Below are 72089 nucleotides of genomic sequence, written 5' to 3' on the forward strand. Positions count from 1 at the left end.
GACATCCTGACAACATTTGTAAATTTGTGTGTGAAGACATATAAACCACGCTGGTATGCGTGCAATTATAGAAACAGGATCTGTGGTGTGCCTACCCAATGGGTCTGATATTTTAGAGCCAGAGGAAAAACACCCACACTCAGCCTTGGACTAAGCTCCCCTGGCTCCCAGACAACTGAACTCTTCAGTACAAAACCAAATTAACGTCTGACCTGGAGATGGGCCAAGTTTGGAAACTAAGACTCCTTGCTTGTTCCTCACTGCAATATCACCCACTCCTACAGTATGTGTTCCATGTACTTATGATCCAAAAAGAAACCAGAGTTCCAGATTAATTTCACAAATACACCAAAGGAGAATACGAAAGCTTTTCTAACTCTGATTAAGCACTGGCCACCTGTCAGGAGTGGCAGCAAACTCCAGCTTCATTGCTTTAAATAAACAGGCAGGCAGGAACTTGCCCTAGAGAAAGACCATGCTATAATTTGAACAAAGGTTGTCAAAAATGTACTAAAGAATGAAAAATGTAGTGAGTGAGTCTTTCCTAAATGCTCTCAAGTGAATGACTTTGCTCTTGACTTCCATTATAACACAAATTTAATAAATGCACTTGAGTATTTGAACTTGAGGAGACATAATTGTAAGATTGTGTTAGCCTGGATCCTCCAAGAAGCAGAAGCCAAGATGAGATCAGATGATCAGATGTGCAAGAGATTTATTAAGGAAAACATCTGTAAGAGAAAACAGAGAGGGACCAGAGGAGGCTGGGGGCGCCAACAGACCTCGAGGTCGGTGTAACCCTCATGAAAGAGAGAGCAAAGGAAGAAAGGCTTACATTGCAGGGCAGGTCTCAGAAAATCTCTTCAAGGCCAGTGGGAGTCCTTGAGCCACAGTCGCCCATCAGAAGAGTCCCATGTCTCCCAGGAATGGGCCTGCCTTAGTCCCCTTAATCACCAGTCAGGGAAGCCAGGAGAATCGCAGCATGGCCCAGTACCAGGATTCCAGAGGCACCAGCTGGGGCTGTCTGTCAAGTGCATAGCCGCTCCCTGCAGTCGGAGATCTGAGCGGAGCATTTCCATGGCCACCACAGTACTTAGTCTTAAAACAGCTGTAGACACCTGCTCTGGATCATCTTAAATAGTGACTGAGTAAACCTCGCCAGTGACTCATACCAGTAAATGCACATAGGTAGATTCAACCATCCCTAGTCCTAAATTAGACCATGGCTAATCCTTTCCAGATTCTTGAGGCCCTTCAGGGAAAGAATATATGGGACCACATTAAGTTTAACTCATAACTAAAAATAATTGAAGAAGGAAGTCAGTGGCTATTAATGCTAGCCCATAATTAGAAAGCTTACGTATGAAGTAACCCCTGTATTTGGTTTAGTGAGAAAGTGGAATTACTGCAAGGATTTTCCTGTTTGACAAAAATGGGCTGATGTACCACTGATAACAGTAACAGTTGTGATTTGTGTATGCCTCTTGCATAGGCCGGACAATTGAGTATCATATTGTTCATGAATATTTATTATGTATAACCCAGAAAGAGCCAATCATTGCAGCACGAAGGACAGGGATTTGCATGCTTGGCTTCAGCTAATATACACCTACCCTTGGAACTGGATCTCGTAAGGGAAAGATTATCTGAACAAAATTGGGATCTGCTTAGAAAGGACAGTAGAAGTGGGGTAGGGAATAGATGCTGGGGAGGGAATCTCAGTGATTACTACCTGGAGTTTCTTAAAAACCTTCCTCCAGGCTACAGACTCCAATTCAAACTCCTTGGATGCCATCCAAATTCGCTCCCTCAAGTCCTGTTAACAAGTTTCGGTCACGGTGAACATTTTCATGTCTTTCTCAAATCAAGCTTTCACACTGACATCTCCACACTGTGGACCATGATGTGGCCTCATGGTGTGATGCCCTCTACTCTTCTCTGCCTACAAACAACATTTACGTTTTTTCAAAGCTAAGTTTTAGTGTTCCCTTCCCTGTAAGTTCCTCTCTGATGACTAGAACCCATTCCTTTCTTCCCTGGTACTTATTTTACAGCATAAATCCTGATGGTATTATGGTTCTTTCACGTCTACTGTCTTCTTAGATTTATTGACTGTAGTATCGTTTCCATCTCCCAGGCCCAGTTCCCCAGCTTGATTTCCCTAGACAGCTTCGAATCTCCGCCCGCATGGGGCGCACAGGCGGATGCTGACCACCAGGGGGCAGCCCTGCAACGCAGGAGGCGCGGTCTCCGGAGCTGCACCCCACGACCGGAGGGGAGGGGCGCATTTCCACGCGACGAACTCTCGGCCACGGGTTACGTTGCGGTTGAGCGTTATTCATCCCGAATCTGGTTTACTGGGGACTTGGCGTTTGCTTTTCGCATCAAGTATAACAGCAACTTTGCAAAGCTCCCGCTCATATTCCGGAACCCTTGGAAGGCCTGAGAGAATCGCTTTCGGCCCCGACCCCTGCAGACTGAGGAACCCCGCCTCCTGGAAGGACTAGCCACGCAACCCGAAGGAGCCCCGCAAGGCGCGACACCGCCCCAAGTGCGTCCGATCGAGAGGTGCCTAGCGGAGGCGACTCCGGGGAATAGCGCCCCGCCCCTGAACCGCCCCACCAGCGCCGCGCCCCGCCCCGCCCGCCTCTGGACCTCCCGCCGCGCTCCGCCCCCCCCCCCCAGGCCCCGGACTACCGCCGCACCCTGTCTACCCGGCCCTCCAGACCTCCCGCTGCGCCCCGCCAGCTCCACCTCTAGACCGCGCGCCCTCGCGCGCCCTGCCCCACGCGCCCCCTGCACCCGGCACCCGGACGTCCCCAACTGAGCCCCGCCCCACCCCTTCACCCAGCCCCCAGACCGCCCGCTGCGCCACTGCAAAAGTCCACCGCGCCCGGAGCCAACGCTGTACAAGCCGACTACTGATCGTGAGTTTGCCAATCCGAGAGCCTTGCGGCTGGGGCGGGGACCGAGGACCTGGGCACAGTGGCGCGCCCGGAGGTGCCAGAAGCCTGCGGAAGGACGTGTCCTTAGCATATTTCTCTCTTCTTAGGTCCAGGGTTTCGTTTTGTTTACCCGGTCTGATGGTATTTGCTATTTGTCTCAAAACACATTTCTTTGCCTCTTTGAACTTGTTAGTCAGGAATCTGATGGATGTGTGCGTGTCTGCGCGCACGCGCTCACCTACTTCTAGAGAACGGAAGTCAGAGTTCAGAGGAATTATTACTCATCTCCTGGCGGGGGGGGGGGTGTCTGTTTTCCCGTTCAACTACAGAGGACCAGATTAGTGAAAGACTTCTCTATCAAAGCTAGTTAACATGATCTTGACCTCGCTGGGTTTTTTTTCCCACTGATACACCAGAAAGCTGAGATCACCCACATGCCCCATGATGCTCCATGTCGGTATTGGTTCTCTTGGGAATTCACTTTCCTGGGAGCATTGCTGAGAAACGAGTGGTTAGATGGGGAGGGAAGTTAGGAGATGGAAAGGAGCTGGCCTTGTACAGAAAATACAGGGCATGCTAAGGGATGCCAAGCCTGCTAGAGGTTTGTGGGGAACTTAGCAGGAAAAAAGTCTGGAAGACAGGGGAGAGCCCAGACCCCAGAGGCACTCAGGGCGAGGCACTCAGCTTTTACCTTATTGAGAGTGGATGAAATTGGAGGGTTTTTATTACAAAGAAAAGTGGGTAGGGTGGCTGAGGAAGGTTGTGGGTGAAAATCCATCCTGGGACTAAAGACAAACTCATTTAGTCTAGATGTGAATACAGGCTGAAGGCAATGATGTTTGAGAGACCCCGATGACAGATGATGAACAAAGTGAGGCAGGTGGCTGCTGTGTATGGAAACAGGAGAGAGGGAGAAAAGAGGCAAAGATAGAGGAGAGCTTTGGTGTCTTAGTTTAGTTTCTTCTCCAAAGTCAAGTCTTCTACAAGAACTTGAGTCTGGTACTTTGTTTGGGAAATGAGCCCAGAATGCCAGACTGAGGATGTGGGGAGGGAGAGACCAGGAAGGAGAGGAGGCATTAAAGGGCACATGGCTGAGCTGTTTACCACTGTGGGCAGCTGGAGCTCAGCTCCTCCTGTGAGGAACTCCAGAACGCACCTGAGGTCCACCACCGTGGCATGTGTCCCTGACGCCCCCCACTTCCCCATTGTCGGCTCTCTGCCACTTCGGAGCTGCCCCTGTGCACCTGCCCAAGTGAGAAGGCATCTGAGTGCTCAGGAAGTTCCTCCATGGCAGCTGCTGAAGTCAGAGGTGGGCCGAGGGGAGTCAACAGGGGACCCAGGGCATGGCCCTTGTCATGGGGGAGCTAGAAAGGTCAGCATAGGGGCAGACCCTCGTGTTTCCTCAGTGCTCACTGTGTACTCACAACAGGGTGTTTTTATACACATTCTCTTAATCTTCAAAAACTATCCTCCAAGAGATGTATTACTCTCTTTTTATAAATAGGGAAACTGAGGCTTAAGTCATTTATCCAAAAGGAGCTGCTTTAAGGGAATAATAAGCTCAATTTTAGGCACACTGAATTTTAAAAGACCTCTGGAAACCACAGAAAGCTACCCACATACAGGTCAGGACAGACATGATAAATTGGGAGGGGTTTCAACTCATTTTGTCAAAACTGTCCCCAAAAATGCAGTTTCTGAAAGGTCACCTGACCTTTTTGTCCACAGAGCTGCAGCACAATACGAAGTCAACTCCTACACACCACTTCTCACCTCTGACCGGCCCTGCAGGACCCAGCCCCTCCCTTGGCCGCTCAGGGCCTGCTCCGCCCTGCCCGGTGCTTCTTTGGGCTGGGTGTGCTCTTCTCCTGCAGCATTTCGGATCTCAGTTGAAATGTCAGTTCCATCTTCGCGGTCATGTCCTCATCTAGGCCTTTCCTGTCATCTAATCCAAATTCTCCAGTTGCTTGATAACACATCACTGGTTTATTTTCATAAGTTATTAATTACTGCATTTCATTTAACTGTTTCCCTATTATTGTCCTTTCCCTTCTGAAATATCAGATTCATGAAAGTGGGGCCCTTGTCTGCTGTGTTCCTTGCAGCACCCCCAGTGGTTGGCGCACAGTGGGGAACCCAGTAAATGGGTTTTGTTCGCATGCATTTAGTTGCTGTGCTTTCACTCAGCCCTTCATCAGTTCTGACCAACCTGAGTCTTTGATTTTCTCTACAGCAGCTAGTTGAACCATGGCGACAACTCCTGCCAGTGCTTTCGAGGCCCTCATGGACAGAATGACCAGCTGGAATGTCCCCAAAGGCCCCATCCCATGTGAACTGCTTCTTACTGGAGAGGCTGCCTTCCCAGTGATGGTGAATGACAAGGGCCAGGTCCTCATTGCTGCCTCCTCCTATGGCCGAGGCCGCCTTGTGGTGGTGTCCCATGAGGGCTACCTGCTGGATGCTGGCTTGGCTCCATTTCTTCGTAATGCAGTGGGTTGGCTCTGTCCCTCACCTGGGGCTCCCACCGGAGTGCACCCATGCCTGGCATCACTAGTAAGCATCCTGCAGGGCTGTGGGGTTCAGGCACAAGTTCAGCCAGAACTGGGGGCCTCCCTCGGGGTTTACTGCATCAATGCCTACAATGATACAATGACTGCAGAGCTGATCCAGTTTGTGAAGTGTGGAGGTGGCTTGCTCATCGGAGGCCAAGCCTGGTATTGGGCCAGTCAGCACGGTCATGACAACGTGCTGTCCAGGTTTCCTGGGAACCAGGTGACGAGTGTGGCTGGAGTGTACTTCACCGACATCTGTGGGGACACAGGCCGGTTCAAGATCTCTAAGAAGATACCCAAGATCCCACTCCATGTCAGGTGAGTGGTATTTCCCAACAGGGAGTCTGACATTTGTTAACAATTGATTCCATCTCCCTCTTCAATGAGCTTCCTCTTTTTGTTTTTTTTTTTTTAAAGTAGGCTTCATGCCTAGCGTGGATCCCAATATGGGGCTTAACTCACAACCCTGAGATCAAGCCCTGAGCTGAGATCAAGAGTCGGACACTCAGGGGCGCTTGGGTGGCTCAGTCGGTTGAGCGTCCAACTCTTGGTTTCAGCTAGGTCATGATCTCAGGGTTGTGGGATCAAGCCCAGTGTTGGGCTCTGCACTCAGCATGGAGTCTGCTTGGTTCTCTCAATTGTACTTCCATTTTAATACGCGTGATTCCCCACTCTACTTTGGAAGCACCACAAACCAAAAACAGGATAATTAAAATGCACCGAGGCCCAAAGGCAGCTGGGTTCTCAGTAGTACTCTGTCCTGGGCCAAATAGAAAAGCTTATCTTACTCACGTCTCTGTCTCCGGTGTCTATGCCGGGGTCGGCGAGAGTGTTTATTGGTGTCTCTCAAACAGATGAAAGAACATTGGTTTCTTTGTGAGCCCAGCTGTGTGCCAGGCCCCACTCAGCAGACCGAGCCCTGCTACCTGCTCATTTGTATCCAGTGAGAATTAGGCAATTGAGGAAACCAATAAATAGAAACTCTAGCAGGTGTTGATATGAGCTATAGGGAAAGAAAAGCAGGAAAAGTGACCAGAGTGACAGGGAAGGGAGTGGAGGGTATTTAGGGTCATCCAGGAAGGCTTATCAGTGAGGCCCAGTCAGGACTGGCTGGTGTTCCAAACAGAGACACTTAACACAAGGAACTGACCAGGCAGGTGGTGCAAGGGCTGAAAACCTGTAGGAGAGACAGCAGGGTAACCGAGGCCTTAGCAATAGCCCGACCAGCAGAGGGAGGTCAGAGTGTCCCTGGAGCCCAGGTGCTGAGTCACCTGCTGGATGCAGGTGCCAAGCTAGGCCTGTCTAGCAGGAGCTGGGACCCCCGATGGAGGGCCTGTCTGTGGGACCTGGGGTCGCAGAGGAGGCACGGTGATTGTCAGAAACACAGCCTGAAGAGAGAGACAAAGACCCTGGCTCCTTCTCTTGCCTGCCTGCCTTCAGGCTTCTCCCCACCGAAATTAAATAATTTTAAAAATCTTACATCTGTCTCCTTTTTTCCCCATGATGCAAAAGCCCAGCTCTGAAAGGAAGCACCTCATGACTCTTTGGCTTTATGCCACAACACACACATAACAGTTGCAAAATAACAGTACTACCAGCACAAAGATTATTTTCAGTTCCTTTCATCCTTATGATATGTTTTACGAGGTATATAAAGTCAAACTACCACCCTTGAACGACACTTAGGCTAGCGCCCCTCTTATGGCTACTCCACTGAGTGGATACACATGTAGATTCATTTGGATATCTTACTTCTGCTTTTGGGAGTTGCTTTTGTGAATCAATATTATTTTATAATTATGTAACATAGCTATGTGGATCTAAAGTAAAATCCTAAGAAGCCAATATTCTATCCCTATTCCCTTTATATAATTTTCTTCTCTCCCTTTTTTAAAAAAAATTATCTTTACTCCACTGTTAGTTCGTATATAAACACACACACACACACACACACTTGAAAAAGATAATAGTATACTATACATACTTTCTCCACCGTACTTTTTTACTTAACATTACTTTCTGGGGGCGCCTGGGTGGCTCAGTAGTTAAGCGTCTGCCTTCAGCTCAGGTCATGATCCCAGGGTCCTGGGATCGAGTCCTGTATCAGGCTCCCTGCTCAGCGAGGAATCTGCTTCTCACTCTCTTCTACCTCTCCTGCCCCTCCCCCCAGCTCATGCTCTCTCTTTCTCTGTCTTTCTGCCTCTCAAATAAATAAATAAAATCTTTTTAAAAAGCCCACATTGTTTTCTGGATATGGCTGCATACCAGCCCATAGATACGCACTACAGAGTTTATTTCACTGAAATGTACAGATGCAGTGTAGTCTATCCAGTTAGTTTTTTACTGACAGACATTCAAGTTTCTAGTATTTAAAATGTTTTTCCAAAATTCTTACTATTACATCTGTACTACAATAAATGCTTATGTGCATAGGTCTTCATATTTTTGCATATCGCTGGAAATGGGATTGGTGAGTCAAAGGAGAAATGCAAATGTAATTTCCGCTAAACATTACCAAATTCCCCAGAATTGGGTTCCCCAGGAACCCAACTCAAAGACCGACACAGTGTACAGGACATTTACTAGGAGGGACTCTCCAAATCAACACCTGTGGGGGAAGGGAAGACGGAAGGGTTGGATGGGAGAGATTGGGCCATGAGGCAGATATTTAGTAGCAAATATTTTTAATGGTATTTTCACTATTAAGTAAAACACTGGGAAAACTCTAAGTGTCTAATAAATGGAACACTGCTTTAATTATTATGGTATATCTTACTCTTCAGCTCCTTAAAGACTCATTACTTAAAGAAATAAGAAAATACTCATAATACAATAGACAAAAGATATAAAACTATATTTAAATGATGCCAAATTTGTTAAAACATGTTACGTATATAAGTAGAAAAAACACTAGAAGAAAATAAAATGAACTATTAATAGTGTATCTCTAGGGACAGGTTTATAGTTGATTATCATTTTCATCTTTAAACATTTCTGTAATCTCCAAATTATCTATAATTATAACCTGAAAAAAACTTCTTTACATTACTTTTTTGCCTTTTCATAAAATCTTAAACAATGGAAAAAATTTCCTCAGGATACACTAAGATGTCTTTCTTTAACCTCACATCTTCTATTGTTTTATTAATTTGGCAATGAAATGGATAAAGAAGTAAATTTCCTTAACATATCAATTTTCCTTCCCTCTTTCTAGTACCTATCCATTCCTTCATTCATCTAAAATGTATTCTGGGGCTTCTGGCTGGCTCTGACTCTTGATTTCAGCTCAGGTCATGATCTCAGGGTCATGAAATAAGAGCCCCACAACAGACTCTTGCTGGACATGGAGCCTGCTTAAGATTCTCTCTCCCCCTCTCCCTCTGCCTCTACTGCCACGCACGCACGTGCTCTCTCTCTCAAAATAAATAAAAATTAGATAGATAGATTAGATAGATTAGATAGATAGATAGATAGATAGATAGATAGATAGATAGATAGAACTTTAAGTTCTAGACACTATTTTGGGCCCTGGGGGTTTACGGTACTGTTTAACTATATATAGTTTATTATAGTAGTGTTTAGTCCAAACTTGAATGACCAACAGAATTGCTGCAGATAGGGGTACCTGGATGGCACAGTGGTTGAGCGTCTGCCTTCGGCTCAGGGTGTGATCCTGGCGTTATGGGATCGAGTCCCTCATCAGGCTCCTCCACTGGGAGCCTGCTTCTTCCTCTCCCACTCCCCTGCTTGTGTTCCCTCTCTCGCTGGCTGTCTCTCTCTCTCTGTCAAATAAATAAATAAAATTAAAAAAAAAAAAAAAGAAGAAGAAGAAGAAGAAACCACATCCCTAAGATCCCTATAAAACAAGGGCGCATGGCCTGGGTCTCAGTCAATAATTTGGGCTCTGGACAACCCCGTAACCTCTCCTCATCAGAATGACGAGAAGGAGAAGTCCCCCCCAGCAAAGAAAAGACAATGAGTCTGTGGCCTCTGCCACAGAACTAATGGATATGGATATAACCAAATAATCAGAAATGGAATTCAGAGTAACAATGGTCAAGATGATGTGTAGACTTGGAAAAAGTATTAATGAAAATGTTAATGAGAATATAGAATCTCTAAGGGCGGAAATGAGAGCGAATCTGGCAGAAATTAAAAATTCTATGAGCCAAATGCAGTCAAAACTAGAGGCTCTCACGGCCAGGGTGAAAGGCAGAGGAACAAATCAGCGAATTGGAGGATGGGTTAGTAGAAGAAAAAGCTAAAATAGAATCTGGACTCAAAAAAATCCACGCACAGGAATGTAGGTTACGGGAGATTACTGACTCAATGAAACGTTCCAATATCAGAAACATCGGCATACCCGAGGGGGTGGAGAAAAACAGAGGTCTAGAAGAGATATTTGAACAAATTGTAGCTGAAAACTTCCCTAATCTAGCAAGGGAAACAAACATTCATGTCCAAGAGGCAGAGAGGACCCCTCCCAAGCTGAACCATGACAAACCTACGCCACGTCACGTCATAGTGCAATTCGCAAATATTAGATGCAAGGATACAGTATTGAAAGCGGCCAGGGCAAAGAAATTTCTCACGTACCAAGGCAAAGTTATCAGAATTACGTCAGACCTGTCTACACAGACCTGGAATGAGAGAAAGGGTTGGGGGGGGCATTTTTAAAGCTCTTTCAGAGAAAAACATGCAGCCAAGGATCCTTTATCCAGCAAGGCTGTCATTCAGAATTGATGGAGAAATAAAGACCTTCCAGAATTGCCAGTCATTGACCAATTTCATAACCACGAAACCAGCCCTACAGGAGATACTAAAGGGGGTTCTATAAAAGTAAAAAGGCCCCAAGAGTGATACAGAACAGAAAGTCACAATCTATAGAAACAAAGACTTTACTGGCAACATGGCACCATTAAAATCATATCTCTCAATAATCAGTCTCAATGTAAATGGCCTAAATGCTCCCATAATGCCACAGGGTTGCAGATTGGATAAAAAGACATGACCCATCCATTTGCTCTCTACAAGAGACTCATTTTGAAACTAAAGATACATTCAGACTGAAAGTAAAGCGATGGAATACAGTCTTTCACATGGACCTCAAAAGAAAGCTGGGGTAGCAATTCTCATAGCAGACAGATTGGATTTTAAACTCAAGACTACAGTTAGAGACACAGAAGGGCACTATATTATTCTTAAAGGATGTATCCAACAAGTGGATATGACATTTATAAATATATATGCCCCCAAAAGGGGAGCAGCAAGATACACAAGCCAACTCTTAACCAGAATAAAGAGACATATAGATAAAAATACGTTAATAGTAGGGGACCTCAACACTCCACTATCAGCAATAGACAGAGCACCGGAGCAGAAAACCAACATAGAAACAAGAGCTTTGAATGCCATACTTGACAAGTTGGGCCTCATAGATATATATAGAACACTACACCCCAGAACCAAAGAATACTCATTCTATTCTAATGCCCATGGAACATTCTCAAGAATAGACCATGTTCTGGGACACAAAACAGGTCTCAACCGATACCAAAAGACTGAAATTACTCCCTGCATATTCTCAGACCACAATGCTCTGAAATTGGAACTCAACCACAAGGAAAAATTTGGAAGAAACTCAAACACTTGGAGACTAAGAACCATCCTGCTCAGGAATGACTCGATAAATCAGGAAATCAAAAATCAATTTAAAGAATTTATGGAGACCAACGAGAATGAAAACACAACGGTCCAAAACCTATGGGATACTGCAAAGGCAGTCCTAAGGGGGAAATACATAGCCATCCAAGCCTCACTCAAAAGAACAGAAAAATCTGAAATGCAGTTTTTATATTCTCACCTCAAGAAGCTGGAACAGCAACAGAGGGACAGGCCTAATACACTCATGAGTAAGCAGTTGACCAAGATTAGAGCAGAAATCAATGAATTAGAAACCAGAAGTACAGTAGAGCAGATCAACAGGACTAGAAGCTGGTTCTTTGAGAGAATCAATAAAATTAACAAAACGCTGGCAAGACTTATCCAAAAGAATAGAGAAGGGACCCAAATTAATAAAATTATGAATGAAAAAGGAGAGGTCACAACCAACACCAATGAAATTGGAAGGATTATTAGAAACTTTAACAACAGCTATATGCCAATAAATTAAGCAATCTGGAAGAGATGGAGGCCTTCCTGGAAACCTATAAACTACCAAGACTGAAACAGGAAGAAATTGATTTTTTAAACAGGCCAATTAATTATGAAGAGATTGAGTCAGTGATAAACAACCTTCCAAATAACAAAACTCCAGGCCCGGATGGTTTTCCTGGGGAATTCTACCAAACATTCAAAGAAGAAATAATACCTATTCTCCTAAAGCTATTTCAAAAAATAGAAACAGAAGGAAAGCTACCAAACTCATTCTATGAGGCCAATATTACCTTGATCCCCAAACAAGGCAAAGACCCCAACAAAAAGGAGAATTACAGACCGATTTCCCTAATGAATATGGACACCAAAATCCTCAACAAGATCCTGGCTAATAGAATCCAACAGTACATTAAAAGGATTATCCATCATGACCAAGTGGGATTCATCCCTGGGATGCAAGGGTGGTTCAACATTCGCAAATCGATCACCATGATCCATCATATGAACAAGAAAAGACTCAGGAACCATATGATCCTCTCAATTGATGCAGAAAAAGTGTTTGACAAAATACAGCATCCTTTCCTGATTAAAACCCTTCAGAGTGTAGGAAGAGAGGGTACATTTCTCAATCTCATAAAAGCCATCTATGAAAATCCTACAGTAAATATTATTCTCAATGGGGAAAAGCTGGAAGCCTTTCCCTTAAGATCAGGAACACGACAAGGATGCCCACTGTCACCACTATTATTCAACATAGTACTAGAAGTCCTTGCAACAGCAATCAGACAACAAAAAGGGATAAAAGGTATCCAAATCGGCACAGAAGAAGTCAAATTGTCTCTCTTCACAGATGACGTGATACTCTATATGGAAAACCCAAAAGAATCCACTCCCAACCTATTAGAAGTTATAGAGCAATTCAGTAATGTGGCGGGATACAAAATAAATGCTCAGAAATCAGTTGCATTTCTATACACGAATAATGAGACTGAAGAAAGAGAAATTAGGGAATCCATCCCATTTACAATAGCACCAAAAACCATACGTTACCTTGGAATTAACTTAACCAGAGACGTAAAGGATCTATATTCTAGAAACTACAAATCACTCTTGAAAGACATTGAGGAAGACACAAAAAGATGGAAAAATATTCTATGCTCATGGATCGAAAGAATTAACATAGTTATAGAAACTACAAATCACTCTTGAAAGACATTGAGGAAGACACAAAAAGATGGAAAAATATTCTATGCTCATGGATCGAAAGAATTAACATAGTTAAAATGTCCATGCTACCCAGAGCAATCTACACTTTCAATGCTATCCCGATCAAAATACCGATGACATTTTTCAAAGAACTGGAACAAATAGACCTTAAATTTGTGTGGAACCAGAAAAGGCCCCAAATCTCCAAGGAACTTTTGAAAAGGAAAAACAAAGCTGGGGGCATCACATTGCCGGATTTCGAGCTGTACTACAAAGCTGTGATCACAAAGACAGCATGGTACTGGCACAAAAACAGACACATAGACCAGTGAAACAGAATAGAGAACCCAGAAATGAACCCTCGGCTCTTTGGGCAACTAATCTTTGATAAAGCAGGAAAACACATCCGGTGGAAAAAAGACAGTCTCTTCAATAAATGATTCTGGGAAAAAAGGACAGCTAAATGCAAAAGAATGAAACTTGACCACTCTCTCACACCATACACAAAGATAAACTCCAAATGGATGAAAGACCTCAATGTGAGATAGGAATCCATCAAAATCCTAGAGGGGAACATAGGCAGCAACCTATACGACATCAGCCAAAGCAACCTTTTTCATGACACATCTCCAAAGGCAAGAGAAACAAAAGATAAAATGAACTTGTGGGACTTCATCAAGATAAAAAGCTTCTGCACAGCCAAGGAAACAGTCAAAAAAACTAAGAGGCAGCCCACGGAATGGGAGAAGATATTTGCAAATGACACTACAGATAAAAGACTGGTATCCAAGATCTACAAAGAACTTCTCAAACTCAATACACGAGAAACAAATAAACAAATCGAAAAATGGGCAGAAGATATGAACAGACACTTTTCCAATGAAGACATACAAATGGCTAACAGACACATGAAAAATGTTCAAAATCATTAGCCATCAGGGAAATTCAAATCAAAACCACACTGAGATACCACCTTACGCCAGTTAGAATGGCAAAAATAGACAAGGCAAGAAACAACAAGTGTTGGAGAGGATGTGGAGAAAGGGGATCCCTCTTACATTGTTGGTGGGAATGCAAGTTGGTACAGCCACTCTGGGAAACAGTGTGGAGGTCCCTTAAAAAGTTAAAAATTGAGCTACCCTATGACCCAGCCATTGCACTACTGGGTATTTACCCCAAAGATACGGACATAGTGAAGAGAAGGGCCATATGCACCCCAATGTTCATAGCAGCATTGTCCACATAGCCAAAGTGTGGAAGGAACCAAGATGCCCTTCAAAAGATGACTGGATTAAGAAGTTGTGGTCCATATATACAATGGAATATTACTCAGCTATCAGAAAGAACGAAATCTCAACATTTGCTGCAACATGGACGGCACTGGAGGAGATAATGCTAAGTGAAATAAGTCAAGCAGAGAAAGACAAATATCATATGATTTCTCTCATCTATGGAACATAAAAACTAGGAAGATCGGTAGGGGAAGAAAGGGATAAAGAAAGGGGGGGGGTAATCAGAAGGGGGATGAAGCATGAGAGACTATGGACTATGAGAAACAAACTGAGGGCCTCAGAGGGGAGGGGGTTGGGGGAATGGGATAGACCGGTGATGGGTAGTAAGGAGGGCACGTATTGCATGGTGCACTGGGTGTTATACGCAACTAATGAATCATCGAACTTTACATCAGAAACCAGGGATGTACTGTATGGTGACTAACATAATATAATTAAAAAACATTAAAAAAATAATAAAAAAATAAAATATTTTAGAAATCCCCCCAAATTCAAAGACCACAAGTGTAACCTTAGGTTTCTTGTCTTATAAAATTCTAAGAGTTTTACAAATCCAGTGACTCAGAAAAATAACACTGGCAGTTTGATGGCAAAGTTATTTTCAAACCCTGGTTTTCAAATTTCTCTTCCTACTTTGGATCTTCCCTCAGCTTTTGAAAAGCCAATTTATTCTCCTTATTCAGACTTCTCGGAGGAGTCTTCCCTGATGACCCTATTGAATCTAGGACTGACGTTCCGGTGTCACTGTTCCCCCATTTATAGCCTAACCATCAGTGATCACAATCTGTACATTATATCCCACCTGTGCATTTGCTAAGGCCTGTCCAGCCAGCCAGACTTTAAAGCTGCAGGAATGCCTTGATCTTGCCTGTCCTGTTTGCCGCTTTATTCTCAGTGCCTGCTGTGTGAAATGTAGTAGAGATCAAGAGATAATTTGTACATTGTATAAGTTAATGAATACATAAGTGAATACATATCCAAAACCATAAAAAAGAAAGGGTGGCCTCTTATACTAGTGTTAACCCCACGGTTAACTTCACGTTAAGGAATGTTCCGCCAGGAGAACTCAGCCAAAAACTGAGCTGAAGCTGGCTGACCAGGTCAGCTGTAAAGTCTAAGAAGGCCCGCTTACTTTAAGCCTAGGCCCTCAGCTCAGATTTGTTCCTTCTTCACCTGGCATTCCCTTAGAGGTTTTTAGGGAACTTTCCTGCCAACAAATCTTGGTCAAATGCTCCTGGACTGACCCAGCAGGTTTGCTAACTTCAAATTCCTGCTGGAGGCAGGAAATACTCTGTCTGCCAAGGGGAGGGGCATTCTATGAAGCACACCTATGCTTCTGTGCTTAAGAGGACACTGCACTTGCTTTAACATGCAAAGTCAGATCCAAAGGCGCTCACTGCTTTTATATCAAGACACAGAAGAATCTAGCAAAAACATTTCTCCCAGAACAACAGCTCAATACATTTACACATGCTGTCACCTCTAAGGTCTAGAATATATTAGGAACGGCTCACGTGAAAGTAAACATATGCTAGCAGCTTATGCATTTCTTGAAGATTTCATGTTCAGTCATGTGATCCTCACCACAATCCCAGAGAGTTTCCAGGTTGTGTGAAATGAGACTAGATCCTGGAGCTGCCCTCTCCACCAATCTGACCAGATGAATGAAAAATGCTAAGTAAAGAGCTGAATGTGGAGGTTTTGAGGCTGACAGGTGACACATGTGGCAGGCACGTGGCATCGCCTGACCCCACTCCCACCCCAGATGCAAGAAAACAGTGGACACCACAAATCCAAGAACTATCATTAATGCCTTTGCATGTTTTAGAAGAATGAACACATTGGGTGAGATTAAACACAAGTACGAAAGCAGCAAAGCTACTTCAGTGTTTGAGGGAGGCAGAAAAGGATGCTGGAGTGGCCATCTTCCCCGCACAGTGGTGGGTGGAACCCCTCCGGCGTGTTCCACCCCTGGAGGGTGGAGTGGGCTTAGCCTCAGCTCCCCGACTAGCTCCCAGCAAGGACAGCAGGAGGCCCAGGTGACCTTTGCCCTTCAGTTCAGGCTACGAACCTCAAGCGACAAAGTGGAAAGCAGAAATACATCAACCTCCATATATCTGGGAAGATGGATGGATGTGGGGTGTGTGTACAAGCAAACAGGTAAGTTAGAAAGCACAGGAAGGAGAATTGACCAGAACTATTGCAGAACATGGAAAAGATCTGCGGACCCTAACTGGGAAGAAATCCATATAATAACTATAAAAACACTAATAAATTTGAAAGGGAAGTATAAGAGAGACAGAAATTTAGTATGGAAAGACAACAGAATCAGTCATGCCTGGAAGAAACATGTGACCCAGTGAACAGAAGCAGATTCCTTAGAACGGTTCAAGCCATGACAGTTTTATTTAAAAATATATGTTAAATAAAACAAGCAACAGAATGAGATGAAAAGGAGGATTTCAGAGCAAAGAAAACCAATTAAGAACCAAACACCTCAGGAAAAATAAGCCAATTAGGCACCACAAGGAATAGAATAGGCGAGGCCAGGGTATGGTGACGGGACAGTGGCTCACTTCCCACTGAGTCATGGCTGTCATGACTGGGAGGGCTCTTTAAGCTGTTTTTAGAAAGTCATTCCCCGAGTCTCCTGCTGCTCAGACGTGATCTATGATGAGGGAGCAGAAGGCATGCTGAGGACAAAGCTCAAGCTGACACCCCACCACCCCCCTCCCCACTCCCAGGTGGGATCTGTGTGACATTCCTCAGGCACGCCTGCCTGCCCTAAAACTAAGGTAAGGGAAAAACAAATGGTTAACGAATAGAGATCTCAGTCCAACAGGACAAGAGTCTCCCTCAATTTACAAATGTCTTAGTGATTTACAAGAAAAAAGCATTCTTGTCAATAACGTAACTTCCGCAAGGAAATTCCCAACTGTCTTAATGTTACTGCTTTACTAGAGGGAAAAATAACCTTAACTTGACAATGGCAAGGCCTCTGGTATCTGGTAGGTCTTCTTGAGCTTACGAAAGTTCTTTTGAAACCCTCCCTTTTCCCTTATCTCCCCTAACTCCAAGTATATAATCAATTGGTTCTCACAACCCCAGTGCAGCTCTTTCTGCCCACCGATCTTGTCCCCATGCTTTAATAAAACCAACTTTTTGCACCAAAAACATCTCAAGAATTCTTTCTTGGCTGTGGGCTTCGAACCCTAACGTTTTTCCTACATCAATAATCTGGTGTCTTTCCTGAACACCAGCCCCTCATGCTTCCCTTCTTCCTCAGTGCCTCCTGCACTCTGAAGAGACACATGTGTTTCCTTTTTCATAAGTGCTGTATTATTAGCACCTTCACATCTATCTATCTATCTATCTATCTATCTATCTATCTATCTATTTTAAGGATTTATTTATTTATGGGGCAGAGGGAAAGAATCCCAAGCAGGCTCCCTGCTCAGCCTGGAGCCCAATGTGGGACTTGATCCCAGGACCCTGAGATCATGACCTGAGCTGAAATCCAGAGCCAGATGCACAACTGACTGAGCCACCCAGGCTCCCCAACCTTCACATCTATTTAAAGGCTCCTTTGCACAACCTATATGTGTTGCTTGCCATATACCCACTTGTGGCTTAATCCAAAGACTCAATAATTGAAGGAAAGTTTCTGCTGTGTGGACAACATTGGCTTTAGAAGCAAACCACCCTGGATTTGCTTCCCATTCCCACCAGTTATTAGCTAAGAACCATGGAGCAAGCTGCCTAACTTTTCTAAGCCTCATTTGTAAAGCAAGAATAATATCGTTCAGGTTTATCATAATGATTAAAAGACATAATCCATATGTGTAAATGCCTAGCATATATTAAGTCTCATTAAGTAATAGCTACTTTCATTATTTTTCAGGCTTCAATACTGTAAATAGATAGTATACAAGATTTTAAATATTGGTAAATAGATATCTGAGATCATTAATATTGCCCTTAAAACATTGTCCATCTGTTGAGAATTACTTGGTGTCCCATCTGCTGTGATCTACTATGCTTCCACTTCCTTCCTTCATTTTTCTTTTGAGAAACATCCCATCTTTTTACAAAAATATTTCTAAAGGAATTAAAGCTTACCATGAAAACATACAGACAACAGAGAAACATACAGAGGAGAAAGGCCAGTTGTGCTCCATCCCATACCACTGTCCCCAGTCTCACTCCTCTGGACTAAGGAAGCTACCACTCTGAGAAGCCTGATACAGATCATCTAATTTGCTCATCTGTGCATGTGTGTGAGCTGAAAACTGGTATTTTAGTTAATGTATCCTGTTTGAGAAAGTCTGCTTTTTCTGTATATTTACGCCACAAATTAGTGGAATATGGCATCCAGGCTCTCTGTTGTCCTCAGAGTCTGGGAGAATATTGCTCCATTGTCCTCTGATTCTAATCAAGTGTGTTTTTCTTTCTGTTCAAATCATCTCTTCTTCTTTTTTTTTTTTAAATGTCACTGATCCACTGGATGCTGACAGAGCCATTACCATCCCACATGCAATTATGGGCTCATCAAATTTTAATTTGCTTTGTAGCAGTTTTTGCTTTTGGTGCTTTGTTCTTAGGACCCTAAAAAACAATGATGATTATATCTTTGGTAAAGTGTAACTTTTACCCATGGGAAAAAATACCCTTTTATCTTTGTGTATTTTAATTCTCTCCTCTTTGAATTCAGTTGCATCTTATATTAATACTGGTACTTCTGCTTTCTTTTTGCTGTGTTTTTCAGACACAGCTTTGATGATATATAGATTTCCTCATTTTCAGTGCTTCTGTGTGAGTTTCAAGTCTGTCTTTTACAAGCAGCTTATGCCTAGATGTTCTTAGCTCAATTCAAGAGCCTCTGTCTTTTTATATAGAAGTTTAACCCATTTATATATAGTGATAATTTCAGTGTATCTCTTCCTCTTGCCTTTTTTCTTTTGTTTTTATGCTTTGTTTCTTTCTACATTCTTTCTTGACAAAGTTTTCTCTATTCTTAAATTCCCCAACACATTTGTAGATTATACATTTTATTTCTATTTTTCTAGCCGTTACCTTAACATTTTAAATTTCATTTTTAATTTTTAATTACCTGAGAAATTACATTCGTACATTCTCCCTGTTTGAAAAAAAAAAAAATACCAGTGAGGCTAAAGTTCTTTTGACCATCTCTTTCAATACTCTTTCAATGTCTCTCTATTCCACAATCCAAAAGTTTACTGTGGTTTCACCCTGACTTTTTGACATTTACATTGACATATACTAACTTTTATTTTTGTCTTACATAAACTGCATCACCAAGTTATGCTATTTTAGACATTTTTTTGCTCAGCAGAATGTTCTGGACACCTGTCCACATTAATTCACATGCATCTACCTGTTGTTTTTAATCGATAAACACCAAGCCATGGTATGATTAATGCCAATTTTTTATTTGCTCCTCCTTTATGCTGAAGAGAAATTAAGGAGAAACTGTACAAGAGGTACTTTTTTCAATAATGTTTTGTTACTTGAATAAACTATTTTTTAACAACATTTGCTTTTTAGTATGAGACAGTTTTATAAAGCTACTTAAAATTGGGTATAATCACACTAGCCAAGATGGTCACTGAAGACATTTTGATAAGTATTCTTTAGATTCTGCTTCTATGTCTGGTTTTGTGTTTTCTGTTTGTTTTGGGTTTTGTTTTTGATGGTTCATTTCACAAAATTTGGTTTACTTAGAGTACAGTATCTTGGAATCTGATTTTGACATTTTTTCCATTAAGCATTTTCCAATATTATCTAATAATTATTTTAATTACTATACAGTATGCCATCTATAGTTAACTGTAACTTATTTAACCAATTTCCCATTGTTTGACATTTAGAGTACCTACAAATTGGTTAAAAAAATCTTGATGGGTGCCCGGGTGGCTCAGTTGGTTAAGCGTCTGCCTTTGGCTCAGGTCCTTGGATCAAGTCCTGCATCAGGTTCCCTGCTCAGTGGGGAGTCTGCTTCTCCCTCTCCTTCTGCCCCTTCCCCTGCTCGTTCTCTCTCATAAATAAGTAAAATCTTTTTTAAAAATCTTGAAATACAAACTTTTTCTGAATTTATTACGCTTAGACCATTTCTTAATAAAAGTGGTAAATATTCTCATCAGATTTAAGTGAGAATTTTAAAAGAGTATGTGTTTGCATAAATCTTTAAGTGCAGTATTAAACAATTTACTTGTGTTTCTACCTCAGAGCTAGCAATCTGATGTTTTCACAGCTCCTTTTTTTTTTTGGCAGAAAATTAGCTCTGAGACATGTAGACGTAGGACTAATTTCTATAGGAATGGACTATTTTTTCCTAACTTGTTTATATGTGTAATTACTTAAAAAAGACATGAAAGTCAAGCCAGAATATCCACCACTCAGTTGACTAGCATGGGAAGAATTCCTGGAAGGGTTCACTTGGAGAACATGGGCTTTAAGATGTGCGCGTAAGGCCGCTACCACACTCCTCAGTATCTCATCAAGTCTGTGACCACGTCGGTTATAAGAAGCACCATTACCTTGTGTGTCACGAAGTAAGAGCAAACACTGCCAATGAGACAATGATATCCCATCGCTTAGTTGTGGAAAGGTGAAAAAACCTGCCTCAGACTCGATAAAGTCAATGGCATCACATACTCCAGCCCTAGCAGTTATTAGTGAGAGCGCGGAGATGGGCATGAACGAGGTCGTCTTTGCACCCCGCACAGATTTCCCCAGCCAGCAAGCTTCTTTCAGTGCTGCTTTGACTGACCAGAACCCCTATGTCCCCCTGTCACTTTTCAGCTGTGTGGAGGATCTCAGGCAGGACCAGCAGCAGCTCCTGGAAGGGATCTCAGAGCTGGACATCAAGACGGGCGGAGTGCCCTCGCAGCTGCTGGTGCACGGGGCCCTGGCCTTCCCTCTGGGGTTGGACGCCTCACTCCGCTGCTTCCTGGCAGCCGCCCGCTGTGGCCGGGGCCGGGTGGTCCTGGCTGCCCACGAGAGCATGCTCTGTGCTCCCAAGCTGGGGCCCTTTTTGCTCAATGCTGTGCGCTGGCTGGCCAAAGGCCAGACGGGCAAATTTGGGGTGAACACAGGTCTAAAAAACCTGTGTGCCCTCCTGTCAGAGCACGGCCTGGAGTGCAGTCTGCAGCCCCATCTGACGCCTGACGTCCGTGTCTACTGCTGTGGGGCTTACAGTGACAAGGAGGCCAAGCAGCTGCAGGAGTTTGTGGCCGAGGGCGGGGGCTTGCTGATCGGGGGCCAGGCCTGGTGGTGGGCCTCCCAGAACCCAGGTCGCTCTGCTTTGGCTAGTTTCCCCGGTAATGTCATCCTCAATGGCTTCGGCCTCAGCATCCTAGCTCAGACTCTGGATGCGGGCTGTTTCCCCGTCCCTACCCCCGAGATGCAGAGCTACCACTTCCGCAAGGCACTCTCTGAATTCCAATCTGCACTGAATCACGGGGCTGGCAACTTGGAAAAGCACTGGCTGGTGAAGCTGGGAGCCGATGGCACAGGCTTCCTACAGATCCCTGCAGAGGGGGTCCCTGCTTACATATCCTTGCACCGACTCCTGAGAAAGATGCTGCGTGTGTCGGGCCTTCCAGCTGTGAGCCGGGAGTACCCTGTGCCTGGTGACTCCTTTGAGGCTGCAGCGCTCTGCCTGGCCACGGAGCTGGCACACTCTGGGACCGACTGCTCCCAGCTGGTGCAGGAGCTCGGAACCTGGAGCTGCAGCTCCGGACAGCCCATCACTGTGGAGATTGATGGGAGCAACCCAGGTACGGAGTGAGGAGTGCAGCCAGAGCATCAGCACCCAGGGGACGGTGGGGTTCCCGGGCTCACAGGACAGTGCAGGTACTACAGCTCACGTGGGCCTGCTTCAGTCTCTGTCATGTACTTTTGGGAAGACGGGGTTGGGGCTCTGCTGAGGGTTGTGGAGGGGTGCATGCCTGAAGCAGGGATGAGCTGAGGTAGGCAGGGCAGGGGCTGTGCCTGTGGGGGGGCGCTGTGAGGCTCCCGGTGCAGCAGAGGCAGGTGGGTGAAGAACTCAGCCTTTCCTCTGGCTTTTGTCAGGCCCCTGTGATGCGTGGGTGAGCACCAGGCTCTACCTCCCACGTGGACAGAGTGCAGAGGTCTCGCTGTCTGACGCTGCGGCCTGTGCCGGCCTGAAGGTAAGGCCAGAACCGCCCCTGCTGACACCCCAACCCACAGAGCCACTTTCTCTTCCTCAGCTCTCAGCAGTGCCACCAGGGGGCCAGGAAGGGATGATTCTGCCCATTTCACAGATTTCATAGACAAAGCAGCTCAATTTCAGGGAGCCTAAAGGAGGGACTGAGATGCCAGAGCTAATATCAGGTACTCGAACCTAAGCCCCTGGATATCCACATATGGTGATTTTACGTCCCCACGGGGATGTGAGGGGGGCCAGGAGAACCTGTGAGGTCCTCAGGACCTCACCCGCATCGCCAACAGCACACGGCCTTTCTGCGGTGTACGTCATTACCTTCACACCTGAAGGGTGTGCTTCATCTGACCACAAAAATAGGCCCTAGAGGCAGAATTAAAATTGTCCTGCGTCAGCTCTGAGGGTCACTTCCTGTCACAGGGTGTCTTCTGTGTCAACTTCCTTTCTGGAGCTCGCTTACATTAAACCTAAGAAAAGCAACCCCAGGACTCCGGACAAAACAGCCCTCAACCCACCTGAACAGGAAGGGGAGCCCTTGACAAAGGGGGAAGCAAGAATCAGTCCTCCCCACTCAGGCCAGATCCTGCTGCCTCTGGATGGGTGGCCTCCTATCTGCGCACAGAGGGTGACCAGGATCCCCTCTGGCTGATCCTGGCTTTGGAATCACCACATTGGCGTAGGCCCTGCCACAAGAGTCCAGATTCCACCCAGTACGGAGGCTCCGCGGGGCCCTAGTCAGTTTCGGCCTCAGGGTTAACCTGTCTGGTCTGTCTGGTGACAATCCATTGTGGAGCTGTTTAAATCCCTGGAAGAATGGTTCCACATACCTTTCAGTCCCGATGACTTTTGGAGTACTAAAATTTCATAGGTTTCCATGCATAGCTCATCAAAGGAAGAGGCTGGTGTTTTTCTAGTACCTGCCATTCACCCAGAACAGCACAGACCCCTGTCCCCCCTCCACACACACACACTAAGGGGACCTAGTTCCTCCTACACATGGTGGAATCACCTCCCCAGGTACAGATTGGCTGCCACACCGATAACTTGACCAAGGCCAGCAAGCTGTCTCGAGCCCCTGTGGTGACGCATCAGTGCTGTATGGACAGGGCCATACGATCCGTCTCCTGCCTCTGGGGTGGCCTTCTCTATGTCATCGTGCCAACGGGCAGCAAACTGGGCCCCATATCTATCACCATCAAGGGGGCTGTGCCTGCCCCATACTACAAGTTGGGTGAGTGAACCGAATGCTGAGGGAAGAGGGGGCGCCGGGGATGCCACCATAGTTATGGGCCAGTTGCTAAGGAAGGGTAGGGTAGGGATTGGCAGAAAGAAGAGTGAAGAACTGTTCAAGATGGAAGTGGAGGCGGGAGCTATGAAATACCATGTCCATGGAGACTTCTGGGCAGAACTGAAGGGAGGGTCTGGAGGCCTGTCCTTCACTTCATACCAGGTAGACCCACATGTTAATAGTTCATTATTTCAGTGTCCTCCTCCTGGAGTTCAAGGTAAGTTGGGGAAATGGGTGACAGGCCCACGATATTTATTCCCAGGTAAGACATCTCTGGAGGAGTGGAGGAACTGTATCCAGGAGAGCCAGGCTCCCTGGGGAGAGCTGGCAACAGACAATATCATCTTGACGGTGCCGAGTGCAAACCTGAAAGACCTGGAGGACCCCGAGCCTGCACTCCGCCTCTGGGATGAGATGATGGGCGCTATAGCCCAGCTAGCAGCCCGGCCTTTCCCTTTCTGCCGTCCCGAGAGGATCGTTGCTGATGTGCAGATCTCAGCTGGTGGGTGCTCCTAGTCAGTGGACACCATTATTCATTATTTTGTGTTTTTTTAATGCCCTATGTGTGAAAGGCATAATCTCACCAGTAAAGGAAAAAAGACATAACAGACATAGACCTTGATGGGGGTGCAAAGATGTTCCCATATGAAAAGGTGAATCATTTACATATACAAGGTGAGATTTCACAGGATGGTAGAACAATCTCAAAAAAAAAAAATGCTACTAGGAGTTCACAGACAGCAATGAGCCATCTCTTCATTGTTTTAAGGAGAAACAAAAATATTCCTTCAAACAGAAGTCAGAGTTGGCAATGGAAGGAAGGAGTAAGGAAAGAAGTTTATGTTAAGTATTGAGTGGTTTACATGAAAGAAAAATAAGGAAACATGGTTCTGACATAGAGAACATTCCTTTGGAGCTCAGAGTTCTTCTCCTTAAAAAAGAAGATTATCTCTGCTAAAGAGCATAAATCTCTACAACAGGGGCTTACATTGCAGAAGAACTGACATCGCTCTAGCCTCAGGGATCCCAAATCCAGACACAGGACATAGTGTCAGAGACTCACACAATAGGAAACTCACACAAAACGAAGCACTGAACTGTAGCGAGAATGCTTATGTCAAGTGTATTTGTCTTGTTCAGGACCAGAGTGGGGAGGAGGGCATAACCTGGCATGAAAGGCTGGGAAGGGGGCTGGGGATTGTTCAGTTTCTGACCAAGCAGAAAAGCCATCTACTTTCCAACCAGCATGGAGATTCTGGCATTACTGGGGGCAACCAGGATGGTGAAGGAAAGTTACCTAGCAGAGAGGGATGAAGGGAGATAGTTTGGGTGCCCCCAGCCTCCACCATGCCTCATCTCTTCCTTCTGCATTCCCAGGCTGGATGCACTCAGGATACCCCATCATGTGCCACCTGGAGTCGGTGCAAGAGCTCATCAATGAGGCAGGCATAAGGAGCTCGGGTCTGTGGGGCCCCATCCACGAGCTGGGTCACAACCAGCAGCGACAAGAGTGGGAGTTCCCGCCACACACCACTGAAGCCACCTGCAACCTCTGGTCTGTCTATGTGCATGAAACGGTCCTGGGCATCCCCAGGGCTCGGGCCCACCCTGCTCTGAGCCCTCCAGAACGAGAGAAGAGAATCAAAACGCACCTGGGAAAGGGAGCCCCCCTGCATGACTGGAATGTGTGGACAGCTCTGGAAACATATCTACAGGTACAAAGCAGAAAAGCGGGGAGGTAAGGGCCAGCAGAACCCTCCATCATGTAGCATCCTGGACCCCCTTCACCACCCCCTCCGGCCTGGGCACAGGGGACCTGACTGCATAATGGGACTTCTCTAAGATGGAGGAAAAAACACCTGTCCCACTGGCTCCCTATACTTCATGATGTTAAGTAAGAGGAAATGGAAAGTATCTGGAAACCAAGTATTTCAGCTTACTGGTCTACCGGTCATAAGCAGAAGTTCTGAGTTAGTCGTTCCTGAGATTGGAGCCCAGCACTTCCACTCACCGGTCTTGACCATGGTCTCCTAATAAGTGCTCCAGAAATGGGTGTTGTTTTGTTGTGCTTTGTTTCTCTTCACCTTAGTTCTGTGGATCAAGTGAGTGTTGCATTCCTTCGTCCCTTCATGATAACAGTGGTGTGTCTGCAGGACAACTACAAGAGGCTTTTTAGGAGATAACTGTTGTCAAGGTTCTCTGCCTTCAGTCACCCTACTTGAACCTGAAATGTTTTAGAATGAATAAATGACTAACCAACCAATCCAATGGGAGAACACCAAAGTCCTGAAGCAGGTGGGCTTCCCGAGAAATACACACGAAGCCCTGCCCCCCTCCCAAACTGCTCTGAACATTAACGTTTCCGAGTTGTCAAAGCTGTTCCCCAGATGTCATCTGTCATTAGGATTTACACTCCAGAGTCAGAATTCTCCACAAAAGGGCGAGAGGTCTGGGACATGCCAGGATCCCTGCTCATTCTACACCTCTATTATCTTAGCTGACAAGGGCCTCCTGCCCATGGCTTTCAGGTGGGCTGCCCCTCCGTGTACATGAGTCACTCTCCTTTTGAACCCCTTGTGATGTGCCTGCTTCTTCCTTGTTTTGCCCCAAAGGGAGTGTTCCACAGAGCAAAATAGTAGCCTTGAAAATAGTTACAGATCTGAGATGGCTGTATAAAACCAGGGATTTTATTATGTCTGGAAAGTGTTGGAAGTTCCCAGCCTTTAGAGCCCCAAAGGCCAAACACGTGAGATATGAGGGTTTCCCATCTCAATCAGGCTTAGACCTGTCTGATGCCTAGAAAAACACTTGGGACCTGGGCATATAATTTTTTTAAATTAGAGATAATTATAATAACTGTCATTTATTGAGTATTTATGTCTTTTGAGATATTCGCTTCCCTGTGAAGTGCCCTACTAAACTCAAGGGGTATAGGTTCTGTGGCCAAGAGGTGGAATGAGCCAACTGGATTGTATTTATGTGCAGGGATAGGGTGGGCACACAGGGGCAAATCATAGGAGGGAAGCTCATGAATGATCAAGGGGAAAGAATCACTATAACTGAAATACACTTTGAACGTGCATCTGGCAGGTACTTCCACAAACTGGTTCCTCATCCTGTCCCTTCTTTCTCTTCTCAGCTCCAGGAGGCCTTTGGGTGGGAGCCATTCACCCAGCTCTTTGCTGAGTACCAGACGCTCTCTGGCATCCCCAAAGACAAGGATGGCAAGATGAACCTATGGGTGAAGAAGTTCTCTGAAAAGGTGCAGAAGAATCTGGCTCCATTCTTTGAGGCCTGGGGCTGGCCTGTCCAGAAGGAAGTGGCGAACAGCCTGGCCTGTCTGCCTGAGTGGCAGGAAAACCCCATGCGGGTGCACACGCATCCTCAGGAGTAAATGATGTGCAGCAAGGTGGTGGGGGGAGAGGCAGTTAAGTCATAAGACAAAATGACACCAACTTCCTCAGGAAAATGCCCTTGTTTCTGTTCCCCTGTTTATACTGTTGCTCTCACCGACTTGCTTCATCCTAATCCTCCAGCGGAGAATCTTACATCTGTGCATCCTAAAGTCCTGCAAACTCTCAGCTTCTACTTTTGACCAACAGTTCTTTCTTTTCTTTAAGATTTTATTTATTTAAGAGAGAGAGAGCGAGCACAAGAGAGCGAGCACAAGCAGGGGTGAAGGGCAGAAGGAGAGGTGGAGAGAGAAGCAGACTCCCCACTGAGCAGAGAGCCTGAAGTGGGACTCGATCCCAGGACCGTGAGATTATGACCTGAGCAGAAGGCAGACATTTAACTGACTGAGCCACCCAGGCGCCCCCTGACCAACAGTTATAAAGACTATGGGTAGCCAAAATAGTCTGATATCACTCCCTCACCCCTGCCAGCCCTGAACACGGCTGTCAATTTCTTATGCTTTGGGAAGTTTTCTAATAGCAAGAGACAGGCTGGTAGAGAGAGCCCTGAACTTGCTTTGGTTCTATGGAAAATCTCTTAAGGTCTCTGTGTTTCTGTATTGTCATCCCTGACATGGGGATAAAAGTCTACTGTTTGAGAATGGTAAACGTGTTCATCCCCTGCAATATGCATACGTATGCAAGGGTATTCTTTAGCTTTTGCCAGGGCCCATGGTGGCCTGTCTGGGTGGACGACCTGTGTGGACACCCTGAAAACTGAATCCCACTTCAGAGTTGGCCACCTTGGGGTGGGCATGAAGTCTCTAAGAGTATTTAATGCATTATCAGTGTTGTTCCAGACATGATAACTCTGATAGTTATTGAGATCCTAGCCTGTCTTCTGTCCCTTCTCCCCCCTCTAGCAGGATTCTTGGGTATGACCTAACCCAAAGAATGGTGTAAACTCAAAACAGATGGTATGAAGATACCTGGGTGGCTCAATTGGTTAAGTGTCCAACTCTTGATTTCGACTTAGGTCGTGATCTCAGGGTCGTGAGATCGAGCCCCGCGTCGGGCTCAACGCTCAGCATGGAGTCTGCTTCTCCCTCTCCCTCTGCTCCTCCCCCTGCTCACTCACTCTTTCTCTCTCTCTCTCCAAAATAAATAAAATCTTAAAAAAGAGAGAGAGATGGTATAAACTCAAACTGGATGTTACAAAGCACTTAGTCTTCTTGGTTAGTTCCATCTTCTAGTACTTTTGTTTCAACCAAAAGTAAGTGTCACAGTAGCAATGCCTACCAAGTCCACCAGCCTATTTGTTCTTTGCACAGAATAGGTGACTGACCCCTCTGGTCACCACAGAATCAAGGCAGTGTCTGGTCTTAACAGCAGCCCTGATGAGAAGTCCGCCTGCATGACAGGCTTCACTGGGGATCAGGATCATACTGGGCACAGCAGACCAAATTAACCCACAATGCAGCCTCCCTGAGCTTTCACATAATCCATTCTGACCCATCCCAATTCTTTGGCTAGGTGGAGTTCTCATTAGAGCTCAGTCTCCAGGATTAATGATGGGGTGTGACCATTTTTCTCTAGCTTGCTTTTAAACCATATTTTTGTTGTGCTGAATATCATTCCATGAGCTGTGTTCAGAGCAGAGTGACTCCCCAGAAAGAGAAGTGACTTAGGTAATGTCTTTCTCTGAATCCCATCCTCCTTCTCCTAATTCTACGATAATTTCCTTTTATTCCACTATTATCCTTTGCCAGGTGCTTTTCACATGAAAGGCACTCAATAAACATTTGTGAATGGAAAGAACTGTAATGACACCTAGCACACAATGACAGTCACTCTGTCCCAGGCTTTGTGTGGGGTGTTTTCTGTGAGTTATGCCATGGAATCCTCGCAACAGACCTTTGAAGTAGGTACTATTATTATCCCCAAATCATAGTTGAGGAGACGGATGTTGAGGGATATTAAATAACTTCTGAAGTAACCAAGCTAAGAAGAGGGAGAGCCAGGGCTTGAGTGAAACCCCCAGCAATGAAAAAAATCCTCCATGAAGATTTAGAATTTAAACAAAAATTCACCTAGAAAATGGAAGCTCACCAAACTTCTGATTTATCTCATGTTAACTACTGAAATTTTATTAAATATCAAATTTAACCTCCAAAAAGATATTGGTACCTGATTTTCTGGTTGTCTCAGCATATGACTACCCTCCTTATAGGTAGAGGAAGGATTTGAACCCAGGAAATTCAACTTCAGAAGTGGTGTTCTTAAGCATGATGTTAAGGAGGAGAACATGGATGGGTAATACTGGGTTTAAAAGGTTGCCACAGAGACAAAGACAAAACCTGACTCTTCCCCACACTCTCTGTAAGTGGAAACTGGAGCCTTCCCCTTCTTACAAGTGGCTCTGCTGCTTGTTTCTAAGTCCACAGTTAGTTGTAACTGTGACTGTCTCAGGGCATTCTGTAGTCCAGGTGTATTTGCTCACAAGGATGTGAATGTAGCATGGTGAATCATCAATAAATGCTGTTTGCCAAAAAATAAAAATAAAAAACAAAACAAAAAAGTAAAATAAATGCTGTTTGCCAGGAACTGTTATAAGTGCTTTTATTTATTTATGCTCATAACAGTCCTACAGAATAAGTATTATTACTGTCTCCACTTTGCAGAGAAGGAAGCAGAGATACAAAGGTAAGTGGTGAAGCCACGTTTCCAACGCTGTTTGTTGGGACTCCAGAGCCCACACTTTGAGCCAACACACTATAGACACTTACCAGGTCTGCTGCAACCTGCGGCTCTATTTACACGTACATGGCTACTGACCACAAATGGCCAACTTGATCCAAACTGCTAAAAACCCAACATGTTACTTCTAGTTACTCAAAAGAAATTTCTTAATGATAAGGGTCATTCATCCAAGGCACACATCCTTTAATACCACAACCCTGCCCTACCTAGTCTGGAGGATTTTAAGATCCGATGTTTCAAAATAACAGCTTGGCGGAGTCCTAGAAGCTTGTCTTAAACACAGGACTTGTATCCAAGTGTCTTTTGCTCATTCTGAGGGATACCCAAACTTCCATCTTCATGTCTCAGAGTGTGGGACAAGGAACCACATATGTTCTTATAGGCTATTAGATCCAGTATCTGAAATACCCACATTCCTAGAAAATTGGATAAATTTCAAAGGAAAGACATCACCCTAGGGTAATTTAGGGAAATAGTAATGGCTGCCTTACAGTTTTAAAGGCAGTAAGAAGGACTCTACCTACATCTCCCCTCAGCACTATATAGCCACTGACTTATTAGAAGAATGGGAAATTAATTTCAAAACCATTAAAGCTCTAGTGGTTTGTCACACTGAATGGAACCATAAAACCTCTTACTTCTGGCAAATATTTTTAAAATGAAATAACAAAGCCCGCTAAAGGGAATTAAATTAATTTCCCTCTTGTCATGGATTCTGGGGTCACCTATATTGTTCTTTGTCTCCTCCTTGTGGTTACGCCGAAACATTACAACTCCTGACTATTAACAGTACTGTTCCCATAGTGGCAAACTCAGTCCCTGCCCTAGTTTTTGTTTACAAGAGCTATCCATGCTACTCTTCCCATAAAACAACTGACAGTCAATATGCTCTTCACTTTTTAAAAAATATTCTAAGTGAACTTTTTAAAGCGAAGAAATATAGCTTTTAGAAGAGGACAAATACACAAATTCCCTGAAGGGGTAATTTAAACCTACTATCCAAAACTTTAACGTCTTTGAGAGTTTGTCTTTATCATGAAGGCAAATATCTCAGCAAAAGACCCCATGGCTTTTGATCTTTGGATACAGATACACAAGGGAGGCCAAGTTTCACTTGTACTATCCATGAAAAATCTCCCAAATCAATTCGCTCTTACACAAATAGAAACAAATTCATTCTACTGTTTCGCTCATAATATTGTTAGAATGGATTTAGATTCTTGACATTAAACAGAGTCACTGCCTTTATCAATCACACATATGAAATTTTAATTAATACCTCTTATTAAATCTATGACTTTCATAAAATAGCTGATCATTAAAACAAGCCCAAGAACCTTCCCAAAAGATACCCTTTTGGCCATAGAGATATCTAGACCACTGAGAAATATCCTCCCAAAGTAAACATTACCTTTCACTCACTTAAAACCCCCCTTCTAAGAAAGAAGCTCAGAGATGAGTACTCTTTTTAACTGATGGAGTCAAGCCACTCAATATATGGGCAGGCTTCTTCAGCCGAATCACTGGGGACATACATGAACTAGTGACCACCCACCGGGGAAAAGAGGCAATAAGATCTCTTTGGATCCTTGTACAGACTCTGCCTTTCCACTTGACACATACCACACAGAGAAGGAAACATAGCCACTTGGTTAAAAAAAAAAATCTACTCACAGAAGAATATCAAGTGCTACAAACTACTTATCAAAAATTGAATAATGATAGGATAGTCAGTCACAAGATAGTTAAGACTAAGAAGAGCTCCCCCCCCAAAAAATGTAAAAAGGATACTAGGAAATAAAACTCAATTTACCAGGCATTTCACCCATACTGGGGTCAAAATCACGTCACCAGATGGGGGCCACAATCGGGGAATTCTGACTGTACCTTGAAGACCAGAGTCTTGGACCTCATGGATCTTTACTTCTTTTGAATCTCTGTTCTCAAACATCCTGTCAAGGACTCTGAGCCTGCTGTAGGACTAAAGGAGGGCTCTTAAAGGCAGCAACTATGTCCGGCCTGAAGGTCTTGAAAGGTTCCAGAATAAAATACTTAGGTACACAATTCCTGAACCACTTCCAATAACTTGGCTGGGGTCAAGCACTCGGTCATGGGAACTGGTATACTGGATCCAAAGTAACAGAGCAAATCAATCTGAAAAGTGTTGGCCAAATATATAAAGTAAAATGTTAGTCTCACATATAGATGCCAACCAAATGTGTGTGTGTGTGTGTGTGTGTGTGTGTGTGTGTGTGTACACATGAGTATTAAAGACTCTAAGCAGAATTATGCAGTGGATGCCTTAATTAGAGCTGATGTTCCGCTGGGAGCTCTAGCTACTCCTATAATGGCAGGAAATTGGTGTATGAATGTGGATAGGTGGTTGCCCTTAAAAGGATTTGAGCCAGTATATCTCTTTAATTATATTCAAATCCTATGTTCAGCTAGAAGAAAACAAAAGAAAAACAGTGTTGAGGGAGATTCTCATCCTATTTTTCTTTGCCTTTACTTGAAGCAAGATTCCTTGGTGTGGGCAGTTCTGAGTCACAAGTAATAAGTGATTTAAATTAACGTGACTAGGATATTATGATTTTCTATCAAAAAGATTTCATCCTCTTGGACCCTTTCCAGAGCTAATGAGATCTTGGGGTAGGGGTTGGGACACTGGCTTACGGCTTTTAAAGATCAAATTAAAAGGAAACATGGAAGTTGTTTGAATCTCTGCTAAAGCCAGACAATTTGAAGGAAGAAGCAATAAGTTACAACTCAGAAGCAGGCAGAACTTTGAACTTTACTTGCCATAATCCATTTGTTATAATATCGACTTTAAAACTGAAAAAAGGAAGTATTTTTAGGACCACTGTCATGTTATAATCTACACAGGTTATAATGTGCTCTAATAACTGAAGTTGGGCCTTTTAGAGACAGAAGATGTAACCCAACAATATTCTTGCTATTTTGGAATATGTCATATTCAGAAAAAACGTACACAAAAGATATGTACAATGTAAGTAATAATTGTAAAGTGAACCCTCAGACCAGCACCAGGCTAAGAAATAGAATATCACCAGTAATTGAAGCCCCTCACACGTCCTTCCAAGAACATAGCCCCTCCCTTGCCTCAGGATGGAACACTAACCTGACCTTTGCGATCATCCTTTGCCTTCCTTTACAGTTTTCCTGCCCTTTATGCACAACCGTAAACTAGATAGTTTATTGGAGCCTAAGTGGCTCCCTCCGTTAAGTGTCTAACTCTTACTTTCAGCTCAGGTCATTATCTCAAGGTCGTGAGATCAAGCCTGCATCGGGTTTGTGCTCAGCATAGAGACTGCTTAAGATTCTCTTTCTCTCTGCCCTTCCCCCAGCCTACTCCTCCCCCCACCTCCATCTGAGAGAGAGAGAGAGAGGGAGAGAGAGAGTTTAGTTTTAGTTGATTTTGAACTTTATGTAAATATAATAAGATTGTATTTTATGTAATATTTTATGGATTCTCTCTTTCGTACAATATTTGTGAAATTCATCTGCATTGATATCTACAGCTATAGTTTATTTTTATTTCTGCCTAATAGTCCACTGTACGAATATAGTATACGAAACATAATCTATTTTGCTGTTGATAGATATTTGATTGTTTTTATTTGGAGTCCATTTGCTACCATGAACTTCTTTCTATGGGTCTCTGTACACACATGTGAAAGGGTCTCTCTTGGTATACCCTGAGAATGGAACTGCCACGCCATAAACACGCACAGCTTCAACTGTACCAGACGAAAACAACTTACAAACAATAGTGAGTTCAAGTTGTAGCACTTTGAATATATGAGAAGCTACCACTGTTCTCGATCCTGTGGACACTTAATAGAAGTGCCCCCCCCTTTCTGCCAAAATGATGGGTGCATAATAGCATATTATAGTGGTTTTAATTGATGCTGTCCTGGTTACTGAGGTTAGGCAGCTTTGCATAGATTAACTTGACATTTAGATTTTGTTTTTTCCTCTTATGCATTTTTCTGTTGGATTTTCTGCATGTCCTGATATTCTGTTTATATAACCGTGGTCAGTTACGTGTGTGCCGACAGCTTCTCCACTCTGGGTTGCCCCTTCTTTCTTCTTCTGGTATCATCTGATAAAGATTACTTTTTCTGATAAACATTATAAGTCAAAGTTATTAATCTCTTCCTTATGGTTAATGCCACTTGTATCTTGATTAAAAATCATTCTGTTTATCCAAATTCCATGAAGATACTTTTCTATATTATCTTCCAAGAGTTTTGCAATTTTCCTTTCAAGTTCAGATGTTTTCTGGGTCACGTGACATAGGAACACAACTTCAGTGTCTAAAAATATGGATTCCCAGTTACCATAGCACTGTTCGCTGAAGTCTACTCTTTTCCTCTCATCTGCTGGGTCAAGTGTCTGTATATTGTGGGTTTTTGGAGACTCTCTGTTTTTTTCTATTGATTTTTCTATCCCTGTGTCAATGCTACAATACTGTAATATTTTTTACATTCTTATTTTTCTTCTAGAACACTCAACCATTCTTGGCTCTTTGTTGCTTCCATTTAAATTTTAAAATCAGCTCACTATGTTCCACCAAAACAAATAAGCAAACAACTACTACTATAATAAACCCTGCTGTGATTTGATTCTAAGAAATTTTTTTAAAAATATAGATCAATTTGTGGGGAACTGACATCTTTTAAGAAATTAATTTTTCAGTCTATGACCATGTTTTATCTCTGCATCTCCTTAGGTATTCCTAGTGATTCTCTGTATACTTTTCCAATTTTTCCCATAAGCTGTAGAACATTTTCTAGATACTTTACTTCATTCTTGAATCCTTCATAATCTTTTTAAAGATTTTATTGATTTACTTACTTCACTGAGAGAGACAGTGAGAGAGGGAACACAAGCAAGGGGAGTGGGAGAGGGAGACGCAGGCTCCCCACTGAGCAGGGAGCCCCACATAGGCTCGAACCCAGGACTCCGGTATCATGACCTGAGCGAAGGCAGATGCTTAATGACTGAGCCACCCAGGTGCTCCTTTTTTTTTTTTTTTTTTTTTTAAAGATTTTATTTATTTATTCGACAGAGATAGAGACAGCCAGCGAGAGAGGGAACACAAGCAGGGGGAGTGGGAGAGGAAGAAGCAGGCTCATAGTGGAGGAGCCTGACGTGGGGCTCGATCCCACAACGCCGGGATCACGCCCTGAGCCGAAGGCAAACGCTTAACCGCTGTGCCACCCAGGCGCCCCCACCCAGGTGCTCCTTGAATAATTTTTAATATAAGTGGATTTTTCCATTATTCCAAGTGAATAAAGTATTCATTTCACAACTGGAATATTGGTTGTATATAGGAATGCAGTTAATATTTATATATTAACTCCAGCAATATCACAAAATATTAATATTTGTGTTAATTCCAGCAACACTGCTGAACTCCATAGCTTTCAAACTTTGAGAATTTCTAAATATTTTCTGTATACACACTCATATCACCTGTAAGTTCTTAAAGTTTTATAAATTTATTTCCAGTCCTTATAACACTTGTCTCTTTATTATTTGTTTGTTTATGTATTTTACCTTAGTGTTCTGTGCTGGCTAGGACCTTCAATGTTGAATAAAAATGGTACCAGTGTATATCCTTCTCTTACTCTGATCCTAAAGGGAAATGTTTGAATATTTCCTCATGTAAGCAATGTCTAACAATAGGTTTTGATGATCAGTTTAGGAAAGTTTGTCTTTCCTTATTGTCTAAGAGAAAATACTGAATGCACTTTGAGTTTAACAAAAAGCATTTGTTCAACTGCTAAAATGATTGTGTACTTCTTCTTCTTTTATCTGTTAACATAGGTGGGTTCATAAATTGAATTTCTAATGTTAAACCAATATGGCATCCTGGTATCAACCTAACTAGTCACGTGCATTATATTATTTATAAGTTTAATATTGTTTTTAGGATTCTCACATCTATATTTACAGACTAGATTGAGCTACAATTCTCCTTCTTTAGTGTCCCTGACATGTTTTCTTCTCAAAGTTACATCCTTCCTCACAAAATAAGTTACTGAACATTCCCTCTTTCTCTTTCTTTGGAAAGGTTTCATAAAATTAAAATTATTTGTTCCTTGAATGTCTGAAAGAACTCACCAGACATTGTGCCTGGAATTTTCTTTATAAGAAGTTTTTATAAAATTTCCTTGATGGTTACAGAATTATTAACTTCCCTCTCAATTCAGTTTTGAAACTCTGCTTTTCAACAATTTGTGTATGTAACTTTTCCAGTGTGTTGGCTTCAAGGTGTTTATAACATCCTTATGTGATTGCTTAATCTCCACATCATCTGTCCCTTTGTTGCCCTTTTCATTCCTGACATTATTATTTGTGCTTCACTCACCTCTTTTATCTTTGATCAGTCTCACCACAGACTCATCTTTTCAGACTTTCAAGTTTGGTTATTTCCGCTTTCTTTCTATTTAAGTAATGTCTACTCTTAGTTTCATTATTTCCTTTCTTCTGCTTCTCAGGGGAAGCATTATTTTACTACCACTTTCTAAGTTCTTAAGTTGATGTTTAGTTCAATTTATTTTCAGTCTTTCTTCTCTTATATTAACATTGAAGAATGTGCATTTGTTAATGATCACTTTTCACTGCATCTTTCCCAAGCAGAGTTCATTCTCTCTGCCCTGTCTCCCTCCATGTACAGTAGCGAGGCTTTGGCAAAAAAGGACAAATGAAAATTTTTTCAGATGCTGTCATAAACTAAAATAAAAACTAACCAAACCTTAAACTAGACAGATTTCTTCATAAGCCATTAAAACCCATCCCCATCTGATACAAAGTGCTACACATTATGCAAATAGTTACAAGGAACAAATAAATTCACCAAACTCATCACTCACCACCCTGGCTTCCAGTGAAACATTAGCTCTTGGTGAATCAGCTTTCAGCTCTATGGCCCTTCCCAAATCAGCAGCACTAAGCCCAGGTATCTTGTGAGGCCTCATAGTTGACTGTACCTGCATCAGGACGTATTGCCTTGCCTCTCACCAGAAGGAACCTGCCCAACACAGAATGTCCAGTCTGGCCCCATATGGTCAGTAGTGGCATTCCAATTTCCTAACCCAGAATCAAAGAACAAAGATGAAGACTCAAGTCTCCAAGGAAACTCTCTAATGGGACATGCCATGAGCAGTTGCTGACCTCATTTTGTTTTCCTCAGCCAGTCACCATTTCCTGTCATTTTGGGTCATTCAGGTTTCTCACTGGAAGTGACGGAAGTTTTACAGAGACCCCCCCCTGCTCACAACAGGGAAATACTATCAGGCAGAGCATGATGGTGACATGCGGAGAACACTTGACTAGCAAGGTCTCAGCCTAAATCACTTCTGTCCAAGTTACAGACCCAGACTCAACAAGCACTACTTGAGTGTTACTCAGGTGTTCGGGGGAAGTTGTCCAGCCAAGCACCACTTTCCCAAAAGGAAGCAGGAAGAAGGATATTCCAAAAGATAATCATACCTCTTCCCTGTGTATAGCATCTCCAGACCATCCACTCACTACTTCTACACAGATGACTCTTCTCCCTCATACTAGACCTGAGCTATAGTCACAAGATGACCAGGTGAACTTCTCTGGCTGTTTCTGGAATGTGAATGCCCCAGGCATGGAGGAGGGAGGTGTTACTGAGATTCCTTCCTTGTGTATTGGAACTGGGATTGTGTGCCTAGAGCTTATGGTAACACTGAGAGGATGTAGCTATTGGATGCTTGCACTGATCAAGGACATAAACGTGTGTGTTTGAACTGGAGCCTCCAGGTACCCAAAGTGCATGAGAGAAGTTTCCTTTTTGTTGGTCTGTTTTCTGTTTCTGACTCCTTTACTCTGATTCTCTTTCTTTTGTGTACTTTTCAGAGTCAAGTAGGGGTGAGAGTATCAAACTCTAAGCAACTTGGAAGGAGACCAGTTAGATTGCAAGTAAACTTGGGCAGGGAGATAAAGTCAAATGCTTCTCTGATTAATCTGGAATTACTCAAAATGTTTAAGGTCTTCTGGGCTGGTGGGGGAGATATACTCTACAAAGAATATTGCACATCACATCATCTCTTCTTTCCTATCGTTTTCTTCAGGTTGGTTGCATTCAGGATATCCTATCATGTGCCATGTGCAGTCAGTGCCTGTGTTCCCTGATGAAGGGATCATAAGGTCAGAAGGCATTTGGGTTCCTTTCCACAAGCTGGACCACAACCAGCAGTGACTGGATGGGATATCTGTCCCCACATCACTGAGGCCATGTGCAACCTCTGGCCAGTCTATATGCATGAGATGGTCCTGGTCATCCCCAGCTCAGGCTAACTCTGCTCTGAGGTCTAAGTGGGGAGCCAAGGATTAAAATCCACATGGACAAGGGAGACCCCTGCATGAATGGAACATGTGGACAGCTCTAGAAATATACATTCAGGTATTGAGTAAAAATGGAGGGATGGGGACCACCAGACCCCCCACACACACACACAAGGTATAAAACATCCTGGTGACCCCAGGAGCCCCACAACTCCTGCATCACCCACACCAGCCATGGGTACACCACCTCCCCATGGCCTCAGTGGTGTGGGGACAGATATCCCATCCAGTCACTGCTGGTTGTGGTCCAGCTTGTGGAAGGGAACCCAAATGCCTTCTGACCTTATGATCCCTTCATCAGGGATGCTATGGTGGTGTCTCTCTGTGGCCCAGGTTTTAAGTGTCTAAAATGGAAAATGATAATGTGTCCTGGTCCTCTCCTCTACCTCCAAACTTTGTGGAAATAAATGAAAATGGGTGGAGTTATTGAAAATATACAATAATACAGCTCTGGCCAGACAACCTTGAGGTAGACTCTCAGTTTTGCCAAATACAAGATCAGTGGTTTCTCCTGAGTTATCTTTACAGCTCAGAAGATGATGACTTCACCTCACTAGCACAATGCATTACAAGGGCATATTTTGGGAAGAGGGACCTGGTAGCAAGTTTCTCAAAATGGTATCTTTCTACTCAAATCCAAAACTCTGGTTTCACTATACAATAAATAATATGTACACAATGTTTTACAGCATTTTGAAATCTTCCCTTCCATTTTTCAATGCAATCTTTGCCAGGTGTGGAAAATACAATCCTCATTTTACAGGAGCAGGAACCGAAGGTTAAGAGCATAAGCAGTTTGTCATCAACCTTTCAGCTAACCAGAAAGAGACAGACCTAGAACTCAAGTTCAGTGTTCTGACTCCTGATCCCCTGCTTTTTGTCTTACAGCAAACTGTCTCTGGATTTTCACTGCCTTCACAATTCCAGAGTCTGATATTACTTCAGACAGCAAGGTAGCTTTGGGCTATACCATTTCCCCTGGCAGTAAAGAATCTGAGCGTCAGCAGGAAAGAGTCCCAGTCCCAGCCAGAAGCTTGATGGGCAAGTTCACTTTAAAGCCCCTGGGGGTAGATGTCCTTGACTGCTCTCTACCTAGACTTCCATCCCTCCAGGCTTCACTGGGCTCCCTACCTGTAGGCATGATCCCAGCTGACATGTCTTCCAAACTGCTGCCAAATAAAGCACACACTCCAGCTAAAGGCCCTCACTGACCCCCTGCTGTCTTCAGGTAGAACGCCAGAATCTTCAGTTTCTGGCTCTAGTTTATCTTCCTACCTCAAGTTCCAGCTCCCACCCTCTCATTCGCCAGCAAATCCAAATTGTTCCTAATCTTCACAACACCATGGTTCACATTTCTGTATATTTACAGATACTGCTCTTTCTCTCTGAAATAGTTTTGCCTTCTTTATACACCAGGAAAACTCCCATTCATCTTTCAAGATGAGCTCATTTTTTGCCTTCTCCAAGAAGCCTTCCCTGAATGTGTTCCTTTGAGATATTATTTACTTGCTCCCCGATGTCACTTTTGCGTCCTAATGACACCACATTATTAGTTGTTTGTTTAAGCAGTGGTGTCTCTTATCAGGCAATATAACAGTGTCTTCTCCTTTTCCATCTCTGTGACCCCGGTGTTCAGCACTGCACATGGTGCCCTGTACATGGCCAATGAATGCTTGGTTATAATTAGTATGAGATATCTCCTAATGACACAGACTGATCACAGCTGAGCAATAATGAAGAACGACAGTGGTGCCGGTTGAGACACTCTACTTTCACTTGTCATAAGGCTGTGATTCTCCAGGGTCCCTAGGGATATTGCTCCAGACTCTATGGCCAGTAGTCTACGTAAACTCCCATGCTTTTTTGTTTCCTAAACCAGTAAGTTGCTTCCTTTTGCTTCTACCAGTTTGAGTTGAGTTCCCATCACCTGTCCTCATAAAAGTCCAACTGAAATATTTTCTCTTTCCTCCAGTTTGCTGATAGAGCAGTGTGACTCCCATCTTTTCTCACCAAGGATTTGCTCTGGTGTCACATCTCTTTCCTCTACTCACAGTGGATGGATGCCACCACAACCTGAGTCAGGACAGTGAAAACACAAGCTGGTTTTCCACTGATGGTAAAGATAGTCAATGATGAACACAGATTCTACCTCTAGAATTCCATGATTCTGAAACCATACACTCTTGATTTTAAAGGTAGCCTTGGTTAGAAAGAATCTTCAGACAGGCAAAGAATTTGTTTTTTTCCTGCTTTGGAGATACAGGAGTCTGGTTAGTAAAGCTAACCAATGGTTCTGTCTCCTCTTGTAGGTCTCAATTTAAAAACCACCTCTTAGAGCAAAGTCTACACCCAGCTGTGTCCTGGCTATGGGCACTGTTACCTACAGTCATACCCCCTGATTCCTTTCCTACTTCTCATCACATTTGCAGCATTGTTTGTTTGATGTTCTCTTCCCTAACTGGCCTGTACATTTCATGAAGGTGGGGTTGATGTCTGCATTTCTCAGAGCTTTACCCCCAACTCCTAGCACAGGGCCTGGCACACCAAAAGGTATTTGTTGACTGGATGAAGCTAAACAAGACTGAGTTTCCCAACTCCCGCCTCCACTGAATATCCTATACAAGCCGATGGTATTTAATAAAATTCAAAGGCATTCTTCCATTCCTCTAGAAGGGAAGCTGCAATATGACTTTAGTATTTCTTCTTTTTTTTTTACCTCATTCCTTTCTACATAAGTGTTGGTCATATTGGTGGTCAGATTAAATGAGAAGTTAACTTTCCACTGGTTTCCTCCCCCACCCCTTCTATATATTCAAGATTCAGTACTGACAAAAATGTTTTCAGCAAAAATTTTGTGGGGGATGATGATGGAAACTTTCAAGGGAAATAATCAGTTTTTAAAAAAAGATTTTATTTATTTATTTTACAGAGAGGGAGTGTGTGTGCGCGCACAAGAGCAGGGGGAGGGGTAGAGGGAGAGAGAGTATCCCAAGCAGACTCTGAGCCCAGTGCAGAGACCCACATGAGGCTCGATCTCATGATCCCGAGATCACCATCTGAACAGAAACCAAGAGTCAGATGTTTAGCCAACTGAGTCACTCAGGTGCCCCAAAATAATCAGCTTTTAATTAAATTCCTTAGGCCTTGACATTTTTATGGTCTGTCTTTCATTCTTCTCACACCTTTTTCTCCTCACTTGAACTTCAACATTAATTTTGGAGAGGCTTTTCTTTTTTCTGAATTGTCACCTTCCCTGGTCCTGCTGTAGGTCATTAAATTCTGGATCAAAGGCATTCCTTTAAATCAGAATGATTCCCAAATCTCTTTACAGCATCAACCAAAATAACTCCAGTCCTTCCCTGTCTGTCCTCAAGATGGCACACGAAGCACAGCCTCCAGCCTCTCGGAAACCCTGGCTCTAAATTACTAGAAAGACAAGATCATTTCTAAAACTCCAACACATTGCTGGAAAGCCAGAGGATGGCTCACCCTAAAAGACCCAGGAAGGTGGTATCACATGGTAAAAGGTAACCGAGAACCTGCTCAGCGCAAAGTGCTTTATAGACCAGGAGCGGCCGTGGGAATTCTCCAAGTCTAGAGGAAGCAGATTGGGGGAACAGATAAATCTCAAGAATGCAGAATGACACAATTCTAGAACAACTAGTGTGTTCACTGACTTCACAGATTATAAGAGAAAACTTCATGATCTTGACAGAAAATAACTTGAAAACTCCAAGACCCACTCAGGATTAAACATTTGCAGTACAGGATAGTAGTAAGAAACTTCTTATAACAAATAATGTACCTACCAGAAACCTCTGGCAAAGCATTATATTCATTAGTGGAAAGTTAGAAGAATTCACATTAAATTCAAGAACATGAGAAGAATGTTCACTCTTGGTACTACCTTTAGCATATCCCTGGAGGTCCTTACTAATGCATGAAGATAAGAAAAAAAAGACAAACTGGAAAGGAAGAAATAAAATAATCATTATTTTTGGAAAATACAACCCTCTATATTTTGGGGGTGGTCCTAACAGAGTTGGCTGATGAATCCTATGTGGCGGGGACAGGTAAGAGAGATCAAGCATGATACCTGGGCTCCTGGCTGGAGCCCTCAGTGTTTTTCATATCTTTAACTGAGATAGTGGGAAACGAGAATATAGGATTAAGAGAAAATATCAACTAGGCAGTTTGATAGAAGAGAAGAGGTCAGGTCTGAAATATAAATTTAGAACTCATCAGAATATAGATGGTATTCAAAATTTTAGACCACACTGAATTCCCTATGAAAAACATTGAGAATGCTACCAGCCTACATTTTGAGACAAGTGAATGAGATTAGGAAGGACTAGCCTGGTAAGATAAAAGCCCAAACTTCTTATAGTATCACAGAACTACGAGAAATATTTTTTTTTTTTAAAGTGGAGGAAGAGGGAGATATCCACAGTCATAGGTTGTTGACTGCTCATGAAAAAGTTGTGTAAAAGGAGGGTGGAGATGTGACTTTGGGATCAGTCCTTGTGGAGATGATCTTGTCAAGGGAGGCAGTGGCTGAGTCAGAAACCCAAGTGGGGTAGGTTGAAGGAGTGGGAGGTGAAGAATTTGAGACCACCCATATTCAAAATGCTCTTGATAAATTTTTCTTGGTAAGGAAACAAAGAAAGAGGTGATTAAGGGAAGAGTTGTTTTGTTTTGTTTCATTTTTTAGTATGGTTGACACACAATGTTATATTAGTTTCAGGTGTACAACATAGTGATTTAACTTCTATCTTATGCTATGCTCACCATGAGTGTAGCCACCATCTGTCACCATAAACAGAATTACAGTACCACTGGCTGTATTCCTTATGCTGTGTCTTTTACTCTAGTGATTTATGCATTCCAGAACTAGAAGCCTCTACCTCCCATTCCCTTTCACCCATTTCACCCCATCACCCCTTTGCCCATCCCCCAAACCCCTTCCCTCTGGCAACCATCAGTTTGTTCTCTGTATTTATAAGACTGATTCTGCTTTTTGTTTGTTTATTTATTTGTTTGGATTTTTGGATTCCACATATGAGTAAAAGCATATGGTATTTGTTTTTCTTAGTCTGATTTATTTACTTAGCATAATGTTCCGTAGGTCCATCCATGTTGTTGCAAATGGCAAGATCTCATCCTTTTTATGGCTGAGTAATATTTCACTATATATAATAATATATATCACATCTTCCTAATTCATTCGTCTGTCAATATAACACTTAGGTTGCTTCCATATCTTGGCTATTGTAAATAATGCTGCAATAAACACAGGGGTGCATAGATCTTTTCAAATTAGTATTTCTGTTTTCTTTGGGTAAACACCCAGTAGTAAAATTACTGGATCATATGATATTTCCATTTTTTATTTTTTTGAGGAAAACTCCATTCTGTTTTCTACAGTGGCTGCCCCCAATTTACGTTCCCACCAAGAGTGCACGAGGATTTCTTTTTCTCCACATCCTCACCAACATTTGTTATTTCTCATCTTTTTTTATTTTAGCCATTTTGACAAGTATAAGGTGACATCTCATTGTGGTTTTGACTTGCATTTCCCTGATGATTAGTGATGTGGAACATCTTTTCATGTGTCTAAAGAGTTTGTTTTTTTAAGATAGTGAAATACGAGAGAATATTTGTGATGAAGATGTGACTAATCCAGTATGGAGGGAGAAATTCTGTGTATAAAATTATGTGTTTGAAAGGAGTGGGGAAGTAAATTCATTTAGTTTTATATGAAATTATAGAGTAGTTTTCAAATAAAGGGAAAGAGATTAGACAGAACATGATCCACAGCTCAGCCAAACTGATTTTCATCTTGACTGGACTTAAAATTTGTTATATGCTTGACATTTAAGAGACTAATGTATAAAAGATATTTTTTCTCTCAAAGACATATAAGTAGCTCAGATTTATTTCAAGACAATAAAATGCTAATATAAGTACCTTACTTCTCAGTATATCTTTGGGTTTCTAGGATGAAGCTATATTGACAAAAGACTTACTAATTCCTTCTACAGATGAAAAAGTGGAAATCCGACCAGATTCATACAGATTGCCTATTTATTCTCAACTCATTTAGTTCTGTTTAATTTTAAACAGACACAGGGGATTTTTAGTTGTTTGGGGGGGTTGGTTTTGTTTTGACTACTCAGCATTCCGATCCTGGTCCTGTTTGGGGTCCCCCTCAAATAGTATGAGTCTGAGTGGAAGACAAGGTCCTCCTTCACAGGACACTAGGTTAAAAAAGCCAAATATATATATATATTTCTTCCTCTCACACCTCTTACCTCTACACTAGGTAAAAAAGCCAAATATATATATATATATATATATATATATATTTCTTCCTCACACCTCTTACCTCTACACTAGGTAAAAAAGCCAAATATATATATATATATTTCTTACTCTAGCTAAAGCTAGAGGAGTCAGTCACATCCACTGGGACACTGAATACCAAGCAGATGACGCCAGGGGAGGATAAAAGTACGGAATTAACTGTTGGTAGCATCCGGTGGCTAGTGGCCACAGCAGCTGCACCCTAACAAACTTCCTGAGGTATAAATTGTGCTGCCTTTCTAAACATCTAGCTCCTGGCTCTCCATACACACCATTAATTATGAGAGCTGTCCAAACTACTTCCTGTAAATCCCTTTCCTCCAGGAATTAGCCAAGGCTTTCTTTTCTATTGCTTTCCAACCAAGATCCCTGAGTGCTGCACTAGGTATACTCCCAACTGTAGCATCCTCTAGACAACCTGACAGCCTCTTCCTCCAAGAATTCATCCAATGCTTGGAATCTTTGCAAGCCCAAATCATACACATAGTTTCTCCTATGCATTAGGTCTCGTTTGGCTCACAAGGACCTAAATCTTGGACACCTAAGGTTGGTCTTAGAGTCAGACAGAGGAAAAAGACTGAATAAGTGAATATAAGAATACTTACATCCTGAGCATACATCTCAAGAAAATAGAATTCATTTTCGTTTCACCTTTGTGTGCCGTTTTCTTCAATGGCTAACCAGTGCATTGCACATCGGTTTTCAGTAAGTAATTGTCAAATAAGTAAATCCAGGGAAAAAATTATAAAACAGTACAGAAGCATGAAGAGAAAGCTGAAATACGGTCAGAAAATAAAGCATTCTCTTCCTTTCTCTATGACCTTGAGGTCCTCTCTGGCATCATTTTCCTTATTTGTAAAATGAAGAGACAAAGTAGATGAGTACCTTTTAGCTCAGGAACTCTTTGATTTGGGAATAAATATACTTAAGATTGGGTACTAGGACTCAGAATTCCGTTGTGCAAGTTTCAAAAAAAATTCTCTCTTTAGTGAGAAAAAATGGGGTTTTATCTCATTTATTTTTCCCAGCACTCAGCAGAATAAATATAGGTTTTATTAATTAGTAACACGGTAAATGCCAGTGCGTTCGTGTTTGCTCACAGAGGCATGAGTTCCCACAGGAAGGTGCTGAGAACCTGCCAGGAGCTGTACATCTATTGAAATGTTACCTCCATGGGGCCCAGCACACCCATATTCCCACAGCACTTCCCAAGGCTAACCTGTCCTTCTCAGGGTTAAGCTCACTGCTGCAAATTGCCCAGAGGGGTTTTAATTAAAGCTCTGCTCCCACTTCCCCCAGAGTTTTTCTGTCATATATCCTCTCCCCTCCTTCTCCCTTAGTTACCTCTCCCCTTTCCCTTAACTCCCTCCACATAGGCCCAGGGTGAAGAGAGCTGACAATAATGAGGCCCCAGGAACTGGTTCAAAGACTGCTGTAAAACTTTTTAAATTAAACCCTCGAGATTTTAAGAGTCATAATTAGAATGCATGATTTGAAGTGAACTAACATGAAGCTGGCATAATCCTGTGCCCGCAGGTCTGCAGGGCTCTGGGTGCTGAAGCCCAGGCAAAGAGCTATTTTCTACCATTGGCCATCCTGCCCCGAAAGTGGGCAGAGTCTTCCTTGAACCTTTTAGGAAGGGTCCCAAATTCTCCTCTTGTTGAACAGTTAGCATGTGTTTAATTTTCTACTATTAGAATCAGTTGCTTTGATGACTGTCTATGGAGATAAGTCTTTGCATTTGTGAACATTTCCTCAAAACAGATTCCTAGAAGTGGAATTAGAGAGTGGACGGGCAGAAATATATTAAGGATTCAATATAGAGGCCAAATTCCTTTCTTCTTACTCATTCATAGAAGCAAATATTTATTGAGCATCTGTATTTGCCAGGCACTCTTCCACATGCTGGAGTATGGCTCTGAACAAGATAGTGAAGTCTCTGATCTTATGGAGTGTCTGCTCTAGTAGTTAAGGAAGATAATAAACAAGTAAGAAAAAAATACATAATACAATTATAAATGGTAGCAAGTGCCATAAATATACAAAAAATGGGATGATGGAGAGTGAGGGTGGGGTTCTTCCCTTCTTTTATACCCTCATACAATTATCAGCAGATTTGGTCAGTTTTATCTTCTAGAAAAACAATTCAGTCTCTCTCACCACCTTCTTGCTACCTCCCTAATGCCAATCATCACCGCCTTTTTTTTTTAAGATTTTATTTATTTATTTATTTATTTATTTATTTATTTATTTATTTATTTGACAGAGAGAGAGAGAGCCAGCGAGAGAGGTAACACAAGCAGGGGGAATGGGAGAGGAAGAAGCAGGCTCCCAGCGGAGAGGCCTGATGTGGGGCTCGATCCCAGAACGCTGGGATCACGCCCTGAGCCGAAGGCAGACGCTTAACGACTGCACCACCCAGGCTCCCCATCACCACCTTTTGCCTGGACTTTCCCAATATCTTCCTTTGCCTCATCTTACCCCTCTATGTTCTATTCTCCCCACAGCATCTGATTGAGATAAGTCAGATCTTATAACTCAGCTGCAAAAATTACTTCAAATAGCTTCCCTTTTCTCAGAGTAAAATTGAGTCATTGTCATGTCCTATAAAGCAAGCCCCAGCCTGGACACTGCTACCTCTGCTCATCTCCCCACTGCCCTCCTTTCATGTGCTCCTCTCCAGTTCCAGGTGTGATTGTGCCCCAGGGCATTTGCACTTGCTTTTTCCTCTGTTTGGAATGCTCTTTCCCCAGCTATTTCTCATTTCTTCAGTTATTTGTTCAAATATTCTCCTTTAGGAAAAATAATCACTGGCCATCTAAAATAATCACATGGCTTCCCCGTGTCTTTCTTCCGCGTCTTGTTTTTGTGTTTATGATTGTGCTTATCATCACTTGACAAACTTAGCTGTATATATATTGACTATTTTCACTCACTAAAATGGCAATTTCATAGGTAAAGGACTTTATTTGTTTTATTCACTGCTGCATCCACCGTGCCTAAATTGATACCTGAGTTCAGTATTTGTTGAATGAATGAACAAACCACCACATCCAAAGTCTGCTCATTAATGGCTCTTTTTCAACCTAGCAAGAGATTTTTAGGGATATGCCAAGCAGGGGGAGTGGGAGAGGAAGAAGCAGGCTCCGAGTGGAGAAGACACATTCCAATAATGTGTCTTTTCTTGTTTTTCATTTTTATCACTGACACAGATCAAGAAATAATAAAGGGTTTCACAAAATGGTGTAAAAAAACGACCTATTATCAGAAGTATCTGTAGCAATGTTTAACTGCACATCACTAACCACTAGTGGGCAATAAATACAGTTTAGCAGGTTGTGAACAGCTTTTTAACAATGAGAATATAACCAGGCTGGAACAGAATGGAATTCAATTGGGGGAAAAAACAAAACATATCACATGTAATACAGATAAATGTTATTTTGTGAAAGTTTAATTATATGTATTAGGGCTTTCGTGCACATAGGGGGACATGATGTAAAATGTATTTATGATAAGTCATAACTTTTCTTAAATTTAAAACATAATGACCTAGAGTGTTGATTCTTGGAAATTGATCCAGAATTCCCAGGATATAGTAAAAATAACAGCAGGAAACAATAAGATGGAAAAGCAGTAAAAGAGAAAGAAAGAATCAATAAAATAAAGAGCTAGTCCTTTTGAAAATATCAATAAATTAATACCTGACCAGCTATACTGGCCATGATAAGAAGAGAAAAGACATAAATTACCAATTTTAGTAATGAAGGAGGGGACATCATTGCAGAGCCTAAAGATATTTATAATCATTAAGATTAAACAGACAAGTTCTTTGAAAGAAATACTAGCAAAACTCACTGAAGAAGAAATAGACTTCTTAAAGAATCTATATTCTTTTTAAAAAATTGAATTTGTGGTTAAAAACCTTCCAAGAAAAAAACCCTCCAGGCTCAGATGGCTGCAATGGCAAGTTTTCTCAAGCATGTCAGAAGAATAACACCAATTCTATATGAATTTTTCCAAAAAATAAGAGGAGGGAATGTTACATTTTATGAGACCAGCATTACCTTATATTAAAAACAAAGACATTGAAATAAAACTACAGATCAAATATCCCTCATGAGCAGAGATATAAAAATCGTTAATAAAATAGTAGCAACTGCAATCCAACGATATGTAAAAATGATAATACGTCATGACTAAGTAAGGTTTATCTTGGCATGCAAGGGTGGTTAAACGTTCAAAAGCTAATCAAAATAATTCACCACATTAGTAGACAAAAGCAGAAAAACCCATATGCTTATCCCTAGAGATGCAGAAAATCATTTAACAAAATCCAGCATCTATTCATAACAAAAATCCTCAAGAAGTTAATAATGGAAGGGCACTGCCTCAAACTGAGGAATAGCATCTACAAAATGGCCTGCTAACATCACAGTTAATGGCGAAAGGAATGTTTTACCTCTAAGATCAGGAACACAGCTAGGAGGGCCACTCTCACCATTCTTACGTGACATCACACTGGAAGTTCTATTCATTGGAGCAAGAGAAGACAGAAAAGAAAGACATAATGACATACTAATTGGAATGAAAGAAATAAAAATGTTTCTCTTCACAGATGACATGATTACATATTTAGAAAATTCCAGGGGCACCTGGGTGGCTCAGTCGTTAAGCATCTGCCTTCGGCTCAGGGCATGATCCTGGCACTATGGAACATTATGGGATCGAGCCCTGCATCAGGCTTCTCCACTGGGAGCCTGCTTCTTCCTCTCCCACTCCCCCTGCTTGTGTTCCCTCTCTCTCTGGCTGTCTCTCTCTCTCTGTAAAAAAAAAAAAAAAGAAAGAAAGAAAGAAAGAAAGAAAGAAAGAAAGAAAGAAAGAAAGAAAGAAAGAAAGAAAGAAAGAAAAGAAAAGAAAAGAAAAAAAAGAAAAAAGAAAATTTCAACGTATGAGAATTGTATTAGAACTAAAAAGTAAGTTTAACAATGGATAGAAGGCAAATATAAGTTCAGTTTCCAAAATCAATTGTGTTTCTGTACATATTGTTTATATTACCAATGCAAATTGAGAAATTCCAAGTAGTATCACTATAATAGCACCAAAAATACAAAATATTTTGGTGTATTTTAGCATCAAAATTTTAACAAAATGTGTTTATGATCTGTGTACTGAAAACTCCAAAACACTGATGAAAGAAGTCAAAGACCTCAACAAATTTAAGATATATCTTGTTCGTGAGTTGAAAGTCTCAGTGTTGCTATGATGTCAACTCTCCCTCAACTGTTCTATATATTCAATGCAATCTTAATATCATAGCAGGAATTTTTGTAGAAATTGAGAAGCTGTTTCCAAACTCTCTAAGGAAAAATGAAAGGAACTGCAAGAGCTGAAACAATTTTGAAAAAGACAAACTTGGGGGGACTTGAGCGACCTCATTTCAAGACTTACCATAAAGCTACATTAATGAAGAGAGGATAGTATTGGTGAAAGAACAGACATATAAATCAATGTAAAAGAGTAGAATCCAGATATAGACTCATGCATAAATATCAGTATCAATAGATTTTTCATAAATATGTAAAGGGAATTCAATGGAGAAAGAATAATCTTGTCATATGACATTGAGATTTATGGTTGTTTGTTACACAGCAATAGCCGACTAGAACACAAATTTGTGGAGTTAAGATGGCGGAGGAGTAGGAGACACCGTTTTCAGCCGGTCCCCGAGTCGAGCTGGATAGGTACCAGACCAGCCTAAACAACCACGGAACCAGCCTGAGACGCAGGAAGACGCATCTGGATCTCTACAGATGAACATCTCCAGCGCTGAGTATTGAGGTACGAAGCGGGGAGCCATGAAACTGTGCACAGATATCGGAAGATAAACGGAAGGGGGAGGGAGCCGCCGTGTTCGGGCACCGGGAAGCGGTAGCCACTTGCACGGGGGAGCGGGCGGGGCTCGCGGACGGCACCCGCAAAACAGCAGACTGAGACCGTGAGCCGGGTGTGCGCGCCACCAGGCATCTCGCGGAACACCGGAATCCCGGTGCGCTCACTGGATCCAGACTGAGACCGGGAGATCCGGGAGCGCGCGCGGGGCGGCTGGCGGCTGGCGGCATTAGAAACACAAAGGACAGAGACGCGCCGGCCCTGGAAGTGAGGGCAGGGACGCCGGGTGTGGGGCGCACATCCCGGGACGCTGCAGGGTTGAGCAGCACCAACAGAAACAGAGTTAAAGTGGCCAGAACATTAGTAGAGAACGGGCCGCAATCCTTCTGTTCCGTGACAGAGGCTGAAATTTGGCCGCTGCTGCTCTGACTCTCAGAAGAGGCACAGCAAACCGCCAGGGAAAGCCGCCAGAGACCAAAGCCTGGAAATACCGGCTCAGGGAGTGCCCATCCCCATCCCCCCTCGCAGGGGACGCGGAGACTCTACCCAAACAGGGCTGCCTGAGTATCGGCGCGGCAGGCCCCTCCCCCAGAACACAGAAGGCAGGCTGAAAAATCAAGAAGCCCACAACCCGGGCGCCTGGGTGGCGCAGTCATTGAGCGCCTGCCTTCGGCTTAGGGCGTGATCCCGGCGTTCCGGAAAGGAGTCCCTCATCGGGCTCCTCCGCTGGGAGCCTGCTTCTTCCTCTCCCACTCCCCTGCTTCTGTTCCCTCTCTCGCTGGTTGGCTGCCACATAAATAAATAAATAAAATCTTTAAAGAAGAAGCCCACATCCCTAAGATCCCTATAAAACAAGGGGCACGGCCTGGGACCCAGTCAATAATTTGGGCTCTGGACAACCCCACAACCTCTCCTCATCAGAATGACAAGAAGGAGAAGCCCCCCCCCAGCAAAGAAAAGACAGTGAGTCTGTGGCCTCTGCCACAGAAATAATGGATATGGATGTAACCAAATTATCAGAAATGGAATTCAGAGTAACGATGGTCAAAATGATGAGTATAATTGAAAAAACTATTAACGAAAAGGTTACTGAGAATATAGAATCCCTAAGGACAGAAATGAGAGCGAATCTGACAGAAATTAAAAATTCTATGAGCCAAATGCAGGCAAAACTAGAGGCTCTGACGGCCAGGGTCGCAGAAGCAGAGGAACGGGTTAGTGAATTGGAGGATGGGTTAATAGAGGAAAAAATGAAAATAGAAGATGGTCTTAAAAAAATCCACGCCCACGAATGTAGGTTACGGGAGATTACTGACTCAATGAAACGGTCCAATGTTAGAATCATCGGCATCCCCAAGGGGGTGGAGAAAAACAGAGGTCTAGAAGAGATATTTGAACAAATTATAGCTGAAAACTTCCCTAATCTAGCAAGGGAAACAAACATTCGTGCCCAAGAGGCAGAGAGGACCCCTCCCAAGCTCAACCATGACAAACCTACGCCACGTCACGTCATAGTGCATTTCGCAAATATTAGATGCAAGGATACAGTATTGAAAGCGGCCAGGGCAAAGAAATTTCTCACGTACCAAGGCAAACGCATCAGAATTACATCAGACCTGTCTACACAGACCTGGAATGAGAGAAAGGGTTGGGGGAGCATATTTAAAGCTCTTTCAGAGAAAAACATGCAGCCAAGGATCCTTTATCCAGCAAGGCTGTCATTCAGAATTGATGGAGAAATAAAGACATTTCAGAATCGCCAGTCACTAACCAATTTTGTAACCACGAAACCAGCCCTACAGGAGGTATTACGGGGGGTTCTATAAAAGTAAAAAGGCCCCAAGAGTGATACAGAACAGAAAGTCACAGCCAATACAAAAAAGACTTTACTGGCAACATGGCAACATTAAAATCATATCTCTCAGTAATCAGTCTTAATGTAAATGGTTTGAACGATCCCATAAAACGCCACAGGGTTGCAGATTGGATAAAAAGAAATGACCCATCCATTTGCTGTCTACAAGAGACTCATTTCAAACCCAAAGATGCATTCAGACTGAGAGTAAGGGGATGGAGTACCATCTTTCACGCAAATGGACCTCAAAAGAAAGCTGGGGTAGCAATTCTCATATCAGATAAATTGGATTTTAAACTACAGACTATAGTTAGAGATGCAGAAGGGCACTATATTATTCTTAAGGGAAGTATTCAACAAGTGGATATGACAATTATAAATATATATGCCCCCAACAGGGGAGCAGCAAGATACACAAGCCAACTCTTAACCAGAATAAAGAGACATATAGATAAAAATACATTAATAGTAGGGGACCTCAACACTCCACTATCAGAAATAGACAGAACACCCTGGCAAAAACTAAGCAAAGAATCAAAGGCTTTGAATGCCATACTCAACGAGTTGGACCTCATAGATATATATAGAACACTACACCCCAGAACCAAAGAATACTCATTCTATTCTAATGCCCATGGAACATTCTCAAGAATAGACCATGTTCTGGGACACAAAACAGGTCTCAACCGATACCAAAAGATTGAAATTATCCCCTGCATATTCTCAGACCACAACGCTCTGAAATTGGAACTCAACCACAAGGAAAAATTTGGAAGAAACTCAAACACTTGGAGACTAAGAACCATCCTGCTCAGGAATGACTTGATAAACCAGGAAATCAAAAATCAATTTAAACAATTTATGGAGACCAAGGAGAATGAAAATACAACAGTCCAAAACCTATGGGATACTGCAAAGGCAGTCCTAAGGGGGAAATACATAGCCATCCAAGCCTCACTCAAAAGAATAGAAAAATCTAAAATGCAGTTTTTATATTCTCACCTCAAGAAGCTGGAACAGCAACAGAGGGAAGGCCTAATCCACGCACGAGGAAGCAGTTGACCAAAATTAGAGCTGAAATCAATCAAGCAGAAACCAGAAGTACAGTAGAGCAGATCAACAGGACTAGAAGCTGGTTCTTGGAGAGAATCAATAAAATTGACAGACCACTGGCAAGACTTATCCAAAAGAAAAGAGAAAGGACCCAGATTATTAAAATTATGAATGAAAAAGGAGAGGTCACGACGAGCACCATTGAAATTGGAAGGATTATTAGAAATTTTTATCAACAGCTATATGCCAATAAACTAAGCAATCTGGAAGAGATGGAATCCTTCCTGGAAACCTATAAACTACCAAGATTGAAACAGGAAGAAATTGATTCCTTAAACAGGCCAATTAATTATGAAGAGATTGAGTCAGTGATAAACAACCTTCCAAATAACAAAACTCCAGGCCCGGACGGTTTTCCTGGGGAATTCTACCAAACATTCAAAGAAGAAATAATATCTATTCTCCTAAAGCTATTTCAAAAAATAGAAACAGAAGGAAAGCTACCAAACTCATTCTATGAGGCCAATATTACCTTGATCCCCAAACCAGGCAAAGACCCCATCAAAAAGGAGAATTACAGACCGATTTCCCTAATGAATATGGACGCCAAAATCCTCAACAAGATACTTGCTAATAGAATCCAACAGTACATTAAAAGGATTATCCATCACGATCAAGTGGGATTCATACCTGGGATGCAAGCGTGGTTCAATATTCGCAAATCAATCAGCGTGATACATCATATCAACAAGAAAAGACTCAGGAACCATATGATCCTCTCAATCGATGCCGAAAAAGCATTTGACAAAATACAGCATCCTTTCCTGATTAAAACCCTTCAGAGTGTAGGAATAGAAGGTACATTTCTCAATCTCATAAAAGCCATCTATGAAAAGCCTACTGCAAATATTATTCTCAATGGGGAAAAGCTGGAAGCCTTTCCCTTAAGATCAGGAACTCGACAAGGATGCCCACTCTCGCCACTATTATTCAACATAGTACTAGAAGTCCTTGCAACAGCAATCAGACGACAAAAAGGGATCAAAGGTATTCAAATTGGCAAAGAAGAAGTCAAAATGTCTCTCTTCGCAGATGACATGATACTCTATATGGAAAACCCAAAAGAAGCCACTCCCAAACTATTAGAAGTTATAGAGCAATTCAGTAACGTGGCAGGATACAAAATAAATGCTCAGAAATCAGTTGCATTTCTATACACGAATAACGAGACCGAAGAAAGAGAAATTAGGGAATCCATCCCATTTACAATAGCACCAAAAACCATACGTTACCTTGGAATTAACTTAACCAGAGACGTAAAGGACCTATATTCTAGAAACTATAAATCACTCTTGAAAGACATTGAGGAAGACATAAAAAGATGGAAAGATATTCCATGCTCATGGATCGGAAGAATTAACATAGTTAAAATGTCCATGCTACCCAGAGCAATCTACACTTTCAATGCTATCCCGATCAAAATACCAAGGACATTTTTCAAAGAACTGGAACAAACAGTCCTTAAATTTGTATGGAAACAGAAAAGGCCCCGAATCTCCAAGGAACTGTTGAAAAGGAAAAACAAAGCTGGGGGCATCACAATGCCGGATTTCGAGCTGTACTACAAAGCTGTGATCACAAAGACAGCATGGTACTGGCACAAAAACAGACACATAGACCAATGGAACAGAATAGAGAGCCCAGAAATGGACCCTCGGCTCTTTGGGCAACTAATATTTGATAAAGCAGGAAAAAACATCCGGTGGGAAAAAGACAGTCTCTTCAATAAATGGTGCTGGGAAAATTGGACAGCTACATGCAAGAGAATGAAACTTGACCACTATCTCACACCATACACAAAAATAAACTCCAAATGGATGAAAGACCTCGATGTGAGACAGGAATCCATCAAAATTCTAGAGGAGAACATAGGCAACAACCTCTACGACATCGGCCAAAGCAACCTTTTTCATGATACATCCCCAAAGGCAAGAGAAACAAAAGATAAAATGAATTTATGGGACTTCATCAAGATTAAAAGTTTCTGCACATCCAAGGAAACAGTCAGAAAAACTAAGAGGCAGCCCACGGAATGGGAGAATATATTTGCAAATGACACTACAGATAAAGGACTGGTATCCAAGATCTACAAAGAACTTCTCAAACTCAATACATGAGAAACAAATAAACAAATCAAAAAATGGGCAGAAGATATGAACAGACACTTTTCCAATGAAGACATACAAATGGCTAACAGACACATGAAAAAAGGTTCAAAATCATTAGCCATCAAGGAAATTCAAATCAAAACCACATTGAGATACCACCTTACGTCAGTTAGAATGGCAAAAATAGACAAGGCAAGAAACAACAATTGTTGGAGAGGATGTGGAGAAAGGGGATCCCTCCTACATTGTTGGTGGGAATGCAAGTTGGTACAGCCACTCTGGAAAACAGTGTGGAGGTCCCTTAAAAAGTTAAAAATTGAGCTACCCTATGACCCAGCCATTGCACTACTGGGTATTTACCCCAAAGATACAGACGTAGTGAAGAGAAGGGCCATATGCACCCCAATGTTCATAGCAGCAATGTCCACAATAGCTAAATTGTGGAAGGATCCGAGATGCCCTTCAACAGATGACTGGATTAAGAAGTTGTGGTCCATATATACGATGGAATATTACTCAGCTATCAGAAAGAACAAGTTCTCAACATTTGCTACAACATGGACAGCACTGGAGGAGATAATGCTAAGTGAAATAAGTCAAGCAGAGAAAGACAACTATCATATGATTTCTCTCATCTATGGAACATAAGAACTAGGATGATTGGTAGGGGAAGAAAGGGATAAAGAAAGGGGGGGTAGGGGGCGCCTGGGTAGCGCAGTCGTTAAAGCGTCTGCCTTTGGCTCAGGGCGTGATCCCGGCGTATCGGGATCGAGTCCCACATCGGGCTCCTCCGCTATGAGCCTGCTTCTTCCTCTCCCACTCCCCCTGCTGTGTTCCCTCTCTCGCTGGCTGTCTCTCTGTTAAATAAATAAATAAAATCTTTAAAAAAAAAAAAAAAAAAGAAAGGGGGGGTAATCAGAAGGGGGAATGAAACATGAGAGACTATGGACTCTGAGAAACAAACTGAGGACTTCAGAGGGGAGGGGGGTGGGGGAATGGGATAGACCGGTGATGGGTAGTAAGGAGGGCACGTATTGCATGGTGCACTGGGTGTTATACGCAACTAATGAATCATCGAGCCTTACATCGGAAACCGGGGATGTACTGTATGGTGACTAACATAATATAATAAAAAATCATTAAATAATCTTTAGATCAGAAAAAAAAAAAAGAACACAAATTTGTGCAGAAACGTAGAGTACTGCCATTAACATAGCAATCACTTGAAATATACAATATTGGCTTTGGGCTTCAAGAGGACTGCTAGCAGAAGCTGGAAAAAACTTCTGGCATTATTATATAGAGGCAAAACATTTAGCATAAGTGTTGCCTGTGATAACTTGTAAGGCAGAAACTGTAGCTAATGAAATTATTGCATTTGGCAAAGAGGTTTTGAAGAAGAATGTTGAAAGATGAGCTGACTGCTACTAACTACATTATTAAGGTACTGCCTGAAAGAGCTGAACTGAGGAGAGAACTAATCACTTTACAAGAATTTAGAGGGAACTTAGTTGTGAATGTGCAGAGTTGAATAATGAAATAATTTCTCACCATATCAAAGGTATGACAACTATTACACTATCTCAAACTAAACACCAAATCAAGAGTGAAATTGAGTGAAATATTATCAGAAGCTAATAGAATTGAATGGAAGCCCATAGAATCAGATTTGAAATCAACAGGAGTGAAGGTAGTTTCTGGAGTCTAGAAGGCAAGAAAATCAGGAATTGTTTAATAGATGAAGGAATCTAGTTAGGACGCCATGGGTGGTATGAATGAATACCAATTATCTTCGGACTTGTTTTACATCTTCTGAAGATTTGAATCCTGAGGAGGAAGAATCAAACTACTTCAGCATGGGTCACATGCCCATCCCTTGAGTAGGAGAGTGCAGGACCTGTGGTTAGTTTCATCTACTAAAACCAAATCTGGCCATTGTCAGGAAGTAAAATATATGAAAAGAAGAAAAAAAACTATCTTCCATACTTGGTAACTTCTGCCTTGCAGAAGATGGTAAAGAAGTGCCTCTCAAGAATACTCCATTTACCACATGAGTTCATTTCTGCCTCCTCTCAAACCCCTCTAAAATGACAAGTAAGGGACTTAAAAGGTATAAATCATCAAGAATCAAGAAAACAGGGATGGCGATGACAGTAACAAAATTTTAGCCTGCAAAACGAACAGATTAGGGTAACCAATTTAGCAGACCGAGGAAACAGAAACCTAAGCTGGAAATATAGTAGCCCTGAAGCTTAGATTTATACTGCAGATTAGTAGGACATCTCTGGAATTAGGAAGAGTTGAAGTTTGAGGGCTGGCTTAAAAGTCTGCACAGAAGCAGTTAGGTCCTTATAGTCAACGAGCTACCCCTACACTACCCAAGGGGCAGAAGGAGATAGGTGAGGTTGAACTGGCAGAGCTCTGTACTCAAGGACACCATACGTATCCCAGAACAGGGGTGGTATGCTGAAAGCAGGCACTGAGTGAGGTTTCTTTCCCATCTCAGCCTCAGATCACCTTCCCCATCAGATTCATAGGATGCTGGCAGCCAGGTTTATACCCTACTGGCTAGAGATTAGGGAATTCCTTTCTGAATACTGACAAGTCAGCAGAATAGACTTACAGATTCTGACATTTAAAGGTGCCCATAGAAGAAACTAAGGCCTCACTTCATTGCTGACTCCCAATGAATAAGCTTTGTCTGTACATACTGTGATTCCAGATAGTTCTTACTGATAACAAAAAGTTAGGAAGCGCCTGTCATTTTTAAAAAAACCTCTACTACTAGGGAAAACATACAGACAAAAGAAATCTCAGGAGAAAACAAATATTACCCCCCAAAAAGATATTATAAAATATACATAACAGATACTACAAAATATATTATTTCCTCAGAGAAATTAGAAAAGATATTGCATCTATCAAATAAGAACAAACAGAACATAATATCACAGACAAAAAAATAAAAAAGGAACACCAGAGAATACGATATTCTTTAAAATCAGAAATTTGGGGCGCCTGGGTGGCTCAGTCATTAAGCATCTGCCTTTGGCTCAGGGCGTGATCCTGGCATTCTGGGATCGAGCCCCACATCAGGCTCCTCCCCTGGGAGCCTGCTTCTTCCTCTCCCACTCCCCCTGCTTGTGTTACCTCTCTCGCTGGCTGTCTCTATCTCTGTCAAATAAATAAATAAAATCTTTAAAAAAATAAAATAAAATAAAATCAGAAATTTGACAGTAGAAATGAAAAATTCAATGAAAGAATTGGAAGATAGTCAAGAAAATCTCCCACAAATAAAGCAAAAAGAGAGGGAAAACTAGAAAAAACTCTCTTTAAAAAAAGAGAACGAGAGAGCAGTCCAGAAGTTTCAGTACCTGAATGCTAGTTCCAAAGAGAAAGAACAAAGAAAATGGAATGACAGTATCCAAAACATAATGAATAAATACTTCCCTGAATGAAGACCAGGAGTTTCAAGGTTGAAAGGACCCACCAAAGTGCTCATGATCCATTTTACAAACAGCCCACCCCACGCCACAGTGTCATGATAGTTCAGGTTACTCTGGACAAAGAGAAGATACCAAATGTTTTCAGAAAGCAAAAGAAAAATAGTTTATGTGAAAAGGACTCACAATCAAAATAACATCATACTTTTCCAAAGCAACACTGGCAGCCAGTAACAATGGAATGAACTTTCACAATTCTAAGGAATAAGGTTTTTCAGCACAAAATTTTATACCCACCCCAAATAGCAATCCATTGTTTGGACAGATAAAGAAATTAACAGACATTAAAGGCTTAGGTGACTTTTGAAAGTAAGTTTCTAGGGGAATATTTGCTAACCAATAAGAGAGTAAAGGAGGGAGGGAGAGAAAGGTCCAGCATCCAGGCAACAGGGATCCAGTAGAAAATGAAAGTAACGTTCAGCATGGTGCTAAAGAAAGATGCCAGGAAGACAGCTGTGAAGTGAGCAAAGACCAACAAGTTCATGTTGGAGCAGGAGTTTTGAGCTCCCGGAGAGATATCTCCATAACATGTGATGAACTGACACATTGCTGATATGCTCGAATGCACTCCATGATTCACACTATTGGCTCCATGTTCCAGGGAGAAGTATGATAGCTACATAGAAAGCTAAGCAAACAAAAAGATGATGTAATTATTGACTCGGGGGCGGGGGGGAACGGGGACAAAAGTTTTACAAGAAAGGAAATATAATTGGTGATAATAGTATAATCTATGGCTCATCCATGAATAATATTAACATAATTACGATAATGTACACAGTGAATATTATCCTATACCAAAACCATGATGTAACTATTATACAGGGAAAGGAAGTACTTGTGCTTATCTCCTCTGTATTTGTACTGGGGAGGAGTATAAGAGAGCCGAGTTCCCATCTTCCACAGTGGAAAGGTGAAATAATATGTGAAATTGAAAAAAAAATAAACCAACAATAGATTAAGATTGTTTTTTAAGTACACTGCCAGAAGAAATAATTAAAAGAGTTGACATTGAGGAGAAGTCAGAGGTAGGTGGGGGTAGGATAGGGGAGGGATACTTTTTTCAGTCTTACATAATTATTTTTCAACTGATCAAAACAAAACATCAACTCTCAAAGAAGAGTATTTTCCTGCCAGGAGCTTAAGGATGAAGTAGGGTGTGTGGTAAGATTTGTGGCACAGACTTACAAGGAATCATACAGCCAACAGCCAGGAGAAGTGTCTGACTTGCTCGTCATGCACAGGGAAGCCTCCAGAGCCAGGAGAAGCGTCTGACTTGCTCGTCATGCACAGGGAAGCCTCCGGAGCCAGGCCCTGTCCAGCTTCTGCTGGGGAATAAGACTGCCTCCTGAGAAGCCTTCACAGAGCTGCAAAGGGCAGCAAGACCCTCCAGATGACACTACAGACAGAAGTGGGAAGATACTGTCCTGCAGCCAGTAGCTCTAAGACAAAAATTTCTCTCAGCATCTGGAAGTCTGTAACGAGAGTGAAATTTATGTATTTTTTAAGGATTCTATTTATTTATTTGTCAGAGAGAAAGAGAGAGAACGGCAGGGAGAGGGAGAAGCAGACTCCCTGATGAGCAGGGAGCCCAATGCAGGATTCAATCCCAGGACCCCGAGATCATGACCTGAGCCGAAAGCAGATGCCCAACCGACTCAGCCACCCAGGCATCCTGAGAGTAATTTTAGATTCAAACCTACGTAAAGGCCTTCTAAATTTAAGAGGCACACTCCTGAGTAAGCCCAGAGGGTCAGTCCTCAAGGGAAAGAATGTGGGCTGGGGACTGCTGTCGCCCTGTGGTAAATGCCTTAGATGAGTAAGAAAAGAATTCGAATACATGATATCTAGTGAGGATTTATCTGTGCTATGCCCTGTACTCACCACTGCACAGAACTATTCCTTTGTGCCTTTGCTACGACACTATACACTGGCACAGAGAGAACCCTGGCTGCGAACTCGCCACGTCACACACATCATGCTCAATTCCATTCAATCCTCAGAACAGCTCTCTGGTCGACGTGCAGTTGCTATTTTGCCCATTTTATGGATGGGGAAACTGAGAAACAGAAAAGTTCATCCTTTCCCCAATGGCACACAGCTAATAAAAGTCCACACCAGGATTCCAAGGGTGTGATTTCCAAGCCCGTACAGAGAATGATGTGTGTGTGCTGGCCTATAGCAATGCTGGCCTAGAGCAACACATGACCAACTGGGGCTTAGACAGCCCTGTCAGCCAAGGGCTCACAGCAGCCACTGAGGAGGGGGGCCAGCCCTCAAATCCAGCCTTCACTGAACCCAAGGCCCACCTGGCATCGCTATGTCATGCTGCCTCCGTGATACGGAATCCAATAAAATAAGGAAAGCAAGCCACTTTCTGTCCTAGGATTAACACTCGCAGTGATCACGGACACACTGACCAGCCTCAGTATAAAGCAAATGGAGAGTTCAGACATATACAGCATGGAGGTCAGCAGTGAGAATCCTCAAAGCCTGGGAGTGTGTGGTAGACTGGGTCACCTGCCCTCTAGTGGAATGGGTTGCTTACCCTTTGCCTGCCTCCCGTCCCTTCTAACACTAGCAGTTGTGGCACACGGGTAAAGAGGTGAGACTCTGACACCAGTCACACTGCCCGCAAATTCTGGCTCTGCTTCTTAGAGGCTGTTTGAACAGGGGCAAGTCGCTTCACTCCTCTGGGCTTCAGTTTCTTTATCTGCAAAATGCTAATAACAACAGTGTTGTTTGAGAATTCGGTGTTTCAATCAGTTAAGTGCTTATGATAGTGCCCGGAACACAGTAAGTGTTTGAGTGTCGAATATCATTGTTTCTTAAGGACTTCCTCAAGTACGCTCTGCTTCCAGCTCTGAGATAAGTCTTGCTGTTGGTTGATGGGGATTGCCAAGCTTGCTTTTGCTTCTGCTCTGCTCTTTGCATTCCCTGGTTCAGGAGTTGGTGTCCTTATCTTCCACCCCAGGCCTGCTGATTTGGATTTCTTACCTCATACGAAGTACCCTGTGGCCCGCCCCTCATGCCCCACATTCCCAGTGAGTCAATCTCTACTAATTGCTACCAGAACTCCTTGCAGCAAAATACTTGCCCACTCTTATGCTACCTGACTTCCTCCATCCTAGCTCAACTCCCCAGATCCTGGCCTTTGTGTTGACACGATCTACAGTGGTCTTAACTACTATGCATTTACTCTGGGACTGATCTCTGGACCTGAGATTGATAGTGCAGGTTCCTCTCTCCATAGACCTATCAGTCATAGTAGCAACTAAAATTGGTACAGCCCATTACAGATTATGCACAAATATTATCTAACTCAACTTCCACAAACAATCCTTTGAGATAGGCACTTTTATTGCATATGTACATATTCATACAAGATAAATAATTTGGCCTTGGCACAAGGCCTTAAGCATCATAATTGTTTGACGTCCAGGGGTCCTAGCAGACTCAGTAGTGGTACAAGAGTGGCGATAAGAGCAGCAAACACTGAGGGTTTACCACGTCCAGGAGCTCTTCCAAGCTCTGCAGTAGTGGCGGAAATGGAAGGAACAGGAGAAGCAATAATCAACAAGGAATATCTTTTTAAGAATAAAATAAGCAGAAATAAGCTTAAGAAAAACAGAAGGTTAGTTGGCAGAGATACTATGGAGGTTTTTTCAGCAAATGAGCAAGCTATTATGAGGCATCTGTAGGAACTCACTGGAAGTTTAGCCAGGCACTGGTATTGGGAAGGGTTGGTAGTGTCTGGTCAGAAAGGAAGCTAGAGGAATGGATGGAATCGAAATAAGTAGGCAGTCCTACTACACGAAGGTACAAGCAGTTAAAAGGTCAATGTTATCTTACAGAAGGGTTGGTGATACTTAAAGCATCTCCTTGCTACTACTCAAGCAAAAGGGAAATAGTCAAGGATGAGAAGTGTGGTTAGCATATTAGTACAAACAAGAAAATCAGCAACAAGGCTCTGCAGTATCTCTTCATTTAAGGAACTAATTATGTGACTGCAAGGAGGTTGAAAATATGGCCCCCATCCCCGCATTGCTAAGTCTTTATTATGAGAAATCATCAAAGATGGTAAAAAGCACTATATGCAAGTAATGAATCATGGAACATTACATCAAAAACTAGGGATGTACTGTATGGTGACTAACATAACATAATAAAAAATTATTATTAAAAAAAGAAATTTAACAATAGTGACAAGCATTTCTGGCATGAACTGGTGATAACCATAGACCTTACATGAGAAGACAGGATAATAAGGGAAGCATCAGTCATTATTTCATGCTAGTTAGCTACAACCAATTATATTCTTTCCTATTCCCACCAATTTTAGGAGAGAAAGAAAAGAACTAAGTCTCAGGGGGAGGGGCAAAAAACTAACATGACCATAATCACTTTGTGGCACAAAAGCATTCATCAGTCATGCACAGTTCCTCTTCCCATGTTCTTATGTATAATAATAGTATTAATATTACATTGAAGTACTCATTCTTGTGTGTTTAACATACTGCCATTATGCTACATTCATTTTTCTTTTACTCGCCATTATATTTTGAGATTTGTTCATGCAGACCTACTTAAATCTAGTTCTTACTTCTAACCCCCTGCATGGTATTCTGTGATTTGCATGTAACACATTTTCCTATTCCTTTCTCTACTGTTGGACATTTAAGTTATTTCCAACACTGCTGGTTTACATTATGCTACACTGAACTGAACACATGTATTTCTGTATCTCCAGGAGAGGGTCTGTGGGGTATACACTTCACAGTGAAACCACGAGGACGCAGAACATGAACATGGTGCCGTCTCACTAATACTATGAACTTGTACCAGAACGACCACATTAATTTATATTGCCACACACAGTACAAGACAGCTCACATTTCTCCCCAACCTCACCAGTCCTTCATATTACCTGGCGTTTTAATTTTTGCCAGCCTCATGGTTATAAATGTGTTTCTCTTATTCTTGCTTCTTTTTCTTCGTTTAATAGTTGGCTGAGCATCTAGTGTGGGGTGTGATGCTCAGTGTGTTTCCATCTGGGTGAGGTCAGCAGGTGCAGCCTCAAAGTCACATTTGAGAAGTATGTTTGTTTCATGTACTAAGGTATAACAATACTTCCAAAGTGGTCCCATGTATTTATTGCTGAACTTCAGAAAACAAGAGGAAAAAAAGTTGAATGGGTTATGTTTTCCAACAAATTGCGATTAGCTCCTGTGAAAGACACTTGTTTCAGAGGGGCATGATAAGGAACGTGGAATCAAGGCAAGAGAAACATGCGAGCCCTGCTTTTTCTCCAATGGCTTTTCTTAGAGTCGCACCTGCTCTGATTAATGACACTTATTTAAATCCCTTGAGAAATTGGGGTGTCTGGGTGGCTCAGTCGGTTAAGCGTCTGCTTTCGGCTCAGGTCATGGTCCCAGGTCCTGCATCAAGCCCTGTATCAGAGTCCCTGTTCAGCGGGGAGTGTGCCTCTCCACCTCCCTCTGCCCCTCCCTCCCCAGCTCATGCACGTGTACCTGTGTTCTTGCTCTCTAGCAAATAAATACATTTTTTAAACAACTTTTTATCAGGATGGCATTGAATGTGTAGATTGCTCTGGGTAGCATAGACATTTTAACTATGCTAATTCTTCTGATCCATGAGCAATGGAATATTTTTCCATCTTTTTGTGTCTTCTTCAATGTCTTTCAAGAGTGATTTGTAGTTTCTAGAATATAGACCCTTTACGTCTCCGGTTAATTCCAAGATAACATGATTTTTGGTGCTATTGTAAATGGAATGGATTCCCTAATTTCTCTTTCTTCAGTCTCATTGTTCGTGTATAGAAATGCAACTGATTTCTGAGCATTGATTTTATATCCCGCCACATTACTGAATTGCTCTATAACTTCTAATACTTTGGGGGTGGATTCTTTTGGGTTTTCCATATAGAGTACCATGTCATCTGCGAAGAGAGACAATTTGACTTCTTCTTTGCCGATTTGGATACCTTTTATCCCTTTTTGTTGTCTGATTGCTGTTGCAAGGACTTCTAGTACTATGCTGAATAATAATGGCGAGAGTGGGCATCCTTGTCGTGTTCCTGATCTTAAGAGAAAGGCTTTCAGCTTTTCCCCATAGAGAATGATATTTGCTGTAGGTTTTTCATAGATGGTTTTACCAATGACATTTTTCAAAGAACTGGAACAAACAGTCCTTAAATGTGTGTGGAACCAGAAAAGGCCCCAAAACGCCAAGGAATTGCTTAAAAGGAAAAACAAAGCTGGGGGCATCACATTGCCGGATTTCAAGCTATACTACAAAGCTGTGATCACAAAGACAGCATGGTACTGGCACAAAAACAGACACATAGACCAATGGAACAGAATAGAGAACCCAGAAATGGACCCTCGGCTCTTTGGGCAACTAATCTTTGATAAAGCAGGAAAAAACATCAGGTGGAAAAAATACAGTCTCTTCAATAAATGGTGCTGGGAAAATTGGACAGCTACATGCAAAAGAATGAAATTTGACCACTCTCTCATACCATACACAAAGATAAACTCCAAATGGATGAAAGACCTCGATGTGAGACAGGAATCCATCAAAATCCTAGAGGGGAACATAGGCAGCAACCTCTCTGACATCGGCCACAGCAACTTTTTTCATGACACATCTCCAAAGGCAAGAGAAACAAAAGAAAAAATGAACTTGTGGGACTTCATCAGGATAAAAAGCTTCTGCACAGCCAAGGAAACAGTCAAAGAAACTAAGAGGCAGCCCACAGAATGGGAGAAGATATTTGCAGATGACACTACAGATAAAAGACTGGTATCCAAGATCCACAAAGAACTTCTCAAACTCAATACATGAGAAACAAATAAACAAATCAAAAAATAGGCAGAAGATATGAACAGACACTTTTCCAATGAAGACATACAAATGGCCAACAGACACATGAAAATATGTTCAAAATCATTAGCGATCAGGGAAATTCAAATCAAAACCACACTGAGATACCACCTTACTCCAGTTAGAATGGCAAAAATTGACAAGGCAGGAAACAACAATTGTTGGAGAGGATGTGGAGAAAGGGGATCCCTCTTACACTGTTGGTGGGAATGCAAGTCGGTACAGCCACTCTGGAAAACAGTGTGGAGGTCCCTTAAAAAGTTAAAAATTGAGCTACCCTATGATCCAGCCATTGCACTACTGGGTATTTACCCCAAAGATACAGACACTGTGAAGAGAAGGGCCATATGCACCCCAACGTTCATAGCAGCATTGTCCACAATAGCTAAATTGTGGAAGGAGCCGAGATGCCCTTCAACAGATGACTGGATTAAGAAGATGTGGTCCGTATATACAATGGAATATTACTCAGCCATCAAAAAGAACAATTTCTCAACATTTTTTGCAATATGGACGGCACTGGAGGAGATAATGCTAAGCGAAATAAGTCAAGCAGAGAAAGACAATTATCATATGGCTTCACTCATTTATGGAACATAAGAAGTAGGAAGATTGGTAGGAGAAGAAAGGGAAGAAGAAAGGGGGGGTTAAACAGAAGGGGGAATGAACCATGAGAGACTATGGACTCTGGGAAACAGAGGGTTTCAGAGGGGAGGGGGGTGGGGGAATGGGATAGGCTGGTGATAAGTATTAAGGAGGGCACGTATTGCATGGTGCACTGGGTGTTATATGCAAGTCGTGAATCATGGAACTTTACATCAAAAACTAGGGATGTACTGTATGGTAACTAACATAATAAAAAAAATATTATTTAAAAAAATAATAAATAAATAAATAAAACAACTTTTTAGGGGCGCCTGGGTGGCTTAGCCATTAAGCATCTGCCTTCGGCTCAGGTCATGATCCCAGGGTCCTGGGATCAAGCCTTGCATCAGGCTCCCTGCTTGGTGGGAAGCCTGCTTCTCTCTCTCCCACTCCCCTTGCTTGTGTTCCCTGTCTCTCTTGGTCAAATAAATAAATAAAATCTTTTTTAAAAAAGACCTTTTTAAAACAACTTTTTAAAAAATTCCTTGAGAAATAGGAAATTTTGCTTTCATTTTTTGGCAAAAAAGATAGCTTGATCCTGAAAGGCTAGTGTGAAGACAAGATTAAAATGTAGGGCAAGGATTCACATCGGTCGCAGTGACCACAGAGAAAGAAAAAAGACAGATTACATGGTTGTTTAAATGTTCTTATCTGTGACAAAAATGATGCTGAGAATCTCTTCAATGACTTGTCATCCATTCAAATTCCTCCTTTCAAACGGCCTAATCACATCCTTTTTCTATTTTTCTTTGTCTATTGTTTTTAAAATTAATTAAAATTAATTAGTGCTATTTCCCTATAGAATTATAACTTTTTGATATTTGTGATGCAAGTATCAATTCCTGGACTAATATTTCTACCTATATTGTCCTTTGTTAACCAAAATGTTTATTTTTATTTTTTATTTTTTTTTAAGATTTTATTTATTTATTCAACAGAGATAGACAGCCAGCGAGAGAGGGAACACAAACAGGGGGAGTGGGAGAGGAAGAAGCAGGCTCACAGCGGAGGAGCCTGATGTGGGGCTCGATTCCATAATGCTGGGATCACGCCCTGATCCTAAGGCAGACGCTTAACCGCTGTGCCACCCAGGTGCCCCCAAAATATTTATTTTTAATGTAGTCAAATCCATCAATTTTTCTCTTAAAGGATTGTGTATTTTACATCTTTTTGGTATGTCTGGAGTACGTACTTGATTTTCCTTCATATAATAAACCTACTTCTCTGAAACATTTATTTTAAAATTAAAGCATTTTCCACTGACTTATGATGCATTACCTTCATTTACTGACTTCACATAAAAAATACATGTTTTTGGACTGTCAGTCTGTACTGTATATCTATTATTGTTATACAAATACTAATTATAGCTTTGCAGCATATTTTAATATCAGGAGAGTTATTCATCCATTCTCCTCTCCACCTTAGTTCAAAATTTAAATTTTTTTAAGTGGGGAGGGGCAGAGGGAGAGGGAGAGAGAAAATCCCAAGCAGGCTCGCTGCCCAGTGTGCCGCCCGAGGCAGGGCTCAATCTCACCACCCTGAGATCATGACCTGAGCTGAACCCAAGAGTCAGCTGCTCAACCGAATGAGCCAACCAAGTGCGCTTCTTTCTTATTCTTATACATCATTATACATGATTTGATGGTGTGTGAATTTTTTAATTTAAATTCATTTTAATTAACATACAGTGTATTGTTAGTTGCAAAGGTAGAATTTAGTGATTCATCAGTTGCATATAATACCCAGTGCTCATTACATCAAGTGCCCTCCTTAATGCCCATCACCCAGTTACCTCATCCCCCCACCCACCCCCCTTCCAGCAACCCTCAGTTTGTTTCTTACAGTTAAGAGTCTCTTATGGTTTGTCTCCCTCTCTGTTTTCATCTTATTTTTCGTCCCTTCCCCTATATTCTTTTGTTTCTTAAATTCCACATATGAGAGAAATCATATGGTATTTGTCTTTCTCTTACTTATTTCACTTAGCATAAAACCCTCTAGTTCCATCCACATCATTGCAAATAGCAAAATTTTATTCTTTTTGATGTCTGAGTAATATTCCATTTATATACACCACCTCTTCTTTACCCATTCATCTGTTGGTGGACATCTGGGCTCTTTCCATAGTTTCGCTATTGTGGACATTGCTGCTATAAATATTGGGGTGCAGGTGCCCCTTCAGATCACTACATTTGTATCTTGGGGTAAATACCCACTAGTGCAATTGCTGTGTAGCTCTATTTTTACCTTCTTGAGGAACGTCCGTACAGTTTTCCAGAGTGGCTGTACCAGTTTGCATTCCTACCAACAGTGTAAGAGGGATTCCCTTTCTCCACATCCTCGCCAGCATCTATCATTTCCTGAGTTGTTCATTTTAGCCATTCTGACAGGTGTGAGGTGGTATCTCATTGTGGTTTTGATTTGTATTTCCCTGATGCCAAGTGATGTCAAGCATTTTTTCATGTGTCTGTTGGCCATTTGTACGTCTTCTTTGGAGAAATGTCTGTTCATGTCTTCTGCCCATTTCTTGACTGGATGTTTTATTTTTTGGCTGTTGAGTTTGAGAAATTCTTTATAGATTTTGGATCCTAGCCCTTTATCTGTTAAGACATTTGTAATATCTTCTCATATTATGTAGGCTGCCTTTTAGTTTTGTTGACTATTTCATTTGCTATGCAAAAGCTTTTTATCCTGATGAGTCCCAATAGTTCATTTTTGCTTTTGTTTCTCTTGTTTCTGGCAATGTATCTAGTGAGAAGTTGCTACAGCCAAGGTCAAAGAGGTTGCTGCCTCTGTTCTCCTCTAGGATTTTGATGGATTCCTGTCCCACATTTAGGTCTTTCATCCATTTTGAGCTTATTTTTGTGTATGATGTAAGAAAGTGGTCCAGCTTCATTCTTCTACATGTGGCTGTCCAATTTTCCCAACACCATTTGTTGAAGAGATTGTCTTTTTTCCACTGGATATTTTTTCCTGCTTTGTCAAAGATTGGTTGGCCATAGAGTTGAGGGTCCATTTCTGGGTTCTCTATTCTGTTCCACTGATCTATGTGTCCGTTTTTGTGCCAGTACCAGACTGTCTTGATTATTACAGCTGTGTAATACAACCTGAAGTCCAGAATTGTGATGCCTCCAGTTTTGGTTTTCTTTTTCAACACTACTTTGGCTATTTGGGGTCTTTTGTGGTTCCATACAAATTTTAGAATTGTTTGTTCTAGCTCTGTGAAAAAGATGGTATTTTGATAGGGACTGCACTGAATGTGTAGATTGCTTTGAGTAGCATAAATATTTTAACACTATTTGTTCTTCTTATCCCTAAGCATGGAATGTCTTTCCATTTCTTTATGTGTTCCTCAATTTCTTTTATGAATGTTCTATAGTTTTCAGAATACAGATCCTTTACCTCCTTGGTTAGGTTTATTCTTAAGTATCTTATGGTTCTTGGTGCAATTGTAAATGGGATTGATTCCTTGATTTCTCTTTCTTCTGCCTTATTGTTATTGTATAGAAATGCAACTGACATCTGTGTATTGATTTTATATCCTGCGACTTTGCTGAATTCCTATATCAGTTCTAGCAATTTTTTGCTGGAATCTTTTGGGTTTTCTACATAGAGCATCATGCTGTCTGCGAAGAGTGAAAGTTTGACTTCTTGTTCACTGATTTGGATACTTTTATTTCTTTTTGTCGTCTGATTGCTGAGGCTAGGAATTCTAGTACTATGTTGCACAACCGTGGTGAGAGTAGACATTCCTGTCACGTGCCTGACCTTAGGAGACAAGCTCTCAGTTTTTCCCTGTTGAGGATGATATTTGCTGTGGGTCTTCGTACATGGCTTTTATGATATTGAAGTGTGTTCCCTCTATCCCTACACTCCAGAGAGTTTTTATCAAGAAAGGATGCTGTATTTTGTCAAGTGCTTTTTCTGCATCTATTGAGAGGATCTTTTATTGATGTGGTGTATCACGTTGTTTGATTTGTGGATGTTGAACCACCCTTGCAGCCCAGGAATAAATCCCACTTGGTCATGGTGAATAATCCTTTTGATGTACTGTTGGATCCTATTAGCTAGTATCTTAGTGAGAATTTTTGCATCCATGCTCATCAGGGATATCGGTCTGTAATTCTCCTTTTTGGTGGGGTCTTTGTCTGGTTTTGGCATCAAGGCAATTCTGGCCTGGGGGCACCTGGTAGGGTCAGTCAGTTAAGTATCTGCTTTCAGCTCAGGTCATGATCCTGGAGTCCCAGGATTGAGCCCCTCGTCGGGCTTCCTGCTCAGTGGGGAGTCTGCTTCCCCCTCTGCCCCTCACCCTGCTCGTGCTCTCGCTCTCTCTCTCTCAAATAAATCTTTAAAAAAAAAAAAAAGGGTAGTGCTGGCCTCATAGAAAGAGTTGGAAGTTTTCCTTCCATTTCTATCTTTTAAAATAGCTTCAGAAGAATAAGTATTAATTCTCCTTTCAATGTGTGGTAGAATTCTGCTGGGAAGCTATCCAGCCCTAGACTTGTTTCTTGGGAGCTTTTGATTACTGATTCAATTTCTTTGCTGGGTATGGGTCTGTTTAAATTTTCTCTTTCTTCCTCTTTCAGTTTTGGTAGTTTATACATTTCTAGGAATGCATCCATTTCTCCCAGATTGCCTAATTCATTGGCACATAGTTGCTCAAAATATGTTCTTATAAATGTATTTTTTTGGTGTTGGTTGTGATCTCTCCTCTTTCGTTCATGATTTTATTTGTTTGAGTCCTTTCTCTTTTCTTTTCAATATCAATCTTTTTAATTATTTCAAAGAACCAGCTCCTAGTTTTGTTGATCTGTTCTACTATACTTTTGGTTTCTATTTCGTTGTTTTCTGCTCTTATTATTTCTCGTCACCTGCTGGATTTAGGCTTTATTTACTGTTCTTTCTTCAGCTCCCTTAGGTATAAGGTTAGGTTGTATATTTGAGACCTTTCTTGCTTCTTGAGAAAGGCTTGTAGTGCTATATACTTCTCTCTTAGGACTGCCTTTGCTGCATCCCAAAGGTTTTGAACAGTTGTGTTTTCATTTTCATTTGTTTCCATGAATTTTAAAATTCTTTAATTTCCTAGTTGACCCATTCATTCTTTAGTAGGATGCCCTTTAGCCTCGATGTATTTGAGTGCTTTCCAAATTTCCTCTTGTGATTGAGTTCAAGTTTGAAAGCATTGTGGTCTGAAAATATGCAGGGAATGATCCCAATCTTTTGGTACCAGTTGAGACCTGATTTGTGACCCAATATGTGATCTATTCTGGAGTTTGTTCCATGTGCACTCGAGAAGAGTGTGTATTCTGTTGCTTTAGGATGAAATGTTATGAATGCATCTGTGAAGTCCATCTGGTCCAGTGTGTCATTCAAAGCCCTTGTTTCCTTGTTGATCTGCTTAGATGATCTGTCCATTGCTACAAGTGGGGGGTTAAAGTTCCCTACTATTATTGTATTATCAATGTGTTTCTTTAATTTTGTTATCAATTGGTTTATATATTTGG

At 42.2% G+C, this 72089-nt stretch overlaps 1 protein-coding gene across 4 annotated transcripts; it reads left to right on the top strand.

Moving 5' to 3' along the window:
- Positions 1 to 2692: 2692 nt before the first annotated feature.
- Positions 2693 to 29634, top strand: TCAF2 (TRPM8 channel associated factor 2). Of its 4 annotated transcripts, none has more exons than XM_045792428.2 (8): positions 2693 to 2927; positions 5179 to 5815; positions 20974 to 21950; positions 22246 to 22343; positions 23375 to 23588; positions 23908 to 24147; positions 25023 to 25383; positions 26785 to 27014. In XM_045792428.2, exons 2-8 carry the CDS (start codon positions 5193 to 5195, stop codon positions 26876 to 26878), a joined length of 2607 nt encoding a protein of 868 aa, XP_045648384.2. In that variant the 5' UTR covers positions 2693 to 2927; positions 5179 to 5192; the 3' UTR covers positions 26879 to 27014. The 4 variants fall into 4 exon arrangements, 3 of the variants coding, with proteins under 3 accessions (XP_045648384.2, XP_045648382.2, XP_045648383.2); XR_006778578.2 differs by having other exon boundaries at positions 2694 to 2927; positions 25023 to 25940; positions 26785 to 26907; XM_045792426.2 differs by having other exon boundaries at positions 2694 to 2927; positions 25023 to 25360; positions 26785 to 29634.
- Positions 29635 to 72089: the final 42455 nt, after the last annotated feature.

Source organism: Ursus americanus, chromosome 3 (genome assembly GCF_024610735.1).
Source record: "Ursus americanus isolate L20-20 chromosome 3, mUrsAme1.1.p, whole genome shotgun sequence".
NCBI lineage: Eukaryota > Metazoa > Chordata > Mammalia > Carnivora > Ursidae > Ursus > Ursus americanus.

Bases quoted from the DNA above. Each gene is read 5' to 3' on its own strand.
- TCAF2 (XM_045792426.2), top strand. From the start codon at position 5,193: ATGGCGACAACTCCTGCCAGTGCTTTCGAGGCCCTCATGGACAGAATG. The intron at 21,951-22,245 runs GTACGGAGTGAG...GGCTTTTGTCAG, and splicing joins GATTGATGGGAGCAACCCAG to GCCCCTGTGATGCGTGGGTG. The intron at 25,361-26,784 runs GTACAAAGCAGA...TTCTCTTCTCAG, and splicing joins CTCTGGAAACATATCTACAG to CTCCAGGAGGCCTTTGGGTG.